The 70,612-nt window shown below is 46.0% G+C and overlaps 2 protein-coding genes and 1 long non-coding RNA gene across 7 annotated transcripts; 2 read left to right on the forward strand and 1 right to left on the reverse strand.

The window, feature by feature from the left end:
- Nucleotides 1-242: 242 nt before the first annotated feature.
- On the reverse strand, nt 243-11,011 carry LOC122452035. The gene is made up of 3 exons (XR_006272573.1): nt 10,590-11,011; nt 5,587-5,734; nt 243-460 (listed from the first exon to the last, which is right to left on the reverse strand). It is a non-coding gene; the product is annotated as an uncharacterized LOC122452035 (long non-coding RNA).
- A 148-nt stretch (nt 11,012-11,159) lies between these two features.
- On the forward strand, nt 11,160-33,208 carry SLC41A1 (solute carrier family 41 member 1). 2 transcript variants are annotated; one of them, XM_043485343.1, is made up of 11 exons: nt 11,160-11,283; nt 13,775-14,767; nt 22,772-22,879; nt 23,987-24,058; nt 24,699-24,843; nt 24,989-25,135; nt 25,705-25,852; nt 26,580-26,659; nt 27,135-27,269; nt 27,571-27,719; nt 30,696-33,208. In XM_043485343.1, the coding sequence occupies exons 2-11, from the start codon at nt 14,393-14,395 to the stop codon at nt 30,879-30,881; spliced, it is 1,545 nt and encodes a 514-aa protein (XP_043341278.1). In that variant the 5' UTR covers nt 11,160-11,283; nt 13,775-14,392; the 3' UTR covers nt 30,882-33,208. The 2 variants fall into 2 exon arrangements, with proteins under 2 accessions (XP_043341278.1, XP_043341276.1); XM_043485341.1 differs by lacking the exon at nt 11,160-11,283 and adding an exon at nt 11,702-12,106.
- Nucleotides 33,209-49,847: 16,639 nt separating this feature from the next.
- On the forward strand, nt 49,848-61,648 carry RAB29 (RAB29, member RAS oncogene family). 4 transcript variants are annotated; one of them, XR_006272656.1, is made up of 7 exons: nt 49,856-50,070; nt 50,217-50,466; nt 52,318-52,389; nt 53,564-53,745; nt 54,033-54,154; nt 54,434-54,656; nt 60,837-61,648. XR_006272656.1 is itself a non-coding variant. In XM_043485861.1 (6 exons), the coding sequence occupies exons 2-6, from the start codon at nt 50,343-50,345 to the stop codon at nt 54,543-54,545; spliced, it is 612 nt and encodes a 203-aa protein (XP_043341796.1). In that variant the 5' UTR covers nt 49,848-50,012; nt 50,217-50,342; the 3' UTR covers nt 54,546-59,032. The 4 variants fall into 4 exon arrangements, 2 of the variants coding, with proteins under 2 accessions (XP_043341796.1, XP_043341795.1); XR_006272655.1 differs by lacking the exon at nt 60,837-61,648 and adding an exon at nt 57,974-59,032; XM_043485861.1 differs by lacking the exon at nt 60,837-61,648 and having other exon boundaries at nt 49,848-50,012; nt 54,434-59,032.
- The last annotated feature ends 8,964 nt before the right edge of the window (nt 61,649-70,612 follow it).

The following is a 70,612-nucleotide window of genomic DNA, read 5'->3' on the forward strand; positions in this document are numbered from 1 at the left end:
TATTGTCCAAGTCTCCTGTAGCTGTGTTATCATATTTTCATAATTTAAAAAAATTTAAAAATTTAAAAAAAAAGAAAAAATGAGACAATATCTAAGGGTCTAATCAAAAAAATAAATAAAGAAAGAAGAACCAAATTTGTAAGTTTAAATCATCATGTTAAAAGACATGTCTCATAAAGGACTGTTATCCAAAATGTACAAGAACTCTTAAAAGTGAAAAATAAGGAAACAAACAATCCAGTTAAACAATGGGCCAAAAACCTTAACAGACACTTCACCAAAGATACACAGAGGGAAAATCAGCATGTGAAAAGGTGGGCCACATCACATGTTATCAGGGAAATACACACTGCGACAATGAGTCACCGCCACACATCTGTTAAAGTTGCAGGCCCAAATCCAGAACCCTGGAAACATCAGATGGTGCTGGGGATGTGGAACAACAGGAACTCTTCCACTGCTGGTAGAAATACAAAACAGCACAGTCACTCTGGAAGACAGTTCAGCAGTTTCTCACAAAACTAAGTGTGTGCATGCTAAGTCACTTCAGTCACATCCGACTCTCCACGACCCCAGGTGTTACAGCCCGCCAGGCTCCTCTGTCCATGGGATTCCCCGGGCAAAAGTACTTGCTGGAGTGGGTTGCCATGCCCTTCTCCAAAACTAAGCATACTCACCGTATAAGCCAACAATTGGGTTCCTTGGTATTTACCCAAAGGAGTTGGAAACATATCCACACCAAAACCTGTATACATATGTTCATAACAGCTTTATTTATAATTGCCAAAAACTTGGAAGTAGCCAAGATATATTTCAGTAGGTAAATGGATAAATAACTATGGTATATCCAACCAATGGAATATTATTTAATATGAAAAGTAAATGAATACACAGAGCACAGAGGATTCTTAGGGCAGTGAAAATACTCTATATGATGTTATAATGACAGAAATATATCATTATATATTTGTCCAAACCTATAGGATGTACAACACCAAGAGTGAACCCTAACGTAAACTTTGGGTGACTATGATGTCCACATTGGTTCACACTGGTTAAAAATGTACCACTCTGTTGAGTAGTGTTGATAATGGGGCAGGTGACGAACATATGGGGACAAGGGGCATAAGGAAAATCTCTGTACTGTCCTCTCAACTTTACTGTAAATTTTAAAACTGCTCTTTAAGAAAACTGCTCTTAAAGGATAATCTTTAGGGAGACTTCCCTGGTGGCCCAGTGGTTAAGAATCTGCCTTGCAATGCACAGGGTGACAGCTGGATCCATGGTCATGGAACTCAGATCCCACAAGCCACATGATGTGACCAAAAAAAACCCCAAAAACCATATATATATAGTCATTATAAAGGTAGACTATGTCAGAAAACATCACAGAAATTTTAAAATATAAGGCATTAAAAATTAATATCAATTTCAAAATATAAAATCTCTATGTTCAAGGACCTACATGGAAAAATGAAATCAACAGGTAAAACAATACATCCATGTAAAGTAAGTCTTAAGTTGTGTAACAATCATCAAAGACATTTCATCTTTTTACCCTCCACTTCTCCAAATGCACACAGCCACAAAGATAGCCACATAGCCACACATTTTCCCTGTTCCTGAAAATGACACATTCTCCCTTGCCTGTCTGTCATTTCACTCTGTTTCCTCTAACTAGAATGCTTTTCTCCTCCGTTTTCTATTCTTTAGAGGAATATACTTGGGAGTAGAATTGCTGGATAATATGGTAGTCTTGTGCTAAACTTTATGACAAAACACTGAACTATTTCCACAGCATCTGCCCCATTTTACACTCCACCAACAAATGTACAATAGTTCCAGTTTCTTCACATCCTCACCAACACTTGTTATATTTTCTGGGTTTTGCTTTTATTATTTTTTTTATTACCAGTCTAGTGAGTGTGAAGTGGTATTGTATTGTAGTTTTGATTTGCATTTCCCTTAAGCTGGCTTAAGGGCTTCCCAGGTGGCTCAGTGGGTAAAAATCTGCCTGCAATGCAGGAGACGCAGGCAGACACAAGTTCGATCCCCAGGTTGGGAAGATTCCCCTGGAGGAGGGCATGGCAACCCTCTCCAGTATTCTTGCCTGGAGACTTCCATGGATAAACAGCCAGTCCATAAAGTAGCAAAGAGTCGGACGCGACTGAAGTGCCTAAGCACGCACACATGCAAGCTGGCTTAAAACTCAACATTCAGAAAACTGAGATCATGGCATCCAGTCCCATCACTTCATGGCAAATAGATGGGGAAACAATGGAAATAGTGACAGACTTTATTTTTGGGGGCTCCAAAATCATTGCAGATGGTGACCGCAGCCATGAAATTAAAAGATGCTTGCTCCTTGGAAGAAAAGATATGACCAACCTAGACAGCATATTAAAAAGCAGAGACATTACTTTGCCAACAAAGGTCCATAGAGTCAAAGCTATGGTTTTTCCAGTAGTCAAGTACAGATGTGAGAGTTGGACTATAAGAAATCTGAGTGCTGAAGAATTGATGCTTTTGAACTGTGATGCTGGAGAAGACTCTTGGGAGTCCCTTGGACAGCAAGGAGATCTGACCAGTCCATCCTAAAGGAAATCAACCCTGAATATTTATTGGAAGGGCTGAGACTGAAGCTGAAACTCCAATACTTTGGCCACCTGATGCAAAGAGCTGACTCATTTGAAAAGACCCTGATGTTTGGAAAGATTGAGGGCAAGAAGAGAAGGGGGCAACAGAGCATGAGATGGTTGGATGGCATCACTGACTCACTGAATATAAGTTTGAGCAAACTCAGGGAGATAGTGAAGGACAGGGAAGCCTGGCGTACTGCAGTTCATGGGGTTGCAGAGTCGGACACAACTTAGCGACTAAACAACATGACTATTCTGTGCTTACCAGGTGGCACTAGTGGTAAAGAATTGCCTGCCAATGCAGGAGACCTAAGAGACACAGGTTCAGATCCTGGGTCAGGAATATCCCCTGGGGGAGGGCACAGCAACCCACTCCATATTCTTGCCTGGAGAATCCCCAAGGACAGAGGAGCCTGGAAGGCTACAGTCCACAGGGTCAGGATGAGTCAGACACGACTGAAGGGACTTCGTATGCATACATGACTATCTTGAGCAACTTGTTTTTAAAAAATCTTGGGTATTTATTTATTTTGGGCTGTGCTGGGTCTTCATTGCTGCACAGGCTTTTCTCTAGTTGGGGCTTCTCATTCCAGTGGCTTCTCTTGTTGTGGAACTCAGGCTTCAGTAATTGCAGCATGTGGGCTCACTAGCTCCAGTTCCCGGGTTCTAGAGCACAAGCTCAACTGTGGCACACAGGCTTCGTTTCCCTGCAATAATTGGGATCCTCTCTGATCAGGGATAGAACCCATGTCTCTTGCATCGGCAGATGGATTCTTTACCACTGAGCCACCAGGGAAACCCCTACGTAATTTTTGAATGCACCTTCTTGTTTAGTTGCTAAATCATGTCCAACTCTTTTGTGACCCCATGGACTGTAGCTCACCAGGCTCTTCTGTCCATACGATTTTCCAGGCCAGAATACTGGAGTGGGTCACCAAATCCATCTCAAGGGATCTTCCCAACCCAGGGATCGAACCTGCGTCTGCTGCAGCTCCTGCATCATAGGAGGATCCTTTACCACTGAGCCACCAGAGAAGCCCAAGAACCCTGGAGAGGGTTGCCATTCCCTTCTCTAGGGGATCTTCCTGACCCAGGATCGAACGCAGGTCTCCTGCACTGTGGGCAGATTCTTTACCACCTGAGCCAGCAAGGAAGCCCCAGAATGCACCTACTTTTCTCCAATCCAATGACTTGGTTTTGAGCTATCATATTGCAACAGCCTACTTCATAGAGTAATTATGAGGATTAAATGAGTCAATATATAAATCCACACAGGAAGATTCAACTGAAGCATCTCTGTGTCTTTAAACACCCCCAGAGCCTTCCAAGTGTTCAGTGTTTTCTCCTATGGGGAGGCTCCTCCTCTTGGGAGCCACATTGTTGTTAAAGCTCCCCAAGAGATTCTTATTAACAGCCATGATTTAGAACCACTGGTTTGGGACACTCTTCCCCAAACTGGTCAGATCATGGGAGTCACCTGGGACACTAATTAAAAGGGTGGATTTCCTGTCCTGGCACCAGATCTTTGGAAACAGAATTTCCAGGAGAGAGGCCTGGAAATCTATATTTTAAGAGAAGTGCCCACAGGTGATTCCTATGACCAGGCCTGTTTAGGAAACCCTGAGCTAGATTGACAATGCCAAAAGCTTTGACTGTGTGGATCACAATGAACTGTGGAATATTCTGAAGGAGATGGGAATACCAGACCATCTGACCTGCCTCTTGAGAAACCTGTATGCAGGTCAGGAAGCAACAGTTAGAACCGGACGTGGAACAACAGACTGGTTCCAAATAGGGAAAGGAGTACGTCAAGGCTGTATATTGTCACCCTGCTTATTTAACTTATATGCAGAGTACATCATGAGAAACGCTGGGCTGGAGGAAGCACAAGCGGGAATCAAGATTGCCAGGAGAAATATCAATAACCTCAGATATGCAGATGACACCACCCTTCTGGCAGAAAGTAAAGAACTAAAGAGCCTCTTGATGAAAGTGAAAGAGGAGAGTGAAAAAGTTGGCTTAAGGCTCAACATTCAGAAAACTAAGATCATGGCATCTGGTCCCATCACTTCATGGCAAATAGATAGGGAGACAGTGGAAACAGTGGCTGACTTTATTTTTTGGGACTCCAAAATCACTGCAGATGGTGACTGCAGCCATGAAATTAAAAGACACTTACTCCTTGGAAGGAAAGTTATGACCAGCCTAGACAGCATATTAAAAAGCAGAGACATTACTTTGCCAACAAAGGTCCGTCTAGTCAAGGCTATGGTTTTTCCAGTAGTCACGTATGGATGTGAGAGTTGGACTATAAAGAAAGCTGAGAGCCGAAAAATTGATGCTTTTGAACTGTGGTATTGGAGAAGACTCTTGAGAGTCCCTTGGACTGCAAAGAGATCCAACCAAGTCCATCCTAAAGGAGATCAGTCCTAGGTGTTCATTGGAAGGACTGACGCTGAAGCTGAAACTCCAATACTTTGGCCACCTCTTGCTAAGAACTGACTCATTTGAAAAGACCCTGATGCTGGGAAAGATTGAGGGCAGGAGGAGAAGGGGACGACAGAGGACGAGATGGTTGGATGGCATCACTGACTCAACGGACGTGGATTTGGGTAGACTCCTGCAGTTGGTGATGGACAGGGAGGCCTGGCGTGCTGCGGTTCATGGGGTCGCAAAGAGTCGGACATGACTGAGCAACTGAACTGAACTGAACTGAGCTCGTGGATAATCAAAGGGCAGGGGGCATTTTGAAACTAGATAATCTGGTTTTCAGAATATGATCATCTCACATTCTGGCTCTGGAAAAGCGAAACTTGCTAACCTTTGGTGAAAACTTACTGTAGGGGTGCTGCCCCCCAAGACTGTGTCCCCACCCACACCCATGTGACAGACCATCCACCTTAAACCCTCTGCAGTTAGGAGAGCCCTCACTCTGCAAAGCACAGACCTCAGTGTGAGTCCCGGAGAGCCGGAGCTGCCCAGACAGACGCCTTACTCCTTCTTTGTGGCTCTTCCTCTTTGGTGAAATCATCCTGTTCCTACCGTGTGCAAGAAATGCTCCAAACGTGATGTTATCTCTAATCTCCACAGCATCTCTAAGGAAGAGAACACTGTCACCATTTTTTTAGATATGGCTCAGAGACATAAAGGAGTTTGCTCAAGGTCACATACCTAACGCGTGACTAAGCATGGATTCAAACCATGTGATTACAAAGCTGTGACACATTCCACTCTGCAACTCTGTCTCTCAAAGATGACTTCATCTCCCCAGTTATAGCTCACCAGACTATTTGGCTTGCTGCTAAGTTTTTCTCAGTTATACACGGGAATTTCAGACCTGCAGCTCCAAAATACCTGGAACCATCCAGCCTGAAGGAATCCAGGAGAGTATCCAGGGAGCTTTGGGAATCGAGTTCAGAGAGAAGAAAAGGGGGTGATGAGAGCACCCAGCTTGGAGCACAGATGGTCACTCTTCCCCATCCACCCCCATCACACATCCTCCTAGAACTGAAGGAAGCCGGAAGAGGATATCACCTTAGTTCGGGTCAGCAGGAAAGATGTTGACCTCTGGGAGGGACATAGCTGGGGAGGGGTTATAGGAAGGGGAAAAATGGGACGCGTCATCCCTTCCCCAGCAGAAACGAAAGACGGAAAACTTTCCAGCCATGTCAGGCAAGTCTTGTGACTATACCATGCTGCTTACGGGATTCAGGGTTTACAGGGCTCTGGAATTTTACGATGTTTCAGAATGAGCATCCAGGTAGTCTATGGAGAAGCCACGTAGACAGCAGCTGTTCCTGAAAGAAAGGCCACACGACCGGGGGGACCCCAGGATAGAAGCTAAAAGAACCGTGTATTAGCAAAGTGCTGGAGATACGTCCCTCACAGGCTACTCCACAGGCCCCAACAGTTATCCACACCTCCCTCCTCTAAATCCTCCAGCCGTCAACAGTCTCAGAGTCTAAGTGAAACGCTGTGCTTGCTATGTGAGTGCCATTCCATGACACTCCAAGGACCCCTTTTCAACTAAAGTGTTAAGCCCCCAAGTTTATACCATATAGAAAATTCTGGAGCAGCTGCCAGCCTCGTTGTCTCCTGGAGGGGAAACCTGGGAAGGGGATGCTGTGAGTTTATTGTGGTGCTGCAAGGGGGGCAACTTCTCTTAACTCATAGAACTTGGTCAGACTTCTGACCTGACCTGGTATCAGCTGTAGCTGAAGGAGGAGAAAGAGAGGACAGGGCAGAGAAAGTGACATAAGAACGCGAGAGAATGCAACAGGCCTAGGGAAAGACGTCCTGGAGATGAGGGGGCCAGCAGTGACTTAATTGTCTTCCATCTTCATGATGGACATTACAGGCCATGAGGAAGTTTCAGATCTGACCAAAAAAAAAAAAAAGAGTTCCTTAATGGGGAGATAGCAATGAGAACCCTTTAAGTTCTCTCCTTTGGAAAGGAAAAGCATAGAAGAACTGCCTCAACTAACACACTTTAAGAGTGACCAGGAGGGAATTCCCTGGCAGTCCAGGGGTTAGGACTCGGCGTTCTCACTGCTGGGGGAATGCCTGGGTTCAATCCTGGTCAGGGAACTAAAAACCCGGAAGCCAAGCAGATCCACCAAAAAAAAAAAAAGAGGGAGAGAGAGTAAGTAGCAGCAGTGCCTACATAAGCTTGGAAGTTCTTGTCATACAGAGACCCACTGTGATGTTCAGAGACCCTCACCATCTCCTTGACACCATCACCTCCTCCACTTCTCAGACTCTTCTGGAGCATCTGGCGGGCTTGCTACCTGCTGCTAGTTCCTGTCTTCTCACTTGTGACCTCTGTTCCCTGTATCTGTGCTTCTCTCTTCACAGACTCTATTTCTGCTTTTTCAGCAGGGAAGGGCTGGGCATCTTCCCCTTCCCAAGGTCACATCTGGCTGGGTTGGAAGAAAATCTGTCCCCTCCAGCCCCTCTCAGTGTGAGGTCCTGGGAATCAACACAGCACAGAACAGACTACCTGGATGAGTCTCATCCATTTTATCCATCATTCATTCAACACACTTCTTTAGTACCTACCAAGTGCTGTGTGCTAAGGCATTTCAGTAGTGTTTGATTCTTTGCAACCTTATGGACGGTAGCCTGCCAGTCTCCTCTGTCCATGGGATTCTCCAGGCAAGAATACTGGAGTGGGTTTCCATGCCCTCCTCCAGAGGATTTTCCCCATCCAGAAGAAGAACGCATGTCTGTTACATCTCCTGCATTGGCAGGCAGTTTCTTTGCCACTAGCACCACCTAAGTGCTAGGAGCTGATTAGTGATCCAGGGGCCCTGAGGCTTCAGAAGACCTGCAAAACTGAGGCCTTCGGTATTTATATACTCATAGAAATATTTGCAATACCCATAACCAACAAAGAACTCATATCTAAAATGTATAAAGAACTCCTATAAAACAGTAGCACAGAAAGCCTAACAGAAGATGGTGGGGAACACATGTATACCCATGGCTGATTCATGTCAGTGTATGGCAAAAGCCACGACAATACTGTAATTAACCTCCAATTAAAATAAATAATTTTTTTAAAAAAGAAAATGGACAAAAGAAATAAAGTACTTGAACAGATATCCAAATAGCAAATAAACATATGGAAAGGTGCTTAACCTCAATCAGTACTAAGGAAATGCAAAACCGAACCACTATGAGATACCAGTGCACACCCAGCAGAACGGCTAACATTTTTAAATCATTTTAGAGTGATGACACAGTGTTGATGGGGATGTGGAGTGACTGGAATGCTAAGACACTGCCTGCAGGAGTGTCAACTAACATGAGCACTTTGGAAAATTATTTAGTAGCGTTTACTGACCCTAAAGGGCTTCCCACGTGGCATTGATGGTAAAGAAGCCACCTGTCAATGCAGGAGACAAAAAGAGACATGGGCTCAATCCCTGGATCGGGAAGCTCTCCTGGAGGAGGGCATGGCAGCCCTCTCCAGTATTCTTGCCTTGAGGATTCCAGGGACAGAGGAGCCTGGTGGGCTACAGTCCATAGAGTCACAAAGAGTCAGACATGACTGAAGCAACTCTGCACGCACGCACACACTTCTTCGCCTGCACACACGCACTGATGCTAAACATATAAACATATTCAATGACCCAGTAGAATTGATGCTTTTAAACTGTGGCATTGGAGAAGATTCTTGAGAGTCCCTTGGATTGCAAGGAGATCCTACCAGTCCATCCTAAAGTAGATCAGTCCTGAGTGTTCATTGGAAGGACTGATGTTGAAGCTGAAACTCCAATACTCTGGCCACCTGATGCAAAGAGGGGACTCATTTGAAAAGACCCTGATGTTGGAAAAGATTGAAGGCAGGAGGAGAAGGGGATATCAGAGGATGACATGGTTGGATGGCATCACTGACTCAATGGACATGAGTATGAGTAAACTCCAGGAGCTGGTGATGGACAGGGAGGGCTGGCGTGCTGCAATCCATGGGGTCGCCAAGAGTTGGACACCACTGAGCAACTGAACTGACCTGATGACCCAGTAAGTCTGTTTGTAAGTATATATCCAACAGAAATAGAAACATAAGTGTGCCAATGGACAGAAACAAAATTGTTACAGCGACTTTATTCACAATAATGCCAAACTAGGAACGACCTAGATGTCCACCAACAAAATAATAGAAAATTAAACTGTGGTATATGCATTTAATGGTGATGAAATAAAACTCATATTTTATTACAAGACAAGAAAAATTGAAACATAAAAGTTTTGTCTGCCCACTTGGGCCTCCTCCTTCCCCTTTAGTATGCACTGTGCACACGCGTTAACCAGAACTCCTTAGCAGATAACATTCCTTATCTATCTTGTAAGGGCTCACGATGCCCCACTACTTGCTTTGTTATGCACATCTGGACAGCATAAACTGTCAATACATCATTCAGTGTATAAACCTTCATCTCAAAAACACATATAACTATGTTTTGACCTCCAGCAGGCAGAACAGTCCTCAGAGCTTTCTGAAAAACTGTCTCTCAAGTTATAATCCTCAGGCTGGCTTGAATAAAGTTTTCCATTTCTTTCTCAGAACATCTATTGATTTTTATTTTTTTTTCATCAACAGCTGCAATGGTGTACCATACAGCAATGAAAATGAATGAGCTACTGCTACCTTGGGCTTAAATTTCACAAACACAATACTGAGTGAGAGGAGCCAGACACACAATAGTACCAACTGAACAGTTTCATTTATGCAAAGTTCCAAAGCAGGTGAAACTAACCCATGGGATTAGACAGAGGTTAATTTAGGAAGGAGGGCGGGGTAGTGACTGGGGGGAGACATGAAGAGGGCTTTTGGGGTGCTGGCTATGGTCGAATTCTTGATCTGGGAGGCTGTCATACAGGTATGCTCACTGTGTCGTAATTTGTTGGCCTACATATTTGGGATTTGTGCACCTTCCCACAGATCTGGTGGGAAATTCTATTTAAAAAAACTTACAGGGGAAGGGAACTGCTTCAGGAGAATTTTATTTTTTTAAAGGAGGGAATAGGAGGTGGATCAAGATTTTCCATTCAGGTGGCTCAGCTGTGGCAAGATGAAAAGGGGAAAGAGAGGACTGTTGAATGGAGCAGGGGCAGGAATTATTTCCAGCCCCCAAGTGAAAAGTCTCTAGACACCTTCGCCTTAATTCCCTACCCACTCCTACACCACCTACTCAAAATCGGATCCTTCTGGGTGCAACCCAATGTTTCCGAGTCTAGCGGTTACTTTTGTATCCAGGCAGAAAGACGTAGTGTTCCCAGTCAAATTAGAACCCCAATTTTGACACAGCCATGTCCTCTACTAGGTGCTATGAGAAACTGCAGGCCCTGATGCCAAATGTCCCAGCAGCTAAACTGGAATAATCCTGAGGACGAGAGTAGGAGAAGAGGGACTAGACAGTGCGGGTTTGCAAGGGAATTAATTACCTGCTCCTGTTGCTGTGTGTGTGCTGGGGTGCGTGAGAGCTGGGAGGAGGGGGTGCGGTATCTCAGAAAGAGGAAGAGGCAGCCAGAAGCACCTATCCAGCGCTGTGTTTTCTCTGCAGGCACATCTCTACTCCAAAACTCATCCGGGGGGGTCTGGAGTCACGCTCGAATGCACCCTTGAGCCACCTTCCGGGAGGAAAATGACAGGAAGGAACCACTGGTCACAGGTTCCACTGACAGGAGGGGAAAACCCAAGGGCGGTGGTTCCTTTACGGGGGAGATCACACCCCGGACACCAAAACATCCCCCAAAGAACTGGGTCTCCGTTCGCGTTGGAGAGGTGGAGATACCCCAGGGAGGAAGTGGCAAAAGGCGAAATGGGAACAGCCCTCTTTGATCCCAGAAGGTGCGTCAGGGAAAGTTGGATTTTGTTTAGCCCGGGATGGATACATCCTTCCGTGCTGCCGATCCCCTCCGCCCCGCCTCGGGCGGTGAGTGTAGGACCACAAGCGGTGGTTTTGACCTCTTTTTCCTCCCTCCCTCTCGCCCGCCCATTCCCAGCCCTTCCAAGGCTGGGACTTTATTAAGGCCGGTTCCTTCAGGCTGAGCCACGCGCTTGTAGGAACGCGTCATCTTGTGGAAAGAGCAGAGGTGACTTCTCCCCAGCAGGCAAGAAGCTGTGTCCCCAAACAAGGTAGGGACGGTTCTCTCCGGGAACCGAGCCCGGGGCGCAGAGCAGCGGCATGGTGGTCTGAGCCCCGGCGGTCAGAGCTGGCGGCTCCGCTGGGCGGTTTCTCGGTCTTCCCGAAGGCCGAAGGCACAAGGAAACAATTCCGTACGCAGGGGTAGACGCGGACCGGCGCGCACGCCTTAAAGGGGCGAGCGACGGTCCCGGCGCGGCGCGGCGGCCCCGGGAGGCGGCACCACGCGGGGAGCGCGAGGACCCGCGAGCGGCCTCCGGCGCGCGTCACCCCGCGCACTGCGCCTCCCCGGCGCCCCGCCCCCGGGCCGGGCCGCGGCCGAGCCCGCCCCCTTCGCCGCCCCTGATTGGGGGCTGCCGCTGTCCATCCGGAATCTATTTTTGATGGAATGGGGGTGCCACCCATTCTGCCCCAGATCACGTTTGCCGCTAGCAGCCAACCAGTCGGGCCCAAGTCTGCGGGCAAGAAGGGATTGGGGGCGAGCGAGCTCGGCCCCACAGCCCGCCGTCCGGACTGCCCCCCGCCCCGCCTGGGACGCGGCGATCTGTCCTGCCCGCCTGGGGCACCTACCCCTCGTGGAAGCCGAGCGGCGGCCTCGCTCGCCCAGCGCCGAGGCGAAATGTAGCAAGTCGGGTGCCGCGGCTGGACACTCGCCTAGGCTGGGGTGTGTGTGTGTGGCGAGGGGCATCTGGGGCCGAGGAGGACTGCAGAGGAGGAGGAGTGATGAGAAGAGGGGGACCCTTGCCTCCCCCGAGACCACGGGTCCCCGCCGCCAGTCGCCAGGCGCCCCCGTTCCTTCTGAGTGAGGAGGGGCAGGTCAGTGCTGTTGGGTCTAGGGGGTGGGTGGCGAGGCCGAGGGACCTGGCACCCCGCGCATTCGCTGAGTCTGTTTGGAGGAGAGGCCGGAGGGCCACCCAGATACTTCTCCCAATCCCTGGGTTCGGGGACACGAAAGTCGTCTGCTTAGTCCCCTCCCCGGAGCATCCCGGGTCACTTTTGCCCCTTCATCCCAGGGCCTAGGCCCGGTTGAAGTCTCTCTCCTGGCAGCAGCGGATGAGGGGCTGGCTTCTCTCGCTCCGAGCCCCGTTTCAGGTTAGGTGACTTGGCAGGAAGACGGGAGGAGGGGGGCCGGTCAGGTTTTAGCGGACTCAGAAACTTTTCTGGCACAGGAGTCGCGGACTCTCCTGCTCAGAGGTTTCTTCCTGGATCTCTAGTGAAGGTTTTTGAAAGAACCAACGGGACAGTGTTGAAGGAGACTGGAAAAGGGAGTCCTGGTGACGTGAGTGACTAGAAAGAGAAAACAATTCCCGTGGGCCAGTTACTGGAGTTTGATCCACCCTTCCCCAAACTGGAGTTGACTAATTGTGTGTGTTTGGAATACTTAAGGACCTATTCATCCTTCCTAGGGAAATTCTCTTTAAACGTATTTTTAACTTGTGAGAGCTCTTCTGGTGGAATGGAATCGGGTGGGAACAAGGCCTGGGGGTTCCTGTAGGCAAGAAGAAGTGGGGCCATTACCCTAAAGAGACATGCATTTGGGAGCAAGTGCGTCTTGGCTTATGCTGCTTTTGTTTTTTATTCTGCTCTTTTATTTATTTTTTCGGATGGTGCTTTTCTGTTTTTGTTTTTTAAGAATTCCATTATATCCCACTCTCAGTAACCCTGGGGAACAGGATGAACCTAGAGAACTGAAATGTGTGCATAGTAACCACAGTGTTACCGTCCTTCCCTTCAAAGTGAGATAACACGCTCGTCCTATCTGACGAGCTCACAAGGCCAAACAGGAGCAGGGGCAGAGAAGTAGCGGAGGCCTGGATCCAAGTCAGTGTCTGAGCTTTTTGTAACACTCTTGACTCTCAAGGGCAGGAGTGGGTAGGCCTCTGGCTCTTGGCCTTGGTCTGGCAGGCCTGCCCCATTGCCTGGGGAGTTCTCCCAGTTTGTTGGGTTTTTTCCCTCAGGGACTAGAGTTTGTAGGGGTGTAGGGACCTTCACTCAGTCAGATTCTCCCTGCTTATTTGCCTTGTCTCATGACTGTGAACTATCGCTTTCTGCAGCCAAGTGGCTGCAGGGAACTTGTGACTGAATTTGTAACAGACCCTACTGGGAGACCACATTCTAGTAACCTTGGGTTTTTAATGGACATTCAAGAAGGGATCTCCCCCAGGACATCCATTCCCATCCCCCGTTGCTGAGAAGGCAGTGCCAAGGTCTCCTGCGCAGCATCTTCCCTGTCCCAGGCAGGCCCCGTCTCATGACTGTTGACCATGGTGGTGGTCCCTGGTGGGCAGTGCGTTACCTGTTAGGAGGATGGCAGGGCTAGTGCCTGCTGGGCATCCACATGTTGCAGGGCAGGAATGGGGGGTGTTAGTGAAAAAGGAAGGGAAACAGCAAACTCCTTCTGCCTGCCGTGTGGGAATATTCTCGCCGTGGGAGCTGTCTTCTGCCCTACCGTAACACTTCCTTGTCTTCCTTTTCCCACGTAAGGTGTTCCATCCAGATTCTTGTGACTGTGAGGACCAGGGATTTGCGAAGATACAGGGTCTTCCCAGAAAGGAGGAACTTCTCTGGGAAAAAGGAGAGAGACAGCTGACACTGCCCTGGGACCAGCAGAGCCGGAGGAGCTGTGGGCAGCTGACTGAGCCCAGCCAGAGGCCGCCCCAGGCCAAGTCTGCCTTCCGAAGGATCTGAACTTGGGCTGCTTGTCATCAAAGCAGGACCACCTCAGAGGCGCCGCAGACTTGACCCCACTCTTCTGCTCTGGATGCCCCCGACTCTGAGGAGTCTGCGCTGAGAACCAAAGAAGTGACGAGGCCAGAAGCTTCTCGGCCGGCTGGGTCGGGCACCTGCACCCCTAGCGCCGGCTGCAGCTCTGGTGCAGAGTTTCCTGCTCCCCTCCAGCTTGTGGCTTCAGTGCTTGATGGGGCTGCCTGTCGGTGGATCAGCTTCTGAAGCGCCCGATCGGAGCGGAGAGCCGCGGGAAGAGGTCCCGCGGCCACCACGCCTGCGTTCACCCCAAGACTAAGTTCTTTCCCAAGTTAGAAGGGGAGCCAGAGCGGAGAACAAAAAGAGGGGAGTTCCCCCTTCTCCTCCTCCCTCCGCGACATGTCCTCCAAGCCGGAGCCGAAGGACACCCACCAGCTGAACGGGACTGGTCCCACCGCCTCAGCCTGCTCTTCGGAGGGCCCCAGCCGAGAGCCCTTGGCTGGGACCTCAGAGTTCCTGGGCCCCGACGGGGCGGAGGTCGAAGTGGTGCTGCCTGAGTCTCGGGCCAACGCCAAGGGCCTCCGGGAGGAGGACGCCCTGCTGGAGAACGGCAGCCAGAGCAATGAAAGTGACGATGTCAGCACAGACCACGGCCCCGCCGCCCCCTCCCCGCTCAAGGAGACCTCCTTTTCCATCGGGCTGCAGGTGCTGTTCCCCTTCCTCCTGGCTGGCTTCGGGACGGTGGCCGCCGGCATGGTGCTGGACATCGTGCAGGTAGGAGCTGGGAGGGCGGCCCTGGACCCTGAGCCTGGAGCTGTCTTTTCCTCCTGGGAGACTGTCTCTTGGAGCTTTTCCTCCACCTCCCTGTCAGAAGCAGCTGCTGCTTCCTGGAACCCTGTTTCCCTTTGGATCATGTCCTCGGTTTCTTCTTCCTCTAGTCCCTTTCTACAGAAGCCTTGAGGAATCCCGGTAGCCCTGGGACAGGTGGTCAGGGCTGTATTGCTTAACAAAAGCAGGGTTGATTCCCAAGCTCAGGCTTGGAAGAGGAGATGGAACAGATTGTTGCCTGCCATCCCTCCTGGTCATTCCTGCAGAGCCCAGCTCACTAGGAGACATTTAGATCATGGGCCTTCTCTTTAGGCTTTCTTTCCTCTTTATTTTGGGGGTTTCAAGGATACCCACAGTAGAAAGCTCAGTCTCAAGCCTTCCCTTCATCCCCCTGCTGGGCAGGAATTTGTTCAGCTGCCAAGAGGGTCTCAAATTAAGCAAGAAGGTTCTTAAAGGCATTTTGTGTTGCTTGTCTTTGTGTAACCTTGGCAGGCTCTCCTTAGAGAATGAGGGTGGGCACATGCTGAGACATGATTTGGAGGGTTGGGATGATGAGACATAGAAGTGTTGATTATGTGACAGATATGGGGACAAAATATAACCAAACTTGGGCAGAACTCTCTCTTCTTCTTGCTCCTTACCTGTCTTTCATAAACCGTGGTGGGCAAAGAGAGCTCTTTGTGAGGCTCCTAGGTAGAATTAAGGAGAGGAATTGGCAGAACCAGGAAGCTAAGAGCCAGGGATATGCTATGTTAGAGTATTGTGGGTTAGGAGTTACCCGGGACCTCCAGGTCCCCAAGATGATTTAAAGCCTTGTTTCCAGCTAAAGTTTTTGAAGCTTAGTAAGACACATAAGGCCTTCTGAAAGTTCTGGGTTTATCTAAGTTAATCATTAACATGTATCAGATTCCTCCTGAGTTCTGGGCTCTGTCCTAGGTACTCAGAGAAATGGGAAGGCTGGAGGTGATCTGGCTTTTGCCCTTTGGGCCTCCTCCTGCCCCCTGCCCCAACCAGTGAGTCCTTGGCCATGGAATCTCTCAGGAGGATGTGGATTTCGGCATCCCCTCTCCTTTGCCGAGCCAGCCCTACAAACGATGCATATGATAATACAGAGTCCTGCTGGCGAGTCTTACCAGGCCCCTGTCCCAGGAAGCAGGATGGTTGGTTCTAGGAGGTTCTTTCAGTGGTGTCTACCTGGACCACTTTGACTTGAGTCTTTAGGGGAATGCTGCACCTTTGGTTGCCACTGAGGATGGTGTTTATATCATGCCCTTGTCTCCCTTAACCTGTCTCCTTGGGGATTGTTCCTCATGGAGGTTGGGATGCCAGTCTGGAGCAGTGAGGGCAGGCTTTGGATTCCTTGCCCAGGTAGCTGCTTCCCCTCCTAGAGCAGCGAGTGGGGTAATGAGAGGAAGAGAAATTAGACCAGGGTACCAGTTTCTCCACCTCTTCCATCCCTTTCCTGTGGCCTGGGTTCTCATTCTCAGAGGTTTCCAGTTCTGGTTTGGTGCCTCCAAAGGGGTGTAGAACCAGGGTCTGATGGTAACCTGGGAGGGGTTATTTTATTTTCTAGAAAGTAAGAACGGTAGTGGGCAGCATCTGTTGGACTCTTCTGTGGACCCGTGGTGTTCGCACCATAACTGTCCCCATTGTGTAGATAAAGAGCCAGTGGCTCAAAGGGATTAGTAACTTGTCCTTGGTCATCGGACTCAGAACCTATGTCCTTAGCCTCTATAGCCTTTACTGTGGCCATGGTTCCAAAGTTGGTTAAAGACTGTGGGAGGAGTCTGCTCTTTGTCTTTCCTCGAAAAACAGGGTAGACTGGAATCTGGAACAACTGGAGTTATATGCTAAATGAGCGAGAACAAAGGTTCTTAGAGGGCCATTCCCTCGCCTTCTCTTACGCACTCAAGAGAATTCTAGAGCTGGAAATGACTTCCGGCATCTTATCCCTTACCCTGAGACACTGAGAAACCAGGCAGGGAATGTTTGGAGCCTGCCGGGTGTGCCCACAGAGGGCCAGCATTTGCCCTTGGTGTGGCACCTTGGCTCACCCCAGAGCTAAGGTGCAGTTGGTATGGACAACAGTGGCTGGTCTGTCTTTGTGCCCGCCCCCAGCCTTCTCCCACAGCGTGTCTGGAGCAAGCCCTGCAGATGGCTACAGTCGTATCATGGCAGGGATGGCGGGAGCAGAGAGATCAGGGACCGCAGGGAGATTTTTATTCCATATCTAAGGGAGTGAAAGAGGTGACTGGCAATCTTGGGGTCAGGAGGAGCAGGACGATTTCTAAGGATTCACATCTGCATTTCCCCCTCACAGGCTAAGCTTAACTACAGTGGGATGGAGTCCTCTCAGCAGCTGGGGCCCTCGGGAGGAACTGGCTGTAGGGTGTCCCCCGTGTCCCAGAGCAGCTGAGCCCAAGGCCCTGCTGGTGCAGACGTCTCCTTGGTCCAAGGCCCTCATTTTTCCCCACTGCTGCAGAAGCCCCGGCTTTTCCCCAGGCTCCTCTTATCTGCCCTCTCTCCACTTAGTGTGTACAGCCACCTTGGCGGTGAGATAAGGGACTGACTACTGGCCAAAAGTAGGAAAAGGTTAAGTACTGAGGCTGAAGTTCCCGGAGCGTTTGGGAAGGAAAGCGGGACTGGGCCCAGTGTGGGAGAGGAAGGGGGTTGGGCTGGGGAGCCTCCACCCTGCAGAGGCCCTGCCCAGCCTCCTGGTTTGGTCCTGGGCAGCCCCAGGGCAGCTCACTCCCCTCTTCTGTCAGCCCTTGGAGGGATGGGGGTAGCAGGGGGTGGTGTGCCAGCCTTCCCTGGAATTCTGCTGCTGCTGCTGCTGCTGCGGCGCTTCAGTCATGCCCGACTCTGTGCAACCCCATAGACGGGAGCCCAGCAGGCTCCTCTGTCCCTGGGATTCTCCAGGCAAGAACACTGGAGTGGGTCGCCATTTCCTTCTCTGTCACTGGAATTCTGAGCTGTGTTAAAACAGGTGAGTCTCCCAGCTCTTCATCCTCACTACTCATGTCCTGAAGATCCCTAGGAAAGGAGACACCCCCGCCCCCAAACGCCTCCTCCTCTGGCTTTTCTGTGTGTACAGAGGAGTCTGCAAAGGTGAAGGTGGATGGCAAGGATGCCTTTGGGTAAGCGGGGTGGAGCAGAAACATTCCTCCTGCCCCCACAGGTAGGCTACCCTACCCTTGGCTGGCCTGCCCCCAAGGCTGCCTGCATTCCTGGACAGAGCACTCAGGTTTCAGGTATCCGCCTCTCTTATCACGCTTTGTCCAGCCTTCTGCCCCCAGGCGCCGCCCTGAGGGCCTCCCCCTTGGACACCTGCAGGGAGAGCCTTAGGTGCAGGCTGGGTTTACGCCCATCTGAGCTGACTCAGCCCTCACCCTGAGAGTCAGCTCCAGCCCAGCTTCCTAGGTGCTCCTGCAGTTCTCAGAGCTGCTGGGGATCTGAGTCACCTTCATGTCTTTGACTCCAGCCTGTGACTTCCTTCCTTGCCGTTCTCCTCCTGGAGGGGAAGAAGGCCCAGGGCAGAACACTCCCAGGCAGACTTGGTTCTCTCTTTGAGGCCAGAGGAGGTGTCAGATGGAAGAGAGATGAACAGACCAGGGTGAGACCGCAGTAGGGCCGCTGAGGTGTGAAACCTTTGGTGATGAGTCAGGATTATTGTGGAGGGGTGGCAGGCTCATCCTTCCTCCAAGCTATCAGGAACCAGTGAGCCCCCATACCCCCCCACCATCCACAGACAGAGAAGGAAGGGGAAGAGGAGCCGCATTTCTGAGAAGGAGTGAAATCTGTCCCTGTGTGCCATCCGCATTTCCCGCCAAGGGCTTCCTGGAACGTGTTCTTTTCCATCCCCAGCAAGCAGGAAGGCGTGGGTGAAGGCTTGGCTTGTGGGTCTGACTTCAGGGTCAGACACTTCCAGGCAGGGTGAACAGGACAGGCCTGAATTAGGCCAGAGCAGGAAGGAGACGCGCTGGGCCCTGGCCCCTGGCGCTCTACCCGCTGCTCACCTCAGGGCCAGCCTGCTTCCCGGGCCCTCCCTGAGCCGTTTGTGTGTGTGCGCGCGCGTGTGTGTGTGTGCGTGTGTGTGTATGTGTGTGTGCACGCGTGCATGTCAGAGGCTCCCCTGAGAGGCTTTTGTGGGTGAAGAAAGGATGTGTGCAGCCACTGGCTACTCTGACCAAGTGCCAGCTCAGGGTGTTGCTGGGTGGGCGTCAGGTGGTGTGAGGTTCCCAACTGCCCCTGGCAGGCCTGGGAGCCTTCTGCTCAGGGGCTGTTAGCATGAGTGCCGATTCTGTCCAAATCGCTGCTGAAGGCCCATGCCGTCTAGGTCCTAGTGTAGCTGAAGGAGAAGGTGTTTGTGTGCTGAGGGGGTGCAGGGATTTGAGGATTTATAACCTCATATATATATATTTATATTATATATTTATAATATATATATTAAGTATTACTGTATAATATAGTGGCAGCTAGAGGGGCTTAGCTGGGCTTCATATATTTATTTTTTCTTAACCATAAAGACAATATTCCTTACAAACAATTCAGAAAATATTTCTGGCATACATTTGGAGTATTTCTTTTCCGCCTCCTTCACTCTGCCAACACACACACACATTTTACATACGCCCACCTGGAGATCACAGCTTTTCACAGAACTGGAGGCGTGGAAGCTGGGAGAGGTGGATGTTATGCCGTGAAGAGGGGATATGAGGCTGGCCTCAGAGAGAGGCTTCCAAAACCGCCAGTCAGCCACTTCTGTTGGGAGCGGGGGGTGTCACAGAAGGAATGCTTGCTCTCCGAGCTACATGTCCAGTTGAGGTGAGGGAGAGGGGGCAGAGTGGGGCACGGCCCTGCCTGCTGGGAGCTGGAGCCCCAGCGGCGTGTGCATCGGCCTTGGCCAAGAGCAACAGTGCCTGACCTCCTGCAGGGCACATGGGGCCCGTGGGGCTGCCTCCCCTCTAGGGGCCCCAGGGATAAGAAAGGAGGTGCCTCTGTCCTGACTCTTCCTGTGGGTGTCTGAAAGCTCAGCAACTGTGGCTAGGGGTCAGGGCGTTTCTCTTCCATCCTTAGTTTTCAAGAGGAAGCCTTCCCTAAAAAGATCCCTATGCCTTCCGCTGTGAGGGGCTAGGCCAGGAGCTCAGGGAATGAGAGGAGCCCTCCTCTGGGGTCCTGGTAGGGACCCCCACTATCAACACCCCCCCCCATACCCTCAAAGAGAACTCTGACAAGAAAAGAGAGGTCCTTGCCTTTATAGGACCCCCGGTGCACCGCCTCCCCTGGCCTCGGCCCCCTCTGATTTCCATGCTCCTCTTTGTTGTTGTTAAATTGTGGTTTAAAAAAAAACAACACATAACATAAAATTTATCATCTTAACCATTTTTAATGTGCAGTTCAATGGTGTTAAGTATATTCACATTGTTGTAAAACAGGTCTCCAAAACTTTTTCATCTTACAGAGCTAAAACTCCACACTCTACACCTAAACATCGACTTCCCTTTCCCCCTCCTCCAAGCCCTTTAACAGCCATGCTACTCCTATTTCTAGGAAGTTGAATACTTTAGATACCTCGTATGAGTGGGATCATGTAGTATCTGTCTTTTTAAGACTGGCTTGTTTCACTCACTATAAGTCCTTACGATTCATCTATGCTGTTACACATAACAGGATTGCTTTCCATTTTAGGGCTGAGTAACTTTCCCTTGTGTATGTAAGACTATGTTTTGTTTGTTAATTTATCCATCAGTGGACACTTGGGTTGCTTCTACCTCTTGGCTATTAGGAATAACGTTGCTATGAACACGGATGTGCAAATATCTCTCTGACACCCTGCTTTCGATTATTTTGGGTGTATACCAGAGGTGAGACTGCTGGATCCCATAGTAGTTCTCGCCTTAATTTGTTAGTAACAGCCATACTGTTTCCCATAATGTTTGAGCCATGTTTCATTCCCATCCAGAGTACTCAAGGCTTTCTATCTCTCCACATCCTTGTCAACTCTTGTTATTTTTGTTTTTTAATAGTTGCCATCATAACGAGTATAACTTGATATCTCATTGTGGATTTGATTTGCAGCCTTGCTTATCATTAGCTGTAGAGTGTCAGTCCTGGAACTGCCATTATGGACCATCTGATCTGGCCCCTGCAGTGTACATTTTACAGTTAGGAGCTCAAGGCCTTGTAACTTGTCTAAGGAGATCCTGCTGGCCCCTGTGGGACAATGTTGGGGACAGAGCAGGTGGCCCACCCTTGTGGTCTCACGTGGGAGACCAAGGCTGTCAGTCGAGTACCCTTGCACTTTGCTTCCTGACCTTGGTAGTCTGATCAGCCTGCATATTTCTGTCTGGCTGCCTGACCCCTCCCCTCTCCAAACCTGAAAGCTTTCCATTCTTTTTTTTTTTTTTAATTTATTTTTTAATTGAAGGATACTTGACAGAATTTTGTTGTTTTCTGCCAAACATCAACGTTTCCATTCTTAGAAAAGGAAGCACAGAAAGGAACTCAGGCTGCCCTTGGGGCCGGGGAGGGTAACCCAATCCCAGCATTTCTTGCAAGTCTTTAGTTTCAGTTGCAATTAAAGTAGCTTTCAAATAGCCAGTCCTGGCTCCTACATTTCTCCTTCCTAGCCCTGAGTATAGTGCTCTCTGAACCTCGATAGTTCCCTCCTTTACAAAATGGGGATAAGAATAGCTCCTACCTCACCACGTTTTTGATAGAGTAAAATGAAAAACTGCACAGAGAGCCCTCAGCCTGGCACATAGTGCAGACTTAGAAGACATTAGCTGAAAGAATGGGTCGGAGAGCGGAGCCTGATGGTCTCAGGGCTGGAATCCACGGCGCCGGTGCTCTCCCCGCAGCAGCACCCCTCCGTTTCCTAACCGAGAGACTGGGGGAGTTTTCCGGGGTGACAGGGCCGAGGGGGAATGAACAGCCTCTTGCAGACCAGCCTTCTGAGGTTTGGGGGCCACCGTCTTCATTCAGAGCCTCTTCTGAAGGAGAGCGGCTGTGGCTGAGGCCCAGAGCCCTTGGAGATAGAAGCCAAACAAACTCTCTAATCTCCTCAGCCCCGTGGAGCCCAGCGCTCAACAGCTGAGACAACAGCACCCGAGGCTGAGGCCACAGAGAAACTAGACTGAAGGTGATTTGAAGGGGGATCGCGCTGCAGTTCTGGGGTGTAAGCCAGCTCCAGGGTGACTCAGCTGCGTGGGTCCCCACCGTCCCCTGTCCTGGCTCCACAAAGTGGCCAAAGGAAGCAGAGCCAGGCTGGGGTCTCCTGACTTGGGGAGACCCTCTGCACATCCCCGGTTCTGGGTGGCAGGAAGGGGGCTATGTTGTTTGGAGCATCGTGGACTTGGTTTGCTTCCAGGATTCCTGGAGGAAAGGCGTCTGACCAGCCCACCCCCTGCTGATTCCACTTCCTTCTCAACCCCCTGCTCCCAGACTATCCAACTGTAACCAAGCAAGGGCTTGTGTGCCCACAGCGCAGAAAGCCAAACTCTGGCTGCAGGTTTGCAGTAAAGTATGGGCTTACTGCCGGATACCAGGCAAGGCGGAGGGAGACAAGCCTCAGAGCCTCGCCCACTTGGTCTTTTTGAGTGAGGGGATTTAAAGGGGAAGAACAAAAAAGCTCTGGTAACTCATCGCCCAGGAGAATCAACCTGAGCTTGTAACAATGTTATCACTGATCTCAGCAATCTTAGTCATCTAACTCTGGCTGATTGCTGTTTAGTTAGCACAGGATTGAGGTCAGAAGGGGCAAGAAAGGGATTGAATTCAGACAGGGACAAGAAAGGGAATCAAGTTTTGGATAGAAACATTCACCATAAACTCGGAGCAGAGTTTATTAATTAATCATAAACTCACTTTCAGGGGACTCAGTTTCACTTTCAACTTTGATGCCAGCCCTGTGGGGCCCTGAGATTCCTGGGTTCTGTCTTCCCCTTGTAGCACTGGGAAGTATTCCAGAAGGTGACGGAGGTCTTCATCCTGGTGCCTGCACTGCTGGGCCTTAAGGGAAACCTGGAAATGACGCTGGCATCAAGGCTTTCCACCGCAGTGAGTGTCCTGGCTGAGGGAGTGGGGCACACAGAGACGGGCAGCACAGAGCCTGACTGAGAGGTCACTGCAGGCCTTTCTCAGCTGCTCAGGTCTGCAAGGTGGGTCCGGGCTGGAAAGGCTCAGGGAGATCCCGGGCTGGTTGTCCTGCCCCTGGTCAGGGGCTCCCTGCTCAGAGTGGTTCCCAGGCTCGGTTTCTGGAGGTCCCAGCCACCCCTGGACTCTTGCCCCATCCCCTGCTTCGCAACCCGCCTCGTGACTGTTTGTGCAGCTTTGCCAGGCGAGCATCACGCTGGTCCCTCCACCTGCACAGCCGGGGGCCTTCTCTGATCTCCAGCCCTGCTCTGCAGCTGGGCCGGAGCTGAGCCAGGCCTTCCCAGCCCCCTCCCACCCTGCTCCCTCTCCCCCACGGCAGCTTGCTCTTCTGTAAGGGAATCGAGGAAGGGGCTGCTTATCACTCCCACCTCCCACAACCTCTTAGATCAGCCGTCATGGTTTGGAGACTAAACTAGATTCAGGGCCACAGGGCAGGAGGTAGGAAGTGGTAAAACACGGAAGGCCAGGGGAGCCAGGTGGCAGGGATGTCCCCGCGTGGCCATGAGCCCAGAGAAGGCAGCAGAGAGAAGTGGCAGCCTGCCTAGCCCTCCCCATCTTGCCCTCCTGGCCTGCTCCCAGCCACCTCAGTCCTTCCCAAACACTCTCATGGCCTCTGTCCTGCACCAGCAGCTGACCTGTTCCCCTTGGATGGCCAGCTGGCTTCAGAGCCAGGGACTGATCGGGTCCTTCTCACCCGTATGGGGATGAGCTGCCCGGAGGAGCAGGGCAGAGCCCAGAATCGGCCTCTGTCCTGAGGAGAGGGGAGAAGAGGGTGCTGCCTTAAGAACCCCCATTGCCACCCTGCAGCCAGAGGCAGGAGGAGCTCAAGGCTGTCTTGTGCCTTCCCTCTCATCCAGCCCCTCCACCCTGCTTCACTTTCCCTGGGGGTCACACCCTGGTCCAGGGTCTCAGGGCACGTGCACCGTCTGCTGATGCAGGCGGGATCCTGATGAACAGAGAGCCACAGGCTTTCCCAGCCTGACGCTCCAGACCCCGTCCTCCCTTTCCCAGGCCAACATCGGGCACATGGACACACCCACGGAGCTCTGGCGAATGATCACCGGGAACATGGCCCTCATCCAGGTAAGAGAGAGGGGACCAGGACGGTGGGGCTCAGCTTCCTTCCTCCCTGGGCAGGAACGTGACAGGCCTCAGTCAGCACCCACTGGCTCCCGAGTGAAGCTCCAGGGTCCTGCTGAGCTGCTTTCTCCCAAAGCAGCTCTAGGAGATTTCCCGATTTCCCAGGAAAACAGCCAAGATCAGGGGGATTCCCAGGATCTTCAGTGTCAGTTCTCAGCTTGCAGTAATGCCGGAGGCTTGTGTCCCCCCAGCTCACATCAGGAGACTTGGAGTGCTGAAGGCCCTTGACCACTTTTGTCCCATGTCCCCATGATGCTGCATACTTTCCGGACCAGGAGTTCCTCCCCTTGAGTCCCAGGCCTGTGTCTGGATGAAGTCTCGGGCTCTGTGGACCCTCCCCGGGGCCCCAGAGGAGCGCTCATTCAGCCAGTTACATGTCCTGGGGTCCTGCAGGGCGCACTACCCAGGACTGGTGTCTGGTGTGAAGCTGAATAAATAAAGACATCATTCCCGCCTGGAGGACCGGACAGGCCAGCCCTGCCCGCCTGCTGGAGCTGCTGGGGGCAGGAGGAGGCCTGGCCGAGTGCTCTGTGACCTCAGCTAAGCCGCGCTCTGCTCCCTGAGTCACCGCTCCCCTCCGCAGGTGCAGGCCACAGTGGTGGGCTTCCTGGCGTCCATCGCCGCCGTGGTCTTCGGCTGGATCCCTGACGGCCACTTCAGCATCCCGCATGCCTTCCTGCTCTGTGCCAGCAGCGTGGCCACGGCCTCCATCGCCTCCCTGGTCCTGGGTAAGGAGGGCGAGGGAGGGACGGGGGGGAGGTAGGCAGGGCGGTCCCAGAGGCGTCTGAAACCGGGCCCCTCCCGTCTCCCTCTCAGTTGGCGATGCCCCGTCATCTCGTCTTCCCCTGCCTGGCCCCTCTTCTTCCTCCCCAGGCATGATCATGATTGGAGTCATCATTGGCTCTCGCAAGATTGGCATCAACCCAGACAATGTGGCCACGCCCATTGCTGCCAGCCTGGGTGACCTCATCACCTTGGCACTGCTCTCAGGCATCAGCTGGGGACTCTACCTGGAGCAGGGTGAGGCTGAGGTCACTGAGGATGCAACCAGGGTGGATTCCTGGGTGGGACTGGGAGACAAGGCAGCGGTTTCACACACATGTAAGGGTTTCTCCTGTGTTCCTAACCACTTGGTTGGAACACAGTTTGTAGATAACTCCCTACCTTACAGAGGTGAGGCTGAGTTCTTATCTCAGATTCATGCAGGCAGCAGGCGCAGGGGTGAAAGTATCTCAGAAATACGCTTGGTCCTGTGGATTCTTACTCCCCTTGGAGGCGGAAGGGGGAAAGGGCAAAGGAAAGGAACTAAGGCTGGAATCTGCTTGCACAATGAAAGAGAGGAGATGGAGCTTTTTCCAGGGATCAAAGCAAGAAACCTAGCATCTGGTCTCTGCCCCTGATAAGTTCAGGGTCTGAGGAGCTGGCCCCCGTGTACCTCCTGGGTTAACAGCGAGCATCAAAGGAGTAGATACATTTGCTGGCATTTAGCGTGGTGTTACCGTTGGTCTGTTGGGATTTTGCAGGCTGAGCCTAGGGGCGGCTGGGAGCAGGGAGCACTTGCTCACCTGCCTCTCCTCTCCACCTCCCAGGAATCTGGCAGTACATCTACCCCCTGGTGTGCGCCTTCTTTGTGGCCCTGCTCCCCGTCTGGGTGATGCTGGCCCGACGGAGCCCGGCTACAAGGGAGGTGCTGTACTCGGGCTGGGAGCCTGTCATCATCGCCATGGCCATCAGCAGGTAGGCTCACTCCCCACCCGCCGCCCTTCCAGCCCTGGGAGGGGAAGTGTGGCCGGACCCTAGAAATGCCTTCAGTAGTGGCTCAGTCACCTGTGCTTCTGTTGGAAGTGATGGAGCTGTGTGAAGGGGTTTCACACACCACATCAGCTTAGGGAGCTGACTACGCACAGCTGGGCTCAGGGACATAAATGGCCGGGCCCCAGCGTTCTCCATCTCTCAGCTCTGCTTTTCTCTGTGCTGGCCTGCAGCTTCAGGTTTGCACTTGCGTGTGCTGATTCCAACAGGCGAAGAGAGATTCTTTCTCTAAACTCTTCTGCAAAGTCCCATTATAGAATTTCACTGCCTGTCGTCCTGACTGTCCCTGAACCAGTCACTGTGGCCTCCGAGATGTGCTGCTCCGACTGCACGGGCCTGGGGCCGCGCAGACCACAGTGGCCGAGTCTGGGAGAGCTGCTCCCCGAGGAGAAGTCCAGCCCTCCTCCCAGAGGGGAAATAAACACTGAGCAGGCACGGCAACCAGCAGCTCCTCACGCCAACTCGGGAGGGAGTTGGAGGCGGCTGCTTGCTAGGGTGAATGTCAGGAGCAGCAGCCGGTTCTGGCAAGGGGAGGCGAGGACTGGAGGACGAGGGACTCCTGGGGCCACCTCGCTGCCCTCGTCCAGACGGACCTGCAGCCCCACCCCAGGGACCAGAGCAGAAGCCTTCAGTGGTCTTTATGTCTGTGCAGTGTGGGAGGCCTCATCTTGGACAAGACGGTCTCAGACCCCAACTTTGCAGGGATGGCTGTCTTCACACCTGTGATTAACGGTGAGGTCTCGGCATCAGCTGCCAGCGGGGGAAGGAGAGGGCTGGATCAGAGGGTCTGGGGGCTTTGTATCAGTCAGGGTTCTAGCAGGCAAGAGAGTCCAGCTCAGAGAGTTCAAGACTTGGGCTGGTTCCGGGAACTGGCGCTTGAGCATGGGGTCCTGGGTCCGCCTAGCTTTGGAGAGGGACTGATGACGGCGGGGCTTGTCCCCTGAGCTGTGTGTGTGACCGCAGGTGCCCACAATGCCCTGGTAGGGAAGTCAGGCTCCTGCCTCTACACATCTGTCCCTTCCCACGCTCTCAGCCCACCGGGGCCACAGGGGACTGCCGTGTCTCCATAGCTGCGAGGATGGGAGGAGCCTCGAAGACACCCCGGAAAGGAGCCTGTCTGCTCAGTGGCTCCGTCTTGTCCTGGGGACTGGTGGATGGGCCCCGCTCCCTGGGCCCACCACGGCTTAGGACTCCCGTGTCTCCACAGGTGTTGGGGGCAATCTGGTGGCCGTGCAGGCCAGCCGCATCTCCACCTTCCTCCACATGAACGGGACGCCAGGGGAGAACTCGGAGCAAGCCCCTCGCCGATGCCCCAGCCCCTGTACCACCTTCTTCAGCCCTGGTAATGCCAGAGTTCCCACCTCCTCTCCTGGGTTTACATCATCACTTAAGAAACCCCTGGAGCCTGATTACGCGGGTTCTCGTCTGTTGGGCTGTGTGCACCAACTGTTCTAGAGGGAGAGTCCAGACAGGAAGGCTGTCCGTGCCTGGGGCACCCTGGGGGCTGGGCGCCATGGGATGGATGCAGACACAGTCTGCCGTCTGCTGCCCATGAGTGCAGCGCAGCGCCCCCTGGCTGTGAAAGGTCTCCTGACGCCAGATCTCCCCCTTCTCTTCTCACGCCCCTTCTCCGCTGGTCCTAGATGTGAATTCTCGCTCGGCCCGCGTGCTCTTCCTCCTCGTGGTCCCAGGACACCTGGTGTTCCTCTACACCATCAGCTGTATGCAGGGCGGGCATACCACCCTCACCCTCATCTTCATCATCTTCTACATGACAGCTGCTCTGCTCCAGGTGTGGACCAGCAGGGGCGTGGGGAGGGGCCAGGGCCGCCCTGCAGGGGTGGGAGTGGAGGACCAGGGACGGTGTGGCCGGTGAATGCTGGGCGGGGGCTCAGGAGGACTGGGCAGACCGCAGTTCCAGCCCAGTACCTGAGAGGCTGTGTGGCTTTCGGTGAGTTGTTTTACTTCTCCGAGCCTCAGTGGTACATTTGCAAATCGAGGGGAGTGAAGCGGAGGTGCTGGATTTCAGGCAGGTGCCAGATTTCAGGCAGGTGCCACCCCCACTGGCCTGGCCACGCAGCTCCGCGTGGCTTTGTTCACATGCTGGGCTTCCTTGGGAGGTTTCATTTGAGTAGAGGATTTCACAGCTTGAGAATGTGTCAAAACCACTGTACTAGACAATCTCTAGGATCCCATTCAGCCTTCCTGTAACACTAGGATGTCTTCTTCCTTGCTGTTTACTACATTTTTTTAACTTTTTATTTTGAAATCATTATGTATTCATAAGAATTTGCCCCCCCAAAATGTGCTGAGAGAGCCCATGTACCCGTCACCCAGCTCCCCACAGTGGTAACATCTTGCATAATTATAGCACAACACCAAACCCGGGAAGTCAGTGTTGGTATAATGCACAGAGCTGTTCAGATTGCACTGGTTTTACATGCAGTCTTATGTGTGCGTGTAGTTCTATCACTCATACATTCATGTAACCACCACAGTCAAGACACAGAACAGCTCCGTCACCGCAAGGCTCTCTCGTGCAACCCCTTTATAGCCAATCTAATCCTCATTATTACATTTTCAATTTCTATAGATTTGTTTTTTTAATAGGTTAGTTCAAAAAATTTGAAAGGGTCAATAGAGAAGCCTCATTGAAACATCCTTCCTCCCTCTGGTCCTGCATCCAGTTCTCTTCCTCACCGGCCATTGGGGTCCTCTGTTCCTTTCTTTTAATAGAGCTGGTTTACACTGTTGTGTTAGTTTCTGGTGTACAACAAAGTGATTCATATACAGAGATATAAAAGATACATGTATATATCCTTTATCATACTCTTTTCCATTATAGTTTGTTACAAGATATTGAGTATAGCTCCCTGTGCTATATAGTAGGACCTTCTACTATCTTGATCTGTATCTCTCATATATCCTTCAAGCTTATTCCATGTTTAGGCAAGCAAACATACATATTTTTCTCATTTTACTGTTTTTTTTGAGACACATATTATTGGGTGTCAGGACACCTTGGCCAGGTCTGGGCCACCCACGTGGTTTCCCCGCAGCCGTGACCCCAATTGCCACGTTCTGTTGCGAGTTGGGGTGAAGCGCATGTTGCAGAGCAGGGATGGGTGTGGGCGCCCAGGGTCTGTGGCTGGAGGGCGGCCCTCGGCCACCTTGGGAAGGGCGGGCCTGTCTCCATTCCCCGCTGTGAGCATGCCGGGGGCCATGCTTACCTCCTCTCTTCTCCAGCTGGTGCGGGGCCAGGGTGGGACACCTGATCCCCTCTAAAGATTCCTCCTGATCCCCTCGCTGCCTCCTCCCGGCATGTGCCCAAGCCCTGCTCGGGAGGCTGGAATGTGGAGACAGCTGCTGCCTGTCCCTTCCTGGGGCATGTCCCGAAGTCCTCTGGCCACATTCTTTATTTGGGACCCTTCTGCAGCTGCTGGCAAGGGTGTGAAGTTATGCCAGGGGGGTGGGTGGGTGGAGGTAGTTTCGAGGGGGCTGTCCCTCACTCAGGATCAGGGCCACAAAAGTCCAAGGCCGTTGTGTGCAGGGCAAGGCAGGAGGTGAAGGATGCTGAAACTGTAACCTCTGCCTTCCTTGAAGAGAAGACTGGAGAGCAACCAGTCTGCCTAAATTTAGGTATCACATCTGGCCTCTGGATCCCCCAGTGGGCTCTGGTTCCAGGAACTAAGCCCCTTTGGGCAGAATTTGCATACCACAGTATTTACAAAGTACAGTCAGGAGTAAAACCTCCTAAATGACTGTTTTGGAGCTTTACCGTTAGAAACCATTTCATTCTTGCTCAGATGCAGTCATTTGGGGAGCCCAAATGCCAGGAATTGTGCAGAGTATAGAGAAGATGCAGGCCTGTGGACATCCCCATAGTATTCTAGATCAAGTGCATCGCCAACTTAAAAGTACATGTAAATCTTGTTAAAAGGCAGATTCTGATTTAGGAGATCCAGCATGAGGCCTAAGATTCTGCATTTTTCACAGGCTTCCAGCTGTCGATGCCCCTGGTCCTGGGCCCACTAGCAAGGTTCTAATCTAGATCATCATTAATTATCTGTAATAATGGAAGAAAAGCAAGGAACAGATACATCACAGCAGCAAGTTTCTTTTGAATTGATATGCACTGTGTGCTTGGTATTCAGCTGACTTATTCCTAATTCTATTTTGCTAGGACTAATGTTAAAATAAACTTGCATTCTCTGAGCAGAATGGGAAGGGTCAGGAGGAAGGCAGCTTGGGATAATCAACTGTTACTCGGACAACTGTGCCGGCAGCAGCCTCTCACACTGTCCTTATTCCTCTCTGCTCTGAGGACAAATCCCTCTCTGAAAAGCAAACTCCAGCCCCCCAGCCGCCTGCTGGGCTCCTGCGGAGGCCAACATGGCAGGAATTGGAGTGACCCGAGAATAGGATGACCCAGAATTAGAGGCAAGAGGACTGAATTCCTGCAATAAGGAGGATGTTGATTAGTAAACCTCTTGTTGGGTAAATTTGGGAGCAGAATGTAATGTAGGCGACTCCGGAGAACAGAGGCATCTTCCTTCCCGATGAACTCAAATGCCTTCTGTCATCTGTTCAAGGTGCTCACTGTGGGCTAGAGTAGCAGAGAGGGGTTGCGGGGGCAAAAAGATGAGCTGACTTGCTTAAGGACTGGCTGCGGCTAGCCAAGCCTCGCGGTGCGGTGAACGGGGCGATCGCGTGGCCTCTGGCTCCCCCTGGAGAGGGGATGGCTGTAACTGGCCCTTCTATTCTCCAGGTGCTGATTCTGCTCTACATCGCAGACTGGATGGTGCACTGGATGTGGGGCCGCGGCCTGGACCCAGACAACTTCTCCATCCCGTACTTGACAGCCCTGGGGGACCTTCTCGGCACTGGGCTGCTGGCACTCAGCTTCCATGTCCTCTGGCTCATTGGGGACCGAGACACAGATGTCGGGGACTAGCCTGGTCACTCAACCTTCTCTCCACCTCTCTGCACTTTCTGTTTGAAATTTTTTTGTCGGGGTGGGGGGTCGGTTAGGTCTTCTCCCCTCACCCCCATCCCACTCGACACTCCCGTCTCTTTCTAGGACTTCACGTGGATACCAAATTCTCATTATTTTCAATGGGAATTTTTATACATTGAGCCAAGTTTGTAGAGTAAGAATTCAGACAGGACAGGTGGACTGAGATGCACAATACAAGTAGGTGTCTGAGACAGTCACCAGTGCAGTTGCATGGTGGGTGCCTCCAGAGGAGATGCCTGGGGCAGGGGTCTCCGTCCAGGATCTGGGGACATTGGTTTAGCTTTAGCAAACTACGGCTCTGGACTGGGGGGTTTGTCTTTGTTTTCTCTTTTTCTTTTTGGTTGAACAGAGGGATAAATGTCACTCTCCCCTCCCCCACACACATAAGTTTTCTAGAAGTGGACCAGCTTCAAAGCCCTAATTAAGAGACAGCTGGTCCTAGCCCCAAGTAATCCTAGCCCTGTTCTCTGCCCTGCTCTCCAAAAGGATGAGGTGAACTCCTTAAATTATATACCTGCTCTTTACCCAACTGCCTGAAATATACCACCAGCCCCTCCCTCTGATCTTTTTTCCAACTGACTATCTCATCCAAGAAGCAATGAGCTGTGACCTGGTCTCGCTGTTGGCCCACGTCCACCCGTAAGTTTGCCAAAATCGACATCCTCCCCGGACCCAGAGACCTGATTCTTCTTCTCTGTTCACCTTTATCTCTAATTATTTCTAAGCATGACCTTCCCCAGAGCTTGCTGTGTTGGCTTCCGAGATTGGGGATGGAGAATGGGTTTGTGGAGAAGCGCTGGGCGGTTGATGGGTGTCTCACTGCTGCTGTTCCTCCTGAGGACATAATCACATGCACCTTAGAATTTCTCGCTTCCTGAAATCACTGTCTTTCATGCCGTGGAGGTCAGTTTTCCTCTCTCTTGGCTTCTGCCCACATCCATCATGTGTTCATTCACTCATTCAGCAAATACACAGCTTCCCCAAGAGGAGCGATTCTGCAGGCACGGCCTGAAACATTCACTGAGCGCTGTTTATTGAGTGCCTACTGCTCGTCAGGTCCTGTGCTGGGTACTGACTGGCCAGAGGAAACACAGTTCCATCCCTGCCTCAGTCCCTGGATACAAAGGCTGTGCACCCTTTTCAGTCTAGCAGAGAAGGTGTCCTCACTGAATTTCCCTCTTTGCCCAAGCAGGGTCTGTCTCTCGATGCCGCTCCTGGCTCCCATGGGCACGCAGCACTGGCCACAACTCAGGCCCCATTGCTCAGCCACTACTGATTTCCCTACACTACCCTCTCTCACCCTCGCCTCTTTCCATCTCCTCCCCACTCACCCGAAGTGGGGTTCAGATCTTGAAGGCCAGACATCCACCCACTGCTTCCAGTTTACCCAGCACAGGAGTGGGAGAGTGCTGGGGCCTCTGCATCCTCCCAGCACGTTACTGTGAACAGGTCAGAATTCTGCTGTGCACACTCACATGTGGACAGACCTGGGCATTTGGATGCAGGTTTCTTCCAGCCTCTCTGTCCATAGCCTGCCCTTCAGCTGTCCCCCTCTGTCACCTAAAGGGCCTGTGTCCAGGGGAAGGCCAGGCAGTGACCCCGTCTCTTACCACCACCCTGCCTCACCCCAAGGAACTTGCCCTATGTCTCTAGAGATGCTTTCTCTCTCTGCATCTCCACCCAGGACACCGGCCAGAGCCTAGATCCTTAGACTTGGAATCGTACCCAGCAGAGTTCACTGACACCAGCCCGGCCTTGTTCCTGTTCTTCTCGGGCCTTCTCCTGTCTCGTCGTCCATCTCCAGACACGTTTGCAAACAGACTCTTGTACAGGCGTTAAAACCAACTCCTCCGCCCCCAAGGCTGTGCCCGTGTGGTCTGCAGTCACCTCTGCCCCAGGCACTCACCCCTTTCTCCTCTCTGGAGTTCAGCCAGGCTGCCCTGGAGGAGTCCGGTGCGCCCTCCTTTGCCAGAACGTAGGCGTGCCCCGAGCCCTGAGGACGAGCAGAGGGAGGTCTGCAGGGCGAGAGGGAAAGAAAATGAACTTCATGACTTTCATGGACGATCCATTTCTTTTCCCCTGATTGCACAAACCGCATGGACTTCTGGCCTGGCTGTGGGGAGCAACATTGGTTTACTCTTATATCCTTAAAAAGTTACAGAACTGTGTCCTAAGAGAATTATTTATAGTGACTATAACTGAATTGACAAATGTCAACATAACTGATAAATTATATTTGGTAAAATAAAGAGGACGTTTATTTAGGTGGTTGGTGGTTCCTGTGTGTCTCACCCAAAAGCAGCTTCCCCTGCTGTCTTGAGCCTGCTCTGTGGTCCCACCCCCTCCTGGCATAGAAGTGGAAAGAGGCCAGAGTGTGACAAATGAAATAACTCTTAGATACGGAGATGTGTGATAGGAAACAGTCATTTCTTGAGAAGCAGCCAGTGCTGCTCTGGGACATCCCTCCCTGCTCTCCGCACACTGACTCGGCCTTGGTTGGGGTGTTGGCAAAGGGCGCATGCACCGGGGGGTTAAGAGTCCTTCCCTGCAGAGGTTTATCCCTTGCTTGGGCCACAGTAACAGTAGCTGTATTTGTTGAGTACTCGCACTTGCCTTCACCATGCTCAGCACTGTAAGTGCTTAGAAATTTATAATTGACTGCAAACGGTTTAGAATCTGGCCTGGATCCAGATCTTCTAATTGTATTTGTGTTACATTGGACAGGCCATTTACCCTCTCTTGAGCTTCAGTTTCCTCATCTGTACAGGTACCTAGAGTCGTGAGGAGACTTCAATGAGATAATTCACAGAAAGCAGTAAACACTGTGGCTGGCACACACCAAACCCCAATGTAGTAGTCGATTTTAAAGTGAGAGGGAAGTGGGCCAATCTCTAGACAATGTCAATACACTGACCGTAGTGGTGAATCAGGAGTGACTGGGGAGCAGGCAGGTGGAAAGAACACCTAACCAAGTCTTGAGGGTCAGGGAAGTCGTAGAGGAAGCCGGGAAGAATAGGAGTTAGCATGGGAGGAGAGCAGCGACATGGAGGAGAAATGGTAGGCTGAGCAGGGTAGCGAGCCTGGTGCTTTGGGGAACTACAAATAGTTCACATGACGGGAGTTTGGAGGGCAGGGAGTGACAACACAAACTTCGGAGAGACACACAGCTTTTCTGAGACGGCAGGTAGGGAAGGGCAGAGTCACAGTGCAGCCCCACCCAGGCCTGACTCTAAAGCCTCTGCCGGGAACCACTGCCCACCCAGGACATGTCCCCCAAAGATTCAAGACCATGTTATATAGCACACAGTGCTAGCAGTACCCTACTCAATGATCAGCCTTCTTTTTTTCAGCTTTATTGAGATATAATTGACAAATAAAATTGTCAGATAGTTAAAGTGTGTACTGTGATGATTTCATATATGTATATGTTGTGAAAGGATTCCCCCCCTCACTGAGTTAACACATCACATCACTTCACATTATTACCATGTTTTTTTTTTTCCTGATGAAAACATTTAAGAAATCAGCCTTTTTTAATGCACCTGGACTCTGGGACTAGCTCTTCAAAGCAGTAATATTTAAAGTTAATGGAAAGAGGATAACTGCTTGCTAATTATTATTTAGATAATATTTCAATATACAATATTTTATACTATATGATATAGTTTTAAATAATAGCCTCATTTACAACTTCTCTATATTATCTCTAAAATATTATCTCTAAAAGCTCTGCAAAAAAGATTTTATCACCATTTTACAAGGGATAACCTGAGACACAGAAGGGTTAAGTGCCTTGCCACCCAGCTTGCTCTCAGCCCACCATGCCTGGAGCCAGATGAAAACCCTGGCCAAGGTGTCCCTGCACAGACAACACATAAACATTATACTGAAATAATCAAAAATATAGTGCATGTTACCCCAGTTTTGCCCTTGAGACACCTTGAATTGCTGCAAAACAGTAACTGTCTACAGAAATAGACAGTATCTTCCAGTGGGCATTTAAAAACAAGCTTCCCAGGCGCCATCCTATCCCTGATGATATTTTTGCAACATAATTACAGGCAACACCACCAACCCTGAGATCAGTCAGCTGACAGTCTCCTGAAATCCAGCTGTCTCCAGCAAAAATTCGGTAACTGAATTCAGTAACTGTGTAGTGCTGTTTACTGCACTATACTTTATTACGATTATCTAGATATAAAATATTTTAATATGACTCCCAAAAAAGTGTCTGGCTTGGAAAAAGAAAACATTTTTTAAAAAGCTAATAAGAAAACATACTGCCTGGTGGCCTAGTGGTTAGGATCCCAGGCTTTCACTACCACAGCCTAGGTCCACTCCCAGGTCGGTGAACTGAGATCATGCAAGCCGTGTAGTGCAGTCAAATCAACAACAACAGAAAAACTGCAGGAAAGTGAGGACCAGTTAGCCAGCCAGAAAGAAACAGTTTTTAACATAATTTGTAAGACCTTATGGCTATATTCATGTTTAGTTTAGGGGGGTTGACTAATACTGTCTAGTTATTGTTTTTAAGTTAAACGAAAATAGTCCCAAATAAGTAAAAAGTATGTCACATTCAGAGCACCGTAAAATTTCCTTATTTTGAACATGTTGGAACAAATTTCTTGTTTTGAACATTACAGAAATTATTTTCTCTTAGATTCTATGAAGGGAATGTTGAACACATAGATAGAAATCGTTGCTTTAAGGGAGCTCTGAGTTGTGACTGGCCTGGGACGCATATGTGATATCTGTCCTTGACTCTGCACTGGCACATATGTGACTTTTAAGTACGTTAGCTAACTTGTTGACTACCTCACAAATTACCCTGAAGTGAAGTACATGTTTTGGGTTTTAGGAGTTAGAAATGTGTGCGGAAAGGAACTAAGTCAAATATGGACTATTAATAAGATTTCAAGGCTAAAACTCAAAACAGCCTTCGATACAGGTTCAGGCAGGTGCAGTGGCGAGATGCCACCATTGCCCGAGGTGTTCTCGGGGAGCCCCATCCCAAGCCTGGAACAACCACTGACCCTCTCCCCGGGCCCCCCATGCTACAGAGGACAGACCAGCACAGCGCACACCCACCCAGCCTTCTACACGCTGTCTCTTGCTTCGCTTACCATCCAGATCCACTTTCTCCTGGGTCAGGGTCAAAGCTGACGGCCAGATTCCTCTGGGATACCCCAGGACATCTCTAGATTCTCCTACTCCCCCAGCGAGGCGCGACTGCCAGCCTGCCTCCTCCAGTCAAGGCGGATGCTTATTTTTTGAGGTCAGTAAGTGAGAGTCCTCGTGTCCACTTTTGGAATGAGGTAACTTTTGGAAAACATGCTGAGGATGTTACATTCTTCTGAGAAGTCACCCTAGTTTCCTCTCGCAGCTTAGTTTTAAATATAATAGCAAAGCACAAGCTCTGGATGTAGACATAGGTTTAAATCCTACCCTTCTCAGTTCTTTTGTCCCCAGCTGTCCCATCTGTAGAATGGGACGATAATGCCTTCTCTGTGGGGCTGTTGGGCACACAGAAGATTCAATAAACAAACTTTTATTATTATGATATGTAATGTTAATTGAAACGAGAAGAGAAGTAACCCAGGACATAGAGTGTGGGATGCTATGAAGGAACTAGTGAACTGAGAAGCTGATGGGCCCAGGCCCACCCGGATTCTGCTCTTTGGTGGCATGGTTACAGTTGAGTTTGGAAAAAGCTGGGCCATGAGGAGAGCCAGCCAGCTTCACAGGTCTCCGTGGAGTAAGAAAACTGTGACTCTGACCTGGCTTCCTCCTCAGAAGCTCAGAAACTCAGTCCCATCCAGAAGTCATCTTGGGGAAGCTAACCTACGCCCACAAGCTCACAGAGGCCTGTGCATGAGACCAGACGGTCAGTGGGCCCAACAGACATGTCCGCCTGGCCTACAGAATCACTGCCCAGAGGAAATTTACCCAGGAGAAAGGTGATCAGAAGGCACTTAGAGAGCTCGGAATCACAACAGAGAGGTTCATTTTAGCACTTGAAAATACAATGGCACCATGCCTTGCTAGTCAGCTGCCTGAGTCCTCACCGTCGGGACACCTGACAGGCGGGCAGGTGTTCCCTTCAGACCCTGGTGTCTGCCAGACAGAAGCCAGAGAGTTGTGAGCTCTGCTCTCAGTGTCTCCTTCACTTCTAAGACTGACCAACTTCCCTTCAAATCCACGCATTTCTCCTTTAGATTTGCTTATGCTCCAGTCAGACTGTCTCCTGCCTCAGAACTTCTCATTACATGTTGATTTTAGAGTTTACCTCTGGGAGGCCTAGGAAGAACACAATATTTCCAAGCTCTTTGCGGAGGGATAGGGGGTTGTCAGTGGGTAACTAAGGACGGTCTATGAGTACAATAATCTTTGACTTGCTCACCTCTTAGAGAGTTGAAAAGACATAGAAAATCAAAATCATCTGTGTGAAGGGAATGGCTTTGTTAGAGAGATGTGACTTTCTCAGTGACACGCTAACACACACTGTCTTCTCTTTTTAATTTTATTTACTTATTTTTGGCTGTGCTAGGTCTTCATTGGGGCTTCCCAGGTGTCTCAGTGGTAAAGAATCTGCCTGCCAAGCAGGAGATGCAGGTTCAATCCTTGCATCAGGAAGGAAATGGCACTCCAGTGTTCTTGCCTGAGAAATCCCATGGATAGAGGACCCTGGTGGGCTGCAGTGCATGGGGTCAAAAAGAGTCAGACATGACTTAGCAACTAAACAACAGCAACAGGTCCTCATAGATGCATAGGCTTTTCTCTAGTTGTGTCGAGCAGGAGCTACTCTCTAGTTGCGATGTGCAAGCTTCTCAATTCAGTGGCTTCTCTTGTTGCAGAGCATGGGCTCTAGGAAGCGTGGGCTCAGTAGCTGTGGCTCCAGGACTTTAGAGTACAGGCTCAACAGCTGTGGCTCGCAAGCTTAGTTTATCCACGGCATGCAGTATCTGCCCAGATAAGAGATCAAACCTGTGTCTCCTGCATTGGCAGGTAGATTCATTCCCCCTGAGCCACCAGGGAAGCCCACACTCAGTTCTTTAAACCACAAATTCTCCTCTACCCCTTTTCCTATCTTCTTTCCCTGGTCTTTATTTGGAATGAATGGGAGAGTATCCATGGAAGAAGGCAAATGTGGCAACAAAAGCTGTAAAAACTGGGGTCCGATGTTTTCCCCAGATACTCCCAGCTCAAAGCTAGCTGCACACTCGGGCACAAGCCTGCAGAGAAGTGATTGACACACTGGCCTTTGAGCCCGCCAGCCTCTCTCTAGAGGGTTTCCTAGGGCACCTTGCTGCAGAGCCTTCCGGCTGAATGCTTAGCTGGGTCACAGGCATCTCACCAAGCTACTTCCTGTTCCCAAAGCAACCACCAAAAAGTTACAGTTGCTTAAGCCAGTCTGGAGTTTGGGGCTGAGGGACAGCTGGAGCCCTGTGGGCAGACCCTTGTCTTGCTCCATCCACCTCATCCGTGCTCCTGGGCCACTGGCCGTATCACTTCAGTCTCCGTTTCATGTTACAAAGCATTTTTTCACTCTCTTCCTAGCACAGGAGTGAAGCTATGGAGATTATATAAAGTCTCTCTCTCTCTCTTTTTTTTTTCTTTTGGCTGCACCTCGCAGCTTGCAGGATCTTTGTTCCCCAACCAGGAGTTGAACCCTGGCCACGGCAATGAAAGCCCCAAGTTCTAACCACGGGACCGCCAGGAAATCCCCTAAACTCTGTCTTCTATTTGAAGTCAAACCCCCAAGTTGTTAGACAATTTCCTGGTGCTGCATTACTTCTTTAATAAATATCAATGTTTATTTATTCATACAGTAGACATCACCAACCTGAAATGAATGATGTAATAAGCTGTACGCTATGTCCTTTATGTAGTGCTCTTGCCAAAAACGTTTTTCCAGATCTATTCTTGAGAAAATAATCAGATAGTCTAGAATGTAGGTCAACAACCCAGACTCTCTACAATAAAACGCTTTTAAAATGGGAATTTGCCGTGTGGCTCAGGAAACTCAAACAGGGCTCTGTACCAACCTAGAGGGGTGGGATGGGGAGGGAGATGGGAGGGAGGTTCAAAAGGGAGGGGGTATATGTATACCTATGGCTGATTCACGTTGAGGTTTGACAGAAAACAACATAATTCTGTAAAGCAGTTATCCTTCAATAAAAAAATAAATTTAAAAAAAACAAAAAAAAATAAAGGCAAAGCTATTGAAAAAAAGAAAGAAAGAAAGAAACTCAGCGTTACAAAAAGCAAAAAAAAAAAAAAATAGAAGACAAGGAATTATAGACTGAAGCTGTCCAACAGAACTGTCAGTGATAAGAAAAATACTCCGGGTCTGAGCTGTTCAATATAGTGCCACTATCACATGTGAACACTTGAAATGTGGCCAGTGTGACTGGTGAGCTGAATTTTAAATTTATTTAATTTTAACTAACTTGAATATAAATAATCACACATGGATACTGGCTCCTGTATTGAACACAGCATGAAAGGGAAAGTGTTAGTTGCTAAGACATGTCCAACTGTGTGACCGCATGGACTATAGCCCGTCAGGCCCCTCTGTCTATAGGATTTTCCAGGCCAGAATACTGGAGTGGGTTGCCATTTCCTTCTCCAGGGAATCTTACCAACTCAGGGATTGAACCTGGGTCTCCCCATTGCAGGCAGATTCTTTACTGTCTGAGGCATCAGGGAAGCCCCTAGGATACAGTATAGTTCTACATTAAAACAAAACAAACAAAAAAAAGACTAAAGAAATAAAACAACCAAATGCAATGAATGAATTTTTATTGTATTCTGGATCAGAGTAGGAGAAATGAGAAAAAAATATTTCAAAGGATACAGATAAATGTAAATTGTTTATGATATTATTGAGCTAAGGTTAATTTTGTTAGGTATGATAATAGTATTGTTACCAAGCCCAAGCTCCTACTGCTCACCCCACAACAAGCCAATAAATGGAGAGCTGATTTTGGGGGCAAGGAATCACAACTTTATTTTGAAAGTCAGATGATCAACAAGACGGTGGACTAATGTTCCAGAGAACCACTTTACCTAGTTAAAATTAAGGCTACTTGTATACTAAAGATGGAGTGACTGTGGTGAGTTGTTGCAAACATTCTGGTGTCAGAATCCTTTTTTCTTGCAGCTGTCCACAGAGGTCAAGTCATGATGCTCCTATAAACTTCTAACAAGACAAATGTTATTCTCTGTTCTACAATGTTTTATGTCTGTATGAATGGAAAAGTATTATACCTTTAAAGGTCAGAGCTTTGAGAATGAGTTATCCTGTATATTTCAGGCGACAGGCAACATTCTTAACTTGCAACAAAATCAGTAGAATTCAAAGGTTAAAGTAAAAGAAACAGATCTAATATGGAGTCACATTTATCCTTCTCTATTACAATATTCTGGTTTTATAAGAGAATTTAATTATTAGATCCTGTGTACTGAAGTGTGTAGGGATGAACTGTGTGCTACTTAGTTTCAAATGGTTTGATACATACATATACACAAAGACAAAGCAGATGCGGCAAAATGTCAGTAATCGAAAATTCAGTTTTAGGACATATTGACATACATTATACTCTTTAACACTTCTATGGGCTTGAAATTTTTTTAAATAAAAAGTGGGAAGTACAAAGGAAAGAGGCAAGCACCCACTGGAACTGTGACAGGATCAGAGCAAGGCTGACCACTTTCCCCAGCTTCCAAAAAGCTGTGTTCCAAACACGAACATGCAAACTCATGTTTGGCACTCTGAATGTACTTTCTCTCTCTTATTTATAATTGTCTCTCTGGGAAACGGCAACTACTATTAAAGAAACACAATACCCCTATTCCCACCAAAGAATTGTCACTCCTTTGATAGAAACTCTGTAAGATGGGGAGACACCAGGAACTTGCTAATCTTCCCTCTTCATACTTCAGATCTGGCAAACTTAAAGTAGTTCCTCTTACACACAACCAGGGCCAAAGCCAAAATTTTGTATTTGAAATTCTTGTTTACTTTGCAATGTACTGTTTCCATATATGTTAAATAATTTTATATTGGTCAGTTAAGAGACCACAGGTCAAACCAATTGTAAATGCTCCAGGTGATGAATAAGGGCTACAGTAATAAGGGAAATATTCCTAAATGGGTTGATACTTAAGTCAGGCCTTAAAGCAGCTTTCTCAAAGTAGCTCTGATCTAGGCATCACCTTAGTACTTGACAAAAAGGCAGATTTCCCTGGGTCCTACCCCAGGACTGCAGAGTCAGAATGTTCATTTTTAACAAGCACCCCCCAGCAATTCTAATGTACACTGAAGTTTGAGAACTTAAAGTGTGGTAAGACTTAGGTGTATGAAAAGAAACCTGAGGGGTATCTTGATAGGTGAAGAACCCGAAGCAAATATACAAAGTCAAAAATGAAATTGGTGACTTCCCTGGTGGTACAGTGGATAGTAATCTGCCTGCCAAGATAGGGACACAGATTCAATCCCTGATCTGGGAAGATTCCACATGCCGCAGAGCAACTAAGCCCTCAATTACTGAGCCTGTGCTCTAGAGCCTGGGAACCGCAACTACTGAAGGCTGGGCGCCCTAGAGCCCCTGCTCCGCAAAAAGAGAAGCCATTGCAATGAGAAGCCTGCACATCGCAACTAGAGAGTAGCCCCTGCTAGGCCCAACAAGAGAAAAGCCCACATGTAGTGATGAAGACCCAGTGTCGTCAAAACTAATGAATTCAAATACACTCGTCCTGGGAGAGGATGCTAGAACTTAATAACTGTGCTCAGGATTGTAGAACTGGCTATATCCCATCAAATCCTCCGCTGCCTTAAAAAAAGAAAGAAAGAAAGAAAGAAATTGGGCTTTTAAAGAGTAGAATCCTTCAGAGGGGGAAAATTCCCATTTGAGATCAGGTGAGACAGAATTGTTAGGTAGGGTGGGACCAGGGTACAGAAAGCTTCTGACACCAGTCAGGGAGGTTGGCCTGTTTTTGGACAGTTGGTAAATAATGAAGGAACAAATCACAACAAACTATGGAAAATTTTTCAAGAGATGTGAATACCAGACCACCTCACCTGCCTCCTAAGAAATCTGTATGCAGGTCAAGAAGCAACAGTTGAACTGGACATGAAACAACAGACTGGTTCCAAATTGAGAAAGGAGTATGTCAAGACTGTATATTGTCACCCTGCTTATTTAACTTCAATGCAGAGTATATCAGGCGAAATGCTGGGCTGAATGAAGCACAAACTGCAGTCAAGATTGCTGGGAAAAATATCAATAACCTCAGATATGCAGATGACACCACCCTTATGACAGAAAGTGAAGAAGAACTAAAAAGCCTCTTGATGAAAGTGAAAGAGAAGAGTGAAAAAGCTGGCTTAAAACTCAACATTCAAAAAATGAAGATCACGGCACCCAGTCCTATCATGGTAAATAGATGGGGAAACAATGGAAACAGTGACAGACTTTATTATCTTGGGCTCCAAAATCACTGCAGATGCCATGAAATTAAAAGCTCCTTGGAAGAAAAGCTATGACAAACCTAGAAAGCATATTAAAAAGCAGAGACACTACTTTGCCAACAAAGGTCCATCTAGTCAAAGCTATAGGAGAAGGCAATGGCACCCCACTCCAGGACTCTTGCCTGGAGAATCCCAGGGATGGGGGAGCCTGTTGGGCTGCCGTCTATGGGGTTGCACAGAGTCTGACTCGACTGAAGTGACTTAGCAGCAGCAGCAGCAGTCAAAGCTATGGTTTTTCCAGTAGTCATGTATGGATGTGAGAGTTGGACCATAAAGAAAGCTGAATGCCAACGAATTGATGCCTTTGAACTGTGGTGTTGGAGAAGATTCTTGAGAGTCCCTTGGACAGCAAGGAGATTAAACCAGTCAATCCTAAAGGAAATCAACCCTGAATATTCACTGAAAGGGCTGATGCTGAAGCTGAAGTTCCACTACTTTGGCCACCTGATGCGAAGAACTGACTCACAAGAAAAGACCCTGACTGAAGGCAGGAGGAGAAGGGGACGACAGAGGATGAGATGGTTGGATGGCATCACTGATTCTATGGACATGAGTTTGAGCAAGCTCCGGGAGTTGGTGATGGACAGGGAGGCCTGACGTGCTGCAGTCTATGGGTTTGCAAAGAGTCAGACACGACTGAGCAACTGAACTGAATGAGGTTTTAGAACAATCAACCTGGCTGGCTATATAGGATGCATTGAAGATTTTAAAAAACTAAAATCAGAGAGACCAATAAACAGGTTTTTGAAGATGATCCAGGAGTGAGTAATGAAAGCAGCACTGGATACAAAGTGTAAAGGATGAGTGGAAGAAACATCTTTGAAGAAAAGATCAATAGGATGTGGTGACTGATTTTTTAAAAGGGAGGGGCTACACTATCATGTGTAAAATAGATAGCTAGTGGGAAGCTGCTATATAACACAGGCAGCCCAGCCTGCTGCTGTGACAAACTAGAAAAGGGGAATGGGAGGGGGGAGGGAGGTTCAAGAGGGAGTGAATATAATATATAATTATGGCTAATTCGAGTTGTTGTACGGCAGGAACCAACACAACATTGTAAAACAATTACTCTCCGATTAAAATAAATTTTAAAAATCTTAAAAATAAAAAAGAGGGGCTGCAGAGGAATGCATGTAAGAGGAAATATTAATAATGCTCAAGATCCATTTACACTCTACTATACATAAGATAGCTAGTTAATAAGAGTTTACTGTATAGCACAAGAAACTCTCCTCAATACTCTGCAATGGTTTATATGGGAAACGAATCTAAAAAAGAGTGGACATATGTGTGTATATAACTGATTCACTCTGCTGTATACCTAAAACTAACTCAACACTGTAAATCAACTTTACTTCAATAAAAATGTAAAAAAGAAAAGCAAAAAAGTGCGGAAATTCTACTAACAAAAACAAAGACCTAAGGACATATTTTGAAAATTGGCTAAGGAGTTGAATAGATTTTTCTCCAAAGAAGACATACAGATGGCAAAATATATATATATATATATATAACTCTAATCATTGGGGAAATACAAATCAAAACCACAATGAGGTATCACTTTGCATTTGTCAGGATGGCTATTATTTTTAAAAAGAGAGAGAGAAAGAGAGAAACAACAGGTGTTAGTGAGGATGTGGAGAGACTGAAACCCTTGCACACTGTTGGTAGGAATGCAAATGCTGCAGCCACTATGGAAAACAGCATGGAGTTTCCTCAAAAGATTAAAAATAGAACTATCGTATGATCCAATGATCCCACTTCTGGAATACTATCCAAGAGAATTGAAATCAGAATCTCAAAGAGATGTTAGTACTCCTATGTTCATCGCAGCACCATTTACAATAGCCAAGATAAGGAAGCAACTTATAAGTCCATCAAAATATGAATTTTTAAAAATTGTGTATGCAATGGTGAAAAACTGAAATCATTTCCTCTAAGATCAGGAACAAGACAAGAGTACCTACTCTCACCACTATTATTCAACACAGTCTTAGAAGCCCTAGCATGGCAGTCAGAGAAGAAAAAGAGACAATAGGAATCCAAATTGGCAAAGAAGTAAAATTGCCACTGTTTGCAAATAACATGATACTAAACATAGAAAATCCTAAAGATGCCACCAGCAAACTACTGGAGCTAATCAATGAATTTAGTAAAATCACAGGATACAAAATCAATACGCAGAAATCTCTTGCATTCTTATACACTAACAATGAAAGATCAGAAAGAGAAATTAAGGAAACTATCCCATTTATCACTGCAACAAAAAGAATAAAATACCTAGGAATGGACCTAGGTAAAAACATAAGAGGTAAAAGACCTGTATGAAGAAAACTATGACACTGATGAAAGAAATCAATGATGACACAAATAGATGAAGAGATATACCATGTTCTTGGATTGCAAGAATCAATATTGTGAAAATGACTACCCAAAGCAATCTACAGATTCAATGCAATCCCTATCAAATTACCAACAGCATTTTTCACAGAACTAGAACAAAACATTTTACAATTTGTATGGAAACACAAAAGACCCCAAATAACAAAAGCAATCTTAAGAAAAAAAAAAAACAGCTGGAGAAAGCAGGCTCCCTAATTTAAGGCTATTCTACAGGCTACAGTCATCAAGGCAGTACAGTACTGGCATAAAAACAGAAGTACAAATCAATGGAACAGGACAGAAACCCAGAGGTAAACACACCCACTTATGGTCACCTAATGATGACAAAGGAGGCCAGAATACACAGTGGAGTAAAGAGAGTCTCTTTAATAAATGGTGCTGGGAAAACTGGACAGCTACATGTAAAAGAATGAAATTAGAACACCCCCTAAAACCAAACACAAATAAAAACTAAGAATGAACTAAAGATCTAAATGTAAGGCCAGACTCTTTAAAACTCTTACAGGAAAACATAGACAGAACACTCTTTGACATAAATTACAGCAAGATCTTTTTTTGACACATCTCCTAGAGTAATGAGAATGAAAACAAAAATAAACAAATGGGACCTAATTAAACTTAAAAGCTTTTGCACAACAAAGGAAACCATAAACACGATGAAAAGACAACCCTCAGAATGGGAGAAAATATTTGCAAATGAAGTAACTGACAAAGGATCAATCTCCAAAATATACAAGCAGTTCATGCAGCTCAACAGCAAAACAAACAAACAAACCAATCAGAAAATGGCCAGAAGATCTAAATGGACATTTCTCCAAAGAAAACATAAAGATGGCCAACAAACACATGAAAAAATGCTCAACATCACTAATGATTAGAGAAATGCAAATGAAAACTACAGTGAGATATCACTTCATACTGGTCAGAATGGCTATCATCACAAAATCTACAAACAATATATCACTGGAGAGGGTGTGGAGAAAAAGGAACCCTCTTGCACTGATGGTGGAAATGTAAATTGATACAGCCACTCTGGAGGACAGTTTGGACATTCCTTAAAAGACTGAAAACTACCACATGACCCAGGAATCCCACTACTGGCCATATACCCAGAGAAAAACATAATTTAAAAAGACATGCACCCCAGTGTTCATTGTAGCACTATTTACAATAGCCAAGACATGGAAGCAATCTAAATGTCCATCAACAAAAAGTGGATAAAGAAGATGTAATTTTATATATATATATATATATATATATATATATATATACATGCACATACATATGTCAGTTCAGTTCAGTAACTCAGTCGTGTCTGACTCTCTTTGCGACCTCATAGACTGCAGCATGCCAGGCTTTCCTGTCCATCACCAGCTCCTGGATCTTGCTCAAACTCATGTCCATTGAGTCAGTGATGCCACCCAACCATCTTATCCTCTGACATCCTCTTCTCCTCCTGCCTTCAATCTTTCCCAGCATCAGGGTCTTTTCCAATGAGTTAGTTCTTCCCATCAGGTGGCCCAAAGTATTGGAGTTTCAGCTTCAGCATCAGTCCTTCCAATGAATATTCAGTACTGATGTCCTTTAAGATTGACTGGTTGGATCTCCTTTCAGTCCAAGGGACTCTCAAGAGTCTTCTCCAACACTACAGTTCAAAGCATCAGTTCACTGGCACTCAGCTTTCCTTACAGTCCAACTCTAACATCCATACGTGACCACTGGAAAAACCATAGCTTTGACTAGATGGACCTTTGTTGGCAAAGTAATGTCTTTGCTTTTTAATATGCTGTCTAGGTTGGTCATAGCTTTTCTTCCAAGGAGCAAGCATCTTTTAATTTCATGGCTGCAGTTACCATCTGCAGTGATTTTGAAGCCCAAGAAAATAAAGTCTGTCACTGTTTCCACTGTTTCCCCAACTATTTGCCATAAGTGATGGGGCCAGATGCCATGATCTTAGTTTTTTGAATGCTGACTTTTAAGACAACTTTTTCACTCTCTTCTTTCACTTTCATCAAGAGGCTCTTTAGTTCTTTTCTACTTTCTGACATAAGGGTGGTGTCATCTGCATATCTGAGATTATTGATATTTTTCCCAGCAATCTTGATTCCAGCCTGTGCTTCTTCCAGCCCAGTATTTTGCATGATGTACTCTGCATATAAGTTAAATAAGCAGGGTGACAATATACAGCCTTGACATACTCCTTTACCAATTTGGAACCAGTCTGTTATTCCATGTCCAATTCTAACTGCTGCTTCTTGACCTGCATACAGATTTCTCAGGAGGCAGGTGAGGTGAGGTCTGATATTCCCATCTCTTTAAGAATTTTCCACAGTTTGTTGTGATCCACACAGTCAAAGGCTTTGGCATAGTCAATAAAGCAGAAGTAGATGCTTTTTGGGAACTCTCTTGCTTTTTCAAAGATCCAACAGATGTTGGCAATTTGATCTCTGGTTCCTCTGCCTTTTCTAAATACAGCTTGAACATCTGAAAGTTCATGGTTCATGTACTGTTGAAGCCTGGCTTGGAGAATTTTGAGCATTACTTTGCTAGTGTGTGGGATGAGTGCAACTGTGCAGTAGTTTGAACATTTTTTGGCATTGCCAAAGAATACATATGTGTGTGTATATGTGTGTGTGTGTGTGTATATACATATACACACACAATGGAATATTACCCAGCCATAAAAAGGAATGAAACTGAGTCACTTTTAGAGATGTGGATGGACTTCTTATAGACTGTTATACAGAGTGAAGTAAGTCAGACAGAGGAAAACAAATACTGTATATTAACACATATATGTGGAACCTGAAAAAATTGGTATAGATGATCTTATTTATGAAGCAGAAATAGAGACACAGATGTAGACAACAAATGCATGGATACCAAGGAGGCAAGGGGAGGTGAATGAACTGGAAGATTGGGATTGACATATATACACTACTGATACTATGTATAAAATAGATAACTAGTGGGAACCTTCTGTATTGCACAGGGAGTTTTACTGAACATTCTGTAGTGACCTACATGTGCAAGAAATACAAAAAAGAGGAGATACATGTATATGCATAACTGATTCATTTGCTGTACAATAGAGATCTACACAACAATGTAAAGCATCTCTACTCCAATAAAAATTTTAAAATAAAATTAAAAATTGTATATGCATACAATGTAATATTATTTGGCCATTAAAAAGAAGGAAATTCTACAATACATGACAACAGGGATGAACCTTAAAGATATTAATCATGCTAAGTGAAATATCCAAGAAAGAAAAACTGCTGCGTGATTTCACCTATATGAGGTATCTAAAATAGTTAAATTTATAGAAATAAAGAATGGACTAAATAGTGGTGACTAAGGGCTGGAGGGAGGGAGAAATGAGCAGTTAATAATCAATAGGCATAAGATTCATTTAAGCAAGATGAATAAGTTCTAGAGATCTGTTGTACAACACTGTACCTCTACTACACACTTAAAATTTGAACGTTTATATTGCTGTGACTGCATACTTTAAAACTTAAAAAAAAAACTTCAGAGGTAGGTCTCATGTTAAGTGTTCCTACCACAGTAAAATAGAAAATTTCAGGTCTGAGTGGAAGGAAGAAATGATGAGGCCAGTGACAGAAATAGTTGTTTTTGAGGTGAAGCAATGAGAGGGAGACTCTGACAGGACAGCCAACTAAAAGTATCTTTATATCAGCTGAGCAAAACTGATTAGAGATGAAGATATAAATAAAACTTAGACAAAGAGAAATGCGAAGCCAAGGGCAATTCACCAAAGTAAAAAGTTTAAAGAATCATCAGCTCAGGGACCAAGAATCAAGCCTTTAGAAATACTTAAAGAGTGACAGGATGAAAAGGAAACGGTGAAATAAGGTGATCATCAGAGAAGGAGGCTGAACAAGAAAGAACGGTGTCACTAAGTCACATGAGAAGCAAATTTCAAGAAATGGTTAACTATGTCAAAGGCAACGGGAATTGAGAAAAGACCACTGGGAAGGAAACTAAGACATCCCAAACAGACGAGAAGCCTAGCCTGACCTTCCTTACCTGGGTAACAAACATTGTGAACCATGCTGATGGTCTCTCCTCAAGGTTAAGAAGGTCAAGAGACCTGAGCAGGGCTGATTTTTCCATCTTCCTGTTGCTTTCTCTTCTATTCCTGGGAAAAGCATAGAAAACGGAGCTTATTTTGTTTGCCATGAAGCTCATGTCCACTCCTACCTAAAGGGCAGGCAGGTCAGAAGTTACAGGCTAAAAAACTAAAAGTATTTGCAAAACTGTAGTTTAATCATTATTCATGAGCAATAGCAAAGACAAATGGAGGAGGACCGGCAGTGTACTTCAGTCAGCTTCCAACTCAAATGATGTGAGCGGTGTAGTGTGACTGATGATTGTGCAAGTGAGAATGAGGAGCCGTCTGTTGTTTTCTGTCTTTACTGCAGTAGCAAGTTATCAAACATTAATAAGTAACGTTTAACGACATGTGGTCTCCTGTGTCGGTCTTTTAATCTGTCCTTGAATTTGACTGGTTTGGGGTCTTTGGGGGTGGGTATGTCTATCGATCCATTTGGAAGAACAGGAAATGGACTTGAAGCATGAGGGATGAGGCTTTAGCTTTTATTAGTTGAAATAATGTATGAAATCTATGGAATAATTTTTTAATCTTGGCTCCATGAAACTTTTATTAAAGATGAGAAATGTATGAAGTGACAGATTTAGGAAGGTTAGATCATGTCGGACAAACCACTTACTGAAGGATATTTTCTATTCCAGAATTATTTAAAAATAAAATTCCAAACCATTGAAGGAGTTTGAAACTAAATGTAGGTTGGTTGGTTGGTTTTTTAATAGTGCATAAACTACACTCCCAGGAAGCCATGCGGGCGAGTCGCTGCGCTTGTCAAGTAGCTTTCGCCGCAAGGTACGCTGGGAAATGTAGTGCGCCAAGCGATGCTGCACGTGACACACAGAGGCAGGCGAGGGGACCGCGCCACCTGAGGCGGCTAGGCGCACGCCTCTCTTTCTATGCGGTTAGGGGATGGCCCCCATCTCCTTCCCACGGTGAGGTGAAACAAGCTGGCCGTGTACCGTCGCCCGCCGGAGCAGCCCCGGGGAAGTCCGGTCGGGTAAGGCATCGTGGTGCCTCGCCCCTTTTCTCGGCAGCCGGGCGGGCAGGGGAAGAAGGTAAGAGCCGTGGGCTCGGAGCCTGCGCCCTGCGCCCCGCCCAGGCTGCGGCCGCGCGGGGAGGAAGCGCGTCTAGTTAAGCGCAAAGTTTCCTTTTTTGTTTTGTTTTGTTTTTTGTTTTTTGTTTTTTTTTGCTTTCTCTTCAGAGTCGCCCTAACGGGCCGTGGGGCGGGTATGCCACACTTCAGTTTCAGCTGGGGTCCCGAGACCAAAGGGTGAAAATAAGCGAGCCCCCCACTCCCCGCCTCCGTAAAGCGTCCATCCCGCTAGCCATGAGCAGCCGCGACCACCTGTTCAAAGTGTTGGTGGTGGGGGACGCCGCGGTGGGCAAGACGTCCCTGGTGCAGCGATATTCCCAGGACAGCTTCAGCAAACACTACAAGTCCACGGTGGGAGGTGAGACGCTGTGGGGAGCGGCCGGGGTCCTGCGACTCCAGCCGCGGATTGGAGTGGGCTGGGGGCCGGGGGTTTTGCGGTCTTTAGGTCCTTCCCCGGGCTAGGAAGGAGCTGTCTGGGACCCTGGTGTTTGATGTGCATGCCTCTCGGGGGTTTTTCCAGTTAAGTTTTCCCAGTCAGAGCTGACTGTCTCGAGAGAGAAAGGCAAAGGTGTGATGTAGGAAATGGGGAAGGGTGGGTGAGCAAATGAGCAGTTGCTGCGTTTCGCTGGGGAACTGTGAACTCAAGTCTCCAGCCTTCCTAGCGGTCACCGGCAAATCTCTGCGACAAGCGGACGCCGCTGAGACCTTCTGGAGAACCTAGTTAGGTACCAGCTGGGGCTGCCTGTTCTACCGTTCACGAGAGTTACAGACAGCTGTTGAAGGAACAGAACGGCCTCAAGTAACCTGGCCTCAAGGAGCCTGGCTTTGTTATGGAGATGCCTGCCTGGGCGAGCCCCTTGGACACTCAGTCAGCTACTGATGAGCTGTGTGTTTTTTGTCCATTGATTGTTTAAATAAAGACAACCTATTCCTAGTGTAAAATATACCACTTTTCTGACCTATTTTCCCACCCCTTTTTCTCTCAAACTGGGGAGGCAAAGGACAAAGGGGACACCAGGGGTTAATTCACTTCTTTCCAGGTGTGGCCTTTGGACTCATCTTTCCAGAAGTAGAAGAATGCCTTTTAATTAAAAGTTTAGCTGGGGAGAGCTGGTGAAGAGAGAAAGTAACAAACATTTATTTATCTCCATTAAAAGAACTTTTGTAATACAAATTTTGAAAATGTACACTAGTGTTCATTATGGAATTTTTAAAAATTAACATGCAATTACATTGCAACTAAGACATCTTCCTTAAGAACATCCATCAAAATGAAGGGTTTTACGTTTCAAACAAATAAAAAAAAATAAGTAACGTGAGGGCCCCTAATTCATGGATTTGGTTTAAAAGTATCCCACTAATTTTTAGCAATTGCTCTAGTTTTTCTATAGTAAAGAATATAATTGACTGGCTGTTTTTTTTCAGTGTTTATTCTAAATTTCCCCTAGCTTTCATTTCTGTCATAGATGTGAAGAAATATATTTCCAAACATCAGAAATTATCCTGTTTCTGTCTTTGTCAAAAGCTCTTCCCCCTTGGCCTTAACTCACAGAGTCTCAGCATCTACAGATATGACAGTAGCTTCCAGCACAGCTCTTAAGCATCAACCATGGGGTGAATCCTCTGGGACCTTTTCACTTTATCTCATTCCTGCCCAGGATAATTCCTACAGCCTTATGAAGGATGTAGAATTCCCCCCAAGGGTGTGATTTTCTCATAATACAATTGGATAAGAAACCAACAGTGAAACTGAGTGTGGAAGATGCAAAGGCCAACACACTTGCCTCATTTCCCTCTTCTACCTCATCATCCCTTCCCTGAGAAAGCCCCCTAAATCTTCCAAAAACTGTTTAACCTGAGATAAGGAGTTGTTTTTGTAATTACTCTCACCTAATATTCTCCAATTGAGTTTTCTCAGCCTGAGCCAACTGTCTGAAAAGAGATAAGGCAATATTAGTAGGATCAAATAATTGGTTTGACAAGAGTAAAAGCCAGAGATGCCTTCAGAAGATGCATGTGTATTATATGTCCCATGTTTAGTACATGGGTGTGGTCCATTGAGGGCTTAAAATAATCAAATAAACAAACAATGAATGAATGAATGTGATTGGAGTTGTGTGTCCCTAGGGTTGTATATGCATATTTGATATAACTTTGTGGACTTTTTAAAGGTAAACTTTATTCAAGTACATTATACATATATTTTCAGTGGACTTTGCTCTGAAGGTTCTCCAGTGGTCTGACTCAGAGATGGTGCGCCTCCAGCTGTGGGATATTGCAGGTAGGATGGGAAGATGGGACAAGAACAAGGGGAGATATTTTGGTTTAATCAACAAGTTTTCAGAGAAAAAGTAGAACCAAAAGTTTTTTTCTGAAGCTGGAATGATCAGACTGCTCTGAGGATATGTAAGCTGAATAGATGTAGAGCTTTTGTAGATGTGTTCTGTAAATGTTTTACCCTGAATAAATATAGAGCAGTCTCTGTGTGAGTGGAAGGGGCTGGTGAGGTAGTGAACTATGAAGACCATAAGTGTATGCTCCCACAGCAGGCAGAGGGTGTTCTTTCTAAGATTCCAGCTGACCTTGGTGAGAAACAAGAGAAGACAATAATAATAGCTAGACAGTGTATTAAAAAGCAGAGACATCACTTCACCAACAAAGGTCTGTCTAGTCAAAGCTATGGTTTTTCCAATAGTCATGTACAGATGTGAGAGTTGGATCATAAAGAAGGCTGAGCGCTGAAGAACTGATGCTTTCAAATTGTGGTGCTGGAGAAGACTCTTGAGAGTCCCTTGGACTGCAAGGAGATCAAACCAGTCAATCATAAAGGAAATCAACCCTAAATATTCATTGGAAGGACTGATGCTGAAGCTGAAGCTCCAATACATTTGGCCATCTGATATGAAGAGTCGACTGACTGGAAAAGACCCTGATGCTGGGAAAGATTGAAGTCAGAAAGAGAAGGGGACAACAGAGGATGAGATGTTTGGATGGCATCACAGAGTCAATGGACATGAGTTTGAGCAAACTCCGGGAGATAGTGAAGGACAGGGAATCCTGGCATGCTGCAGTCCATGGGGTCACAGAGAGTTGAACACAACTGAGCGGCTGAACAACAGCAACCCTTATTTATTATTTGCTAATCACTTTTCTAAGCGTTTTAGATTCAGTGACTCATTAATCTTTACAACTAGCCTATAGTAAAAAGCCACTGCTTTCCCCCACTTTACAGATGAGCAATCTGAAGCACTGAAACCTTGACTTATCCAAAGTCATATAGGTAGTAGATGACAGAGCAGGAATTTGGAAGTGGATGATCTGGGTACAGAATCTGGACTCACCCACTCCTCATACTGCCCTCTTTCCCTTAATGAAGATGGAAAGGGCAGGGTGTCAGACAGGGTCCCCAAGCTGGTTCTGAGGATCACCTTCTCAAGAACTGTCTTACTTCCCAGGGCAGGAGCGTTTCACCTCTATGACCCGACTTTACTATCGGGATGCCTCTGCCTGTGTTATTATGTTTGATGTTACCAATGCCACTACCTTCAGAAACAGCCAGAAATGGAAGCAAGACTTGGACAGCAAGCTCACACTGCCCAATGGAGAGCCGGTGCCCTGCCTGCTCTTAGCCAACAAGGTATGTGGTCAGCTTGGGAAACAGCCCCTGGCTTCAGTCTGTGGTCAGAGAGTAAGTGAATCTAAAATGCACTCTGATTCTAGGTTTCCACTTGCCCTTCTCATGCTGGCAAAATCTTCTCTACCTCTTTTCAAGAGATGTTGAAACTTTCTTTGAGAAGAACATTGACTGTAGATTTCTGATGCTGCTGTTCTAGCCATTGGGGGAACTATTTCAAATCCACATGTATCTGAGCAATGTTCCTATCCCCAGGAAGTTTATGGTGTTGCCTTTATTTTCTTTGCCAGTGTGATCTATCCCCCTGGGCAGTGAGCCGAGACCAGGTTGACCGGTTCAGTAAAGAGAATGGTTTCACAGGTTGGACAGAAACCTCGGTCAAGGAGAACAAAAATATTAATGAGGCCATGAGGTGAGTAGTTTATGCTGTTCTAGGGATAGGCATACAGATTTACCCATCTTTCACTGCAGCATCTTGGACCTTCTTGTTTCTGAGCAAACAAGAACAGACTGAGCCAATGGAATGCCAGCTTCTGAAGGCCAGGGATACTCTCTTCTCTCCTGAGATAATTGGGGACAATGAGGCATTTAAACCTTGTGGCTTTACTGAATGCCATCTGGTGACGAAACAGACAATATCTGCCGTTTCTCCATTCAGTTTCTCAGGCTTATTTTTTTATTTGATTTTTAGAGTCCTCATTGAAAAGATGATGAGCAATTCCAGAGAAGATATGTCTTTGTCCACTCAGGGGAACTACATCAACCTGCAAACCAAGCCCTCCTCCAGCTGGGCCTGCTGCTAGTAGCATTTGGCTTGTTTTCCCTCTCAGCTCCAGGAGGTCTTTCTCTTCCCTTTGGTTGCCCACCCAACAGTTTTACTAAGTACATTTGACCTGTCTGCTGGTGACTGTCTGGTAAGGAGAGCCATCATCACTAAGAAGAGATGCGTGGGACCCCATGGGCATTTCTGCCTCTTGCTTGCTGCTGGCTTAGAGAGACCAGTCAGTGTCTTCTGTCCAAACAAGATCATCTCATCCCTCAGTTTGTGATCTGGGATTGATTTTGTGGGAAGGATTAGAAATTAGCATCTGTGTTTCAAGAAGCATAATTCTCACCTGCTTTTGAGTGTATTTTTCCATTCAATGTATATTGATATCCCAGTCTGATAGGACTTCAGTTACAAGGAAAGTGAGATCAAAGCTCATTCCCCAAATTCCTTGTTGGCCATTGCTTTCAGATTCTTTCTGTTTTGCCTTCGAATTAAACATCTGATTCCGAGATGCAGGAGGAGTGGGGCCAGATAATATGGGTTTAGGGCTACTGGAGGCCCTAAATGAAAAGTCACTGTATTTTTTTAAGATTCTAAAGTTGTATTAGCTTTCTCTTGTCTTGGCTCTAAAAATAGCCAAGCTTTTAAATGAACTCTTTGGTGAGAGCATTTCTTTCTCCAAAGAAATTGATTCTCACATTAATGTTTTCTAGTGTCTTTTTCCCAGTGGGCTGGGGACCGGGTTTGCAGGTTTCTGGGTTGATGTCTTGCTGCATAATGCTGCAAGTGACATCAGTTGGCTATGGTGCCCTAAAATAGGTCTGTTCCTCAAAGCTCTGGGAGTCTGAGTGGAAGAAGAGGCAGAGGTTAACAGAACAAAATCCTGTGGGGCAACTTGCTTATGAGCACTTTTGTGGCTAGCACTTAACAGCCATAGGAAATAAATATTATGTATAGACCTTTGCCTAGAGGTGGAAAGTAGATAGACAGAAAATCATTAGGTAATTTAAGTGCTAAATTGGGTAGAGTTTTTAGTATCCAATCACTTCTAGACAGTCTAATTTGTTAAATTCTCACAGGATGGTGATTTATAACCTACCTAGAGTTATGAATATTCTTAGTGAGCTCAGACTTAGAGCTCTGTGAGAGACATTTAGCTAAATAAGTGTTCTAAGTCTGTGGTCCCCACATCTGATCAAAACCACCTGGAAAGTTTGTTTAAAGATTTTAAAATAAAATGTTTTAAGATTAGTTTCCCAGTCTGACCTACTAAATCAAAATGTCCAGGAGTGAAATCTGGGGATTCATTGTTGTTATTTTCAAAACTTCCCAGGCAATTCTGATCAGGCCAGTTTGGAAACCACAGCTGGAGAATGTGGTAAAAATGCAGAGATCCAGGCCTTCCCAATGAAATGTTCCTGGGCTTCTGTAGGCTCCATTAGTTCTCTAGGTGATTTTGACACACACCAGACTGGGGCTTCCCAGGTGGCACTAGAGGTAAAGAACCCGCCTGCCAGTGCACTAGACATAAGAGATGAGGGTTGGATCCCTGGGTCAGGAAGAACCCCTAGAGGAGAAAATGACAACCCACTCCAGTATTCTTGCCTGGAGAATCTCATGGACGAGGAACCTGATGGGCTACAGTCCATAGGGTTGCACAGTCTGACGTGACTGAAGTGACTTAGCACGCATGCGTGCAGACTGAAAACCACTCTCCTAAGAGATCAGAAGCCAGATATCAGAGCCTTTGGTGGTTTGTTTTTAATACCAGTTGTTATAAATTTTGCTCAGTCTTTTTAGACCTTCACGTTCTCTTTTGTATTACCCATTCCAGATAGAGTTTTTATTACAATAATTCTGAAAATAATAGTGGAAGAACAAGTTCTCTGTGAAAAGAAAATTGATTTTTATTCACTGATTTGAACCCCTGCAAAATCACAAATAAATGGGAAATAAGTGTTGTATTCATGGTAGTTATTGACCTTCAATATGAGTTTGTTAAAGTGTTATTTTATACTGATAAGAGTATTGTGGAAATGGAGACTTTTTAAAATACCTTCTTTAAAATGAAGGTAAGTGTTATTTTGTTCATCTGTTAATTTACTACTACCAGTTGCCTTGTTCCAATTAAGTGATGTAACTTCTCAAATACTGCTTGGAAATGTGACCATTTAAAAAAAAAATTGAATATGTTTTCTTTTCCCACTTGCTGACTCAGGATATTTCTGCCTTTTCAAGCATTGCTAGAGGCTGGCCTACCAGCCCTTCTGGATTTTCTCTCCCAACTGGTGAACATTATGGCCCTGAAACCAATTAAGAAGAAAGTGAAATATAATTCCTCTCCATATCCCTATCTGTAAAGAAAAGAGAAAGAAAAAGATAAGGAAGAAAAAATATTTACATGATTAGAAATGTGATTATATTAAAAATAATTAGATCTTATCATTTGGATGCTACCTCTTGGGTAAAACTGTTTGGAACATGGATATCATTGTAGCCCTTCCCTAGAGAAATTTCCATATTTGAGACAAGATTCCCCTTCACTTATCCAGCTAGTCTGTGGCCAAGAAGAAAACATAAGCATTCCCTGCAGAGTGGTCTAAGAGATATGAGGAAGGGCTGAGAACAGAGCTGTGAGGTTGTGACTGCCCTGGCTTGCTATTTTGAACAGAATAGCTGAGTGATCAAACAAGCTGGGAAAGGAACCACAGGTCACGGAAGGCCCCTCAGCAGCAAGTGATGGTGTGCTCTTCTGTGCTATAATGAGCCAGGGTTCCTTTGAGATGATTTCTCTAACTCAGCAATAGCTGAGGACTATTTGGGTTCTTCGTTTTCTCTATTTGGGTTCTTTCTTATCTCCAGATTTAACTCTTTTCCTTAGCTGGTCTGTATTCTGTCCTCAGAACACTGTCCCATCTAACAGAAGGCTCTTCCTGCCTTTTATACTTTTGTAGGCAGTGGCCAAGGTTAGCAGATGTAAAAATTTCCTTGATAGATATTCTGTACAATCCAGTGATTAGATTGCTCAAGGAAATAAACTTAAGTGCCCTTTTCTCCTTCACCCCCTTGGTTCACTATGTATAGGAAGAGGCCCCAGCTGTGTACAAGACTCATTTATTAAAGGCAAATACCCCCCTGCTGCAAATTGGAATAGGTAGAAAGCCAGTCAAAAATGTGCATTGGAAAGAACTCTACATGTATCTTTGACTTGAGAATATATCTACGCATGATCTTTGTTGTTGTTAGAAAAACCCTGCCCCCTCTTTGGCTTTCAAGCGTAATCTGAATTCTGTTCAGTTTTATCTGCAGTTTTAGTATAATAATGGTATTGTTCTGCTTTAGGTTTCTCCAGGGAGATAGAAGTAATAAGATACAGATATGTATGTATGTATGTATATGAATATGTGTGTGTATATATGTAAAGGGATTTATTATAAGAATTTGTCTCGTGTGATTATGGAGGCTGGCCAGCCTGAACCTGTGGAGCTGATGCCCCAGTTCAAGTCCCCAGACTGGCAGACTGGAAGAGCTGATGTTCCTGTTCAGAGGCCGTCAGACAGGAGAATTCTCTGCTACTCAGGATGGGGTGTCAACCTTTTGTTCTGTTCAGGTCTTCAACTGACTGGATGAGCCCTACCTACATTAGAGAAGGCAATCTGCCTTATGGCATCTACCAATGTAAGTGTTAATCTTATCCCAAAACACACTCACAGAAACACCCAGAATAATGGTTAACCAAATATCTGGGTAAACCCATGTTCCAGTCAAATTGACACACAAAATTAACCATTACTTGCATTTAACAGTTCTTTACTATATAATGGTACTGTTTTGATAACTTTCTTCACACTCAACTTGATTTACACTTATCTGATTAGGAACTAACCTACATACAATGGGAGTAAAGAGGAAAAGCAGATATGAAAGGAAGAAAATAAGACATTTTATGATTTATCATGACATGAGAGGGGCAGTCCAGTAGTACTGGATACCAATATCTGACTTTGTGTAAACTCTTCCTTCAGATCTGTGAGTTGTGCATGTTTCATATACTACCCTGGAAATAAGAAAGCAAACAGTTCTCATTTTATATTTGAGGGAACAAATATCTCAAAATTTGACTAATGAAAGGCAGCCATTTGAATCTGTAATAAAGCCAAGACATAACTGCAAATCTTCAAATTCCCCATCTCCATTCTATGATTTAGGTTTCTGGGAAGCATTTGACCTGAAAAACCTGTTTTATTAACAGAATATGAGCCCAGACATTTAGAGAAGCAGAACTGGCTCTTCTTGGGTTGGAAATTTAGTTTGTATTAGACTTTGAGATCATGTTCAGAGACATGTGTAATTAAACTTGGGGCCAAGTTTAGTGCTGTTTGAATAGCACGCAGCACAGATATGTCATGAGATGTTTGACAAGTTCCAATGACTAAGATAATGTCACCCAAATGCAGTGACTGTCATTTAATTTTGAACATCAGCTTTCTTGTTTGCAAATACAGAAATTTTAAAAAGTTATTCTTTTCCATTATAGTTTATCACAAGACACTGAATAGTTTCCTGTACTACACAGTAAGACCTTGTTTTTTATTTTATATATGCAAGTACAGGGATTTTATGCTCAAAATTCTCCAAGCCAGGCTTCAACAATACGTGAACCGTGAACTTCCAGATATTCAAGCTGGTTTTAGACAAGGCAGAGGAACCAGAGATCAAATTGCCAACATCCACTGGATCATTGAAAAAGCAAGAGAGTTCCAGAAAAACATCTATTTCTGCTTTATTGACTACGCCAAAGCCTTCGACTGTGTGGATCACAATAAACTATGGAAAATTCTGAAAGAGATGGGAATACCAGACCACCTGACCTGCCTCTTGAGAAACCTGTATGCAGGTCAGGAAGCAACAGTTAGAACTGGACCATGGAACGACAGACTGGTTCCAAATAGGAAAAGGAGTACGTCAAGGCTGTATATTGTCACCCTGCTTATTTAACTTATATGCAGAGTAATTATGAGAAACGCTGGGCTGGAAGAAGCACAAGCTGGAATCAAGATTGCTGGGAGAAATATCAATAACTTCAGATATGCAGATGACACCACCCTGATGGCAGAAAGTGAGGATGAACTAAAAAGCCTCTTAATGAAAGTGAAAGAGGAGAGTGAAAAAGTTGGCTTAAAGCTCAACATTCAGAAAACTAAGATCATGGCATCTGGTCATCACTTCATGGCAAAATAGATGGGCAAACAGTGTCAGACTTTATTTTTTGGGGCTCCAAAATCACTGCAGATGGTGATTGCAGCCATGAAATTAAAAGACACTATTACTCTTGGAAGGAAAGTTATGACCAACTGACAGAGCATATTAAAAAGCAGAGACATTACTTTGCCAAAAGAAAGGTCCATCTAGTCAAGGCTATGGTTTTTCCAGTGGTCATGTATGGATGTGAGAGTTGGACTGAGAGGAAAGCTAAGCACCGAAAAATTGATGCTTTTGAACTGTGGTGTTGGAGAGGACTCTTGAGAGTCCCCTGGACTGCAAGGAGATCCAACAAGTCCATCCTAAAGGAGATCAGTCCTGGGTGTTCATTGGAAGGACTGACGCTGAAGCTGAAACTCCAATACTTTGGCCACCTCATGCGAAGCGTTAACTTGGAAAAGACCCTGATGCTGGGAGGGATTGGGGGCAGGAGGAGGAGGGGATGACAGAGGGTGAGATGGCTGGATGGCATCACCGACTCGATGGACATGAGTTTGAGTAAACTCTGGGAGTTGGTGATGGACAGGGAGGCCTGGCGTGCTGCAGTTCATGGGGTCACAATGAGTCGGACACAACTGAGCAACTGAACTGACTGACTGAACTGACAGGGATTTTAACAGCCATTCCATTTTCAACTGTTGTTGCCAGTCCAACTCTTTGCGACCCTGTAATAATGAGAGCTGGGGAAGAAATAATAAAATAATAAAAATAATAAAGAAATAATAAAATAATAAAAAGTAATAATGCTTATGTATTTTTCAATTAGAAAAAAATATTAAAAAAACAATTAAACCCTTTAACAGTTCTCCAACAAGATGAAGTTCAGATGCCCCAGCATGGCCTATAGAGTTCTTCCTGATTTACCCTTTCTCCAATCTTATTTTCTCATAGTCCCGTGCTCTCCTCCATCCATCCGCTCTCTACCCCAGTGCCACCCCCCCGTACCCCGTACCACAGCTCTAGGTCTAACATCCATCTACTGTCCTTACAGCAAGCTCTGCTGTTTAGTGAATGCCCCCACACATTCACTTTATTCTGTCTAAGAATGCATTTCTTCTTGTAGTCCTCCAGTTGGAGTGCCTTCTTCCATGAGATTGTTCCTGACCTCCTTCCTCTACATCACTACGTCATTACATCACTACAAGAAGTAGACTCCCTGCAGCGAGATGCAATTATTTTACATGCCTGGCTCTCTTCTGGACTGCCCTTCCTGGACAGAAAGCATTTCTTCCTGGACAGAAAGCATTTCTTCCCCAGCTCTCATCCCACAATTATAACGGTAGGTATACCGCTTAATTAGTGACCTATATAATCTCTCCATGGCCTTTCTAACCTTATTTCCCACTGCTCTATAACATGACCCCTTTGGTCTACTGGTTACTACTCAAACCTGCATAAAAACTCTAAGCCCCCTTTCTTCCCAGCCTGAAATCCTATCCCACCTCTTTCTCGATTGGTATCCATCTCGTGTCCTACTTCCCTTTAAGAAATCTTTCTTTACCTTGTTCCATGAACTTCTATGGCATAGATCTTTATATACTCCACAACTCCTACTGCAATACTGGATACATAAAAAGTATCCAATCAAAACTGACTTAAGTGTGAATCCAATTATATGAAAAAAAGTCTGCACATGAAAAAAATGGACTGAACATGAATTTATCAAAATGTAAATAAAGGTTTTGTTTGAGTTGTGGGACATTTTCCTTAAGGAGCAGATTTAAAATTGTTATAGAGGTACTTAAAAACCTGTACACCCATTTAATAAATTACTCTTTATGTGGGAAAACTTCAGGGAAGCCACCACCAAAACAGACACATACAAAACAGGAGGCAGTTTATTTAGTAAAAGGAGCTCCTGAAGTTAACACAGCTAAAGGTTAAAAATCAGTTTGCCACTCTCTAGCTGTCTAACCTTGAGCAGAGTCTTAATTTTTGTGTCTTAAGTGTCTATATATATAGAATCTTGGGATCATTATGAAAATAAAAATAATCCATGTGAACTACTTAGACAAATATGTATTTGGCATATAGAAACATTCAGATATTGGCTACTGGCAACAACAGCTTCCCTGGTGGCTCAGATGGTAAAGCATCTGCCTACTTTTTAAAAAATGACTTAAAACAACAGAAATGTATTATTTTATTAATTCTGGAGGTCAGATATCCAGAATAGGTTGCATTGGACTAAAACTGAGTTGTTGGAAGGACTGCATTCCTTTCTAGAGGTTCTAGGGAAGAATCATTTTCTTACCTTTTCTGGCTTCCAGAGGCCATGCACATTCCTGGGCTCATGGTCCCCTTCTTCCATCTTCAGAGCCAGCAAAGGTCCGTCAAGTCTTTCTCACAGATTATCACTCTGACATTTCTCGTCCCTCTTTGTGACTTTTAAGGACCCTTGTGATTATGCTGGGCCTGCTCAGATAATCCAGGTTAATTTTATGTTAAGATCAGCTGATTAGCAATCTAGTTCCCTTTCCCACATTCACAGGTTCCAGAGGTTAGGTCATAGAACTGAGGAGTAGTGGGTTAAGGAACTTGTCTGGAGTCACACAACTAGCTGGTAGTAAGTAGGGCCAAGAACATTATGGTTATAATTCAAATAATATATTTTTTAGAAAGAAATAGAATTCTTTTGTAATTTGACCTCTGAAAGACAACTTGATTAATAAGAGTATGAATATTCCTCCAGGATTTTCTCTGCATATGCAATCCCAGCTGTACAACCCTTTCTCCTAAAAACAAAACAAAACAAATTTATGCACGGCTTCCTGAAACTTGCTTTTTTTCTTCTTTAATGTATCTTGGATATCTCCCCTTGTTAGAATACATAGTTCTACCTCATTCCTTTTACTTGCTACATAGGATTATATGGATGTATTATAATTTACTTGACCAGTTATCTAGTAATGGATGTTTGGATTATTTCTTTTTCCTCTCTTCAAATAGTGCCACAGAATCTCTCTATATAGACTTGTGTGAAACCTTCTTTATGAACTCCTAGAAGTAAGTCAAAGGGTATCCATACTTTAACTTTACATATAGTGTCAAATTTCCTTCCAAAATGTTGGTCCCATTATATACTCCCACCAGTAGGATATGAGGGGCCAGTTTATCCATATCCTTAACAAGACTGTTTTCAACCTTTACCAATTTAAGTAGTGAAATGTAAAAAAAAAATTTGGGGTTATGATTAAATGTAATTGTCATTTTTATTTCTTATGTTAGTCACCTATTTGTATCCTATGTCTGTTTTTACTTTGTTGTCTTTGTTTAGTGCTTTTGTAAAAGCTCACTGTATATTAAGGATATTAACTTTTTCTCATACATATTGTAAATATTTTCTCCAGTTCATGAAGAGATTTAAAGTAGAATAATATTAGATTTGTGCCTGAGAAACTCTGGCAACAGCTTAGTATAGTTAGTATACTAAGTATACTAACTTAGTATACTTAGTATAGTTAGTATAACTTAGTATACTTAGTATAGTTAGTATACTGTTAGTATAAAGCATTCAGACTATATTATGAGAACTGTAAGGACATATTGAAAATTTAGGTATTAGGAATGCCATGAGTGCTGTAGTTCAGGAAGGTAGTATTGTTTGTTGTATATACCACACATTCCAAAAAGTGAAGAGAAGCTGTTGCGGTAATTTAAGCATGAATGCTGACAATGGACATGGCAAGTGAATAGTGAATTTGAGAAATGCAGTGAAGAAAGAATCAAGAGGTTTCCTTGTTGAAGACTAACAGTGAAGGGTTGGGGTGGAGTCAGTAGCACCAAGGATTTGAGCTCAGGCGATTAAGAAGATGCTGCTGACAGAAATGAGGAGTCAGGAAAAGAATGTGGGTAGGGGAGATAATTTGTTTGGCATAGATGAACTGAGCTTGTGGGTATTCAAGTGGAAATGTCTGCTAGGCAGTCAGGATACTGGACTGGAACTCCAATATACTGGAATTCATTGGAGGCAGAGAGGCTGGCAGCAGTTGGTAGAATCATGTCCATACTGGGCGTGGTCAGAATACAGTACTTCTCCTAGGAATGGTTAGGAGATAGTGGAGAATAAGTGACAGCACTTTGGACATGTTATTGTTGTTCAGTCACTAAGTCGTGTCCAACTCTTTGCGACCTCATGGACTGCAGCACACCAGGCTTCCCTCTCCTCCACTTTCTCCAGGATTTTGCTCAAGCTCATGTCCATTGAGTTGGTGATACTATCTAACCATCTCATCCTCTGCCGCCCTTTTCTCCTTTTGCTTTCGATCTTTCCCAGCCTCAGGGTCTTTTCCAATGAGCTGGCTCTTCACATCAGGTGGTGAAATTATGGACATACTTCCTTGGACATTCATGGAGGTAAAAGCTGACTGTCATCACTTCTCAATGTCACCTTTTCTCCATGTGTGGCTGTGGGCACTCTTTGTTTACTCTCTTCCTAAGGATTGTTATGTTCCGGTGGAGGCATAAACCAGCTGTTGGATTTGGGGTTTTCTCTTCAGTGAAGACCTACAGTGCTTCACAGTGTCCAACCTACTTTCACAAGGGAGCCCTTTCTGTTGCTGTTGTTACACCGATCTCATGAAGGAGGGAAGGACTAGCATAATTATCCCCATTTTACAAATGAAGAAACAGAGGCACAAGAATTTAAAATTTGCTGAAGATCGCCTAGGTAGTAAACCACAGTGCTCAGGGCCAATATTCTTCATTACAAGTTAAGTGCTCTTTTTGTTATACCTTGGGGCCTCCCCTTTCAGCAGTGTTCACTTAACAGTGTTTACTGGTGGTTTAGATGGGTAAAGCTGTGTCATCTTCCATGTTAGAAGTGCAAGTTTTCTATGGATTTTACTGCTGTTGAGCCAAACAGCAAGTGTTAGGGTTTTGGGGGTTTTTTCCTTCAACCAGATGTCAAGTTGTACATCCTATTTGTCTTAGTAGCAGAAACCCACCTAAACTTAGCTCTTAACATTCTTTTCTTTATTTATTTTTGGCTGTTCTGGGTCTTCCTTGCTTCGTGGGCTCTTCTCTGGTCGTGGCGAGTGGGGGGTGCTCCTCCTTGTGGTGTGCAGGCTTTTCATTGCTCTTGTTGCAGCACATGGCTCTAGCACGCAAGGGTTTCAGTAGCTGCAGTGTGTGGTTCCCGGGTTCTAGAGCACAGGCTCAGTAGTTGTGGTGCACAGGCTTAGTTGTTCCTTGGTATGTGGGATTTTTCCAGACCAGGGGTTGAATCCATGTCTCCTGCACTGGTAGGCGGATTCTTTACCATTTAGCCACCAGGGAAGCCCCAGCTCTTAACATTCTTAGGAGTAGAAAGGAAGATAGAAGTCTGGAGCAGAAGAAATATACACTTGAGAAAATGAATTAGAAAGTTTAAATGGACTTTGGCCCAGTCTTTTTCTGGCTGTGACCTGAGGCAAGGGAACATCCTTCTTAACCATGAACCTATCTCCAAGAAGGGTTTTGGCCACTGGGGTTACAGAAAGACTAACTAAACACACAGCATTTCTATCCCACCCTTTCTTATGAGTGTTGTGATGGGACAGAGACTCAGCAGGTTGGAGGTAAAAGATTTTTAAAAAGAAGAAGAATGAAAAAGAAAACTCAAGAATCTTTCTTTAATTTCCTGGCAGGGTCTTCAAAGACAGGTCCCTTTCTGAGATCCTGTAGATAGTAGAAGCAGTGTCTATCTTTTTTTTTTTTTCTATGGACAATGTGGAATCTTTAATTGAAGTATTTAATGTAAGAAAGAACATTTGCCATTCTGTTATGGTTGATGTAGCATACAGCCTTACATAGTTTCTTTTTTTTTAATTGTTTATTTATTTTAATTGGAGGCTAATTACTTTACAATATTGTGGTGGTTTTTTGCCATACATTCACATGAATCAGCCATGGATTTACATGTGTTCCCCATCCTGACCCTCCCTCCCACCTCCCTCCCCATCCCATCCCTCAGGGTCATCCCAGTGAACCAGCCCTGAGCACCCTGTCTTGTGCATCAAACCTGGACTGGCCATCTGTTTCATATATGATAATATACATGTTTCAATGCTATTCTCTCAAATCATCCCACCCTTGCCTTGTCCCACAGAGTCCAAAAGACTGTTCTATACATCTGTGTCTCTTTTGCTGTCTCGCATATAGGGTCATCGTTACCATCTTTCTAAATTCCATATATATGCATTAAAATACTATATTGGTGTTTTTCTTTCTGACTTACTTCACTCTGTATAACAGGCTCCAGTTTCATCCACCTCATTAGAACTGATTCAAATGCATTCTTTTTAATAGCTGAGTGATATTCCATTGTGTAAATGTACCACAGCTTTCTTATCCAGTCATCTGCTGATGGACATATAGGTTGCTTCTATGTCCTGGCTATTGTAAACAGTCCTGTAATGAACATTGGGGTACACGTGTCTCTTTCAATTATGGTTTCCTCAGTGTATATGCCCACCAGTGGGATTGCTGGGTCGTATGGCAGTTCTATTTCCAGTTTTTTAAGGAATCTCCACACTGTTCTCCATAGTGGATGTACTAGTTTGCATTCCCACCAACAGTGTAAAAGGGTTCCTTTTTCTCCACACCCTCTCCAGCATTTACTGTTTGTAGACTTTTGGATATCAGCCATTCTGACCGGTGTGAAGTGGTACCTCGCTGTGGTTTTGATTTGCATTTCTCTGATAATGAGTGATGTTGAACATCTTTTCATGTGTTTGTTAGCCATCTGTATGTCTTCTTTGGAGAAATGTCTGTTTAGTTCTTTGGCCCATTTTTTTATTGGGTCGCTTATTTTTTCTGGAATTGAGCCACAGGAGTTGCTTGCATATTCTTGAGATTAATTGTCAGTTGTTTCATTTGCTATTATTTTCTCCCATTCTGAAGACTGTCTTTTCACCTTGCTTCCCTGGTGGCTCAGAGGTTAAAGCGCCTGCCTGCAGTGCAGGAGACCTGGGTTTGATCCCTGGGTCAGGAAGATCCCCTGGAGAAGGAAATGGCAACCCATTCCAGTATTCTTGCCTGGAGAATCCCATGGACGGGGGAACCTGGTGGGCTACAGTCCATGGGGTCGCAAAGGGTCGGACACAACTGAGCGACTTCACTTTCACTTTTCATAGTTTCCTTTGTGCAAAAGCTTTTAAGTTTAATTAGGTCCCATTAGTTTATTTTTGCTTTTATTTCCGTAACTCTGGGAGGTGGGTCATAGAGGATCATGCCATGATTTACATCAGAGAGTGTTTTGCCTATGTTTTCCTCTAGGAGTTTTATAGTTTTCTGGTCTTACATTTAGATCTTTAATCCATTTTGAGTTTATTTTTGTGTATGGTGTTAGAAAGTGTTCTCGTTTCATTCTTTTACAAGTGGTTGACCAGTTTTTCCAGCACCACTTGTTAAAGAGGTTGTCTTCTTTCCATTGTATATCCTTGCTTTGTCGAAGATAAGGTGTCCAAAGGTGTGTGGATTTATCTCTGGGCTTCCTATTTTGTTCCATTGATCTATGTTTCTGTCTTTGTGCCAGTACCATACTGTCCTGATGACTGTTGCTTTGTAGTATAGCCTAAAGTCAGGCAGGTTGATTCCTTCAGGTCCATTCTTCTTTCTCAAGATTGCTTTGGTTATTCGAGGTTTTTTGTATTTCCATACAAATTGTGAAATTATTTGTTCTAGTTCTGTGAAAAATACCATTGGTAGCTTGATAGGGATTGCATTGAATCTATAGATTGCTTTGGGTAGTATACTCATTTTCACTATCTTGATTCTTCTGATTCATGAACATGGTATATTTCTCCATCTATTTGTGTCCTCTTTGATTTCTTTCATCAATGTTTTATAGTTTTCTACATATAGGTATTTTGTTTCTTTAGGTAGAGTTATTACTAAGTATTTTATTCTTTTCATTGCAGTGGTGAATGGAATTGTTTCCTTAATTTCTCTTTCTGTTTTCTCATTGTTAGTGTATAGGAATGCAAGGGATTTCTGTGTGTTAATTTTATATCCTGCCACTTTACTATATTCATTGATTAGCTCTAGTAATTTTCTGGTAGAGTCTTTAGAGTTTTCTATGTAGAGGATCACGTCATCTGCAAACAGTGAGAGTTTTACTTCTTTTCCAATATGGATTCCTTTTATTTCTTTTTCTTCTCTGATTGCTGTGGCTAAAACTTACAAAACTATGTTGAAGCAGTGTCTGTCTTTAAACCTGGCTGGCTGATTTTCACACGGCCACAGAACTGGAAGTGCCCAGCATGGAGTAAGTGCTCAAAAATTTTTACAAAGCTCCCAGAAACTATGGCATAGCCTTGAAGGAAATGGGTCTTTGTTAGGGGTAGGAAAGAAATATCAGACTCACTGCCCTGACACTGTCACTTCTTATTGTCTTTAACATATGCAGGGGAGAAGGAAAAGGCTAATTCTCAACATGTAACAAAATCATAGGGGAAATTAAGCATTGGGTTCCAAAAGCCATTAAATCTCATTTCCTGGGAGAAAGAATAACCGTCTTTTCTGTCTCCTGAGCCTGTTTCATTTTCACAATTTCATATATTGTCTCTTCAAGGTTAACTGACAGTGCATCTAAGATCTAACATGTCAGATGATCAGTGTCTTTCTTCAGTTTCCTACAGAATGGCTGTGCTTGAGACAGGTGTCCAGGGGAGATTGTGTGGGGACGTGCCACAGGGATCTGACCTTGCAGGTTGCATTTCAGATTCTCCTCATGGCTAGGGAGACAGTTCTAGGGGTCTTGTAGGCATAACTCTGTACTTGCTCACTAAAAAGTAAACTAGAAGCTCAAGTCTTCCTTCCTTCCTGAGAGAGTGTTTGTTGAAATATTGAGTGAAGGGACTTCCCTGCTGATCCAGTGGTGCAGACTCCCCACTTCCACTGCAGAGGGAACAGGTCTGATCCCTGGATGCGTAACTAAGATCCCATGTGCCACACAGTGTGGCCAAAAAAACAAAAAGAACAGTACCTGGAACAAATGAAAAGGGTATCCAGTGTTTTTAAAAAGAGAAAAAAAGAAATAGTGAATAAACAAGCAAACAGAAGCTATTAGCTGAAGCTGAGATAAGGAGAGAGAGAGGATATGACCCTCACTTTGGAAGAGGAATAGCCTTCATTCAGTGGCCATCTGTACATAGGCCTGGAAGTAAACTACAGTGCCAAGGCCCAGAAGACCTGTTCTGAACTTTCCATCTGCCTGGATATGTAGACTGGTCAGTTCCTTTCATTGCCTAATAAATGAATAACAAGAACTTCTCTGCCTCATCTCACAATAACAAATAATGGTATTTGCTGAATAACAGCAATCTGACCTAATAAACGAGCTTCCAAAAAAGTCACCTGTGACTGCACCACGCCAGCCTCTGCACTGGCATTGTGACAATAATGGATGACAATACTTAGTCAAAACATATTTGGACATCTGCTAAGACTACCACCAGAAAAAGAAAAAGAAAAAAAAAAAAAAAAGATGACTACTATCAAAAAACACCAAAACAAGGGTTTCCCTGGTGTCTCAGGGGTAAATAATCCACCTGCCAATGCAGGAGACATGAATTCGATCCCTGATCCAGGAAAAGCCCATGTGCTGTGAAGTAACTAGCCTGTGTGCCACAACTATTGAGCCTGTGCTGTAGAGCCAGGGAACCACGGCTAACGAACCCATGTGCTGCAACCACTGAAGCCCACACACCCTAGAACCTGTGCTCTGCAACAAGAGAAGCCATCACAACAAGAAGTACTTGCTCTGCAACTAGAGAAAAGCCTGTGCAGCAATGAAGACCCAGTGTAGCCAAAAGTAAATAAATTATAAAACCAAAAAAAGTGTTGGCAAGATACGGAGAAACTGGAACCCTTGTGCACTGTTGGTGGGAACGTTAAATAGTGCACCTGCTATGGAAAATAGTATGGAGATTCCTCAAAAAAATTAAAAATAGAATTACTGTATGAGCTAGGATTTCCACTTCTGGGTATATACTCCCCAAAATTGAAAGCAGGTGCTGAAAGAGCTATTTATATATCACATTTATAGCAGCAATTATTCACCATAGCCAAAATCTGGAAGTGACCCAAGTGTCCACTGACAGAGGAATGGATAAACAAAATGTGGTATATACATACAATGACATAGTATTCAGCCTTTAAAAGATACAAAATTTTTATACATGCTTAAACATGATTGAACCTGGAGGGACATTATGCTAAGTGAAATAAACCAATCACAAAAGGATAAATACTATATGATTCCACTTATGTGAGGTTCCTTGCGGTAGTCAAATTCCTGAAGACAGGAAGAATGGTGGGTACCAGGGCTGGGGAGAGAGGGACTGGGGGATTAGTGTTTAAGTATAATGTTTAGTTGAAAATATTCTGGAGATGTGAATGTACTTAATGGTATGCTTTTTTTTTTTTTTTAACTACCAACAACATTCGGGGGGAAAGGGTGGCGTGACATGGAAGAGAAAATATAACTTGTTTAACACTTTACTGGTGGACTGTGCTATTCTTTTCCTTTGGGGAAGCCAGATTTTACAAGGGGAGACATTCACGAGGCAATAGTAACGGTTTGGTTTGTTTGTTTATGAACTGTGGCTTCAGTTGGTTATTAACAGGCTGCCTGTGACAGGGATTGAAGTCTGTTTTACAATGGTCCGGTAAACCTTGGCCTTTCCCATAGGGATCCTGAGCTCTACTTCTGAGGGTTCTATGCGTCCAACAAATGTTCATAGATTTAAATGCAATGATCTGAGTTACCCTCAGTTATTTGACTTGAGTCTTGAACCAGCCCCTCCCCCACCAAGGAATTAGGAATATGAATTTACTAATAACAAATACTTACAT

The sequence above is a fragment of the Cervus canadensis genome, chromosome 13 (genome assembly GCF_019320065.1).
Source record: "Cervus canadensis isolate Bull #8, Minnesota chromosome 13, ASM1932006v1, whole genome shotgun sequence".
Taxonomy (NCBI): domain Eukaryota; kingdom Metazoa; phylum Chordata; class Mammalia; order Artiodactyla; family Cervidae; genus Cervus; species Cervus canadensis.

Excerpts from the sequence above, each read along its gene's own strand:
- RAB29 (XM_043485861.1), top strand. The coding sequence starts at position 50,343 with ATGAGCAGCCGCGACCACCTGTTCAAAGTGTTGGTGGTGGGGGACGCC. Across the intron at positions 50,467-52,317 it reads CTACAAGTCCACGGTGGGAG|TGGACTTTGCTCTGAAGGTT; the intron begins GTGAGACGCTGT and ends ATATATTTTCAG. Across the intron at positions 54,155-54,433 it reads AATATTAATGAGGCCATGAG|AGTCCTCATTGAAAAGATGA; the intron begins GTGAGTAGTTTA and ends TTTGATTTTTAG.
- SLC41A1 (XM_043485343.1), top strand. The coding sequence starts at position 14,393 with ATGTCCTCCAAGCCGGAGCCGAAGGACACCCACCAGCTGAACGGGACT. Across the intron at positions 24,059-24,698 it reads GGAACATGGCCCTCATCCAG|GTGCAGGCCACAGTGGTGGG; the intron begins GTAAGAGAGAGG and ends TCCCCTCCGCAG. Across the intron at positions 25,853-26,579 it reads ATCGCCATGGCCATCAGCAG|TGTGGGAGGCCTCATCTTGG; the intron begins GTAGGCTCACTC and ends ATGTCTGTGCAG.